Genomic DNA, 72,089 nt, shown 5'->3' with positions numbered 1-72,089 from the left:
GCGTAGAAGTGAAGCGCGTCGCGTGAACGGAAGCGGTCTTCGACGAAGGCGAGATCTAACTCCGGCAACTTGGGTTGCCTTTGCTCACTTGGGTTGGTAACTGTACTATGCTATATAGCCCCGCCGGGGTGAGTACATTAGCTCTCGGCTCTAGATTCTAGATCTAATTTGTAAATAGAATTAAATAATTAAAATAATCGTGCGCATCGTTGTACACGTGTGCCCTCCAGCCCGGACCACAGTATCCAATTTTTTCCTTTTCTCACTTCCTTTCACCCCCCTACCCGAGACGGGTATTGCACTACATTTACCTTTCAATGGACTGGCAGAAATAGGTACATATTTGTCCAAAATTAACCCGGTGTCTGAAATTTCCCATTTCGGGAAGGTACTACTTCTTGAGGAACTATATGGCCTTTTACGGGCCCAGGGGAGAGAAAAAGCTCTTAAGCGTGGTCAAAGCAGAGCATAAACGCAAGCCAGAATATTTTAAGACAAAGACCGAAATGTCGAGGACAGTACAACATTAATGAAGGCTGTGCATTCGCAGAGACACTTACCGAAACTTTGTGGGCCGATAGCGGGACAGACTTAAGTGTGATAGGTTCAAAGCACATGGAACCTGCTTTCAGCAGGTGCTGATGTTAAGTTTGCAAGGGTCCATGCCCCTCGCCAATATATAAGAGCAGCCGAAGACAACATTGACAACAACAAAATATTTGTTGAGTGTGATACGGCAATCAGGTTAGACACTCGGTTGCACGTGCGTCCTGCTGTGCGCATGAACCTCAGAAGCGCTTGGATGATGTCTACACAAGATGTGAAGCAGCCGCTGTTGGGCAGTCAGGTTCTAGAATGATTAGGCTTTGAGATCAAGCAGATTCTCCTGGAAGCGGGGGATAAATTCAAGGCCGCGCTTAAATGAGCTAACTTCTTCCTGAAGATGAAGATATTATTGACTCCGTAGCAAGAATATGCAACCAAGGTATTTTCCATGGACATGTAATAGCCGAAGAGGACGCTGCTTTAACTGAGGACAACTCTCTTTTTCTTAAAATGAAACCTGTTGTCATTGCTTGTGTACTTTTTGTAAACGTTTGGGTGCTCCGAGCCCATTGTACTTAAGTACTGGACTAGGAGTTTTTTCATGTCCTAACTGACAAGGGAATAAATGCTATTAACTCTCCGGAACTGCCCCTGAGTTTTCACAAAGAATGCTCTACAAAATCTTAGTCAGACACTCTATCACCTATCATCTATGCTGTAATTGCCCCTATCGTATGTAGACAAATGGCACAGAATGGGGCGAATCACTGGAGCTGTCGAATGTCCATGCGCCGGCCCGCTGTAGAAGTCACTGCAATATCTGGAAGCTCTGCACTCCACACTCCCCCTCGTCCTCAAAGTGCTTGTGAGCTGACATTTCGATACGATGCATTCCCGTACCGTTCATGAAGCGGTAGCGCTTTTTCGCAGCCAGCACTTTTTTCAGGATGTCGGCGTCTATATCGCCAGTCGGGATGTACTGTGGCTTTACCACACCGCTGCGTACGTGGTTCCGCAGAAATTAGTATATGATTTCGATATGCTTGCTGCGATCATTGCATACGCCATTCTTGGAAATTTCCATGGCCAGGCCCCCTAATTGTCCACTTGTAGAATAACCTTCACAAAACTGGTATATCCGCCTCTAAACTCTTTCCAAATGCACTGGAGCCATACCGCCTCTCGGACGGCGAAAGACGTAACTACGTACTCCGATTCAACGGTATACTGTGCCACGACGTCTTGTTTCTTGCCTCTTCATGATACTGCGACGCCGGAGCTCGTGAAAATATATCCACTAACTGATTTACGTTCGATATGACCGGCGGCGAAATCTGAGTCCGTGTAGCCATGCAAGTTTGAGTTGCTATACGCTTGTTTCCGGTACAGAACACCAAATGGTTTTTTTGACTTGAGGTAGCGCAGGACATGTTTCGCGGCGCGCCAATGAATCTCGCGCGGGTCCTGCATAAAGCGAGAGAGGAAATAAGCAGCGAAAGATATGTCGGATCGGGTTGTGTTTGCAAGGTGCAATATGGCTCCAACGAGCTCCTTGTAGGGCACAAATTTTTTACGCGCGTACTCCCTCTCGTCGCGATCCTGTAATGCGCAAGGTGAATCCAAGACTAATCCAGGCAGGATTGAGACGTTGTTTCCTCGAGCATGCGCCATTCAAAACTTCTCTAACAATTTCTTAGTCATATACGTGCTGTGGATACGCATTGTGTGAAGCTCATGGCAGCTTATGATGACGATTCCAACGAACTTGGTCACGTCAGATTCGATTATAATTACCACTCTCTCGCCTAACTGTTCGGCGATGTGTGCAATTTGTTGTCTCCAACGTCCGGTGAGGAGCATGTCATCGATGTACACGAGAATATAAACTGTACTGTACTGTGCTGATGCTGGAGGATGTATAGGACTGGATCAGATTCCGATCTACTGAACCCAAGTACCGTCAGCAATGCATCGATGACGCGTGCCACGGGCGAGAAGCTTGTTTCAAGCCATAGAGGGCCTTGAGTCGTCTGTATACTCAGTCGGGGTGCTGCCTGTCAACGAATCCCTCTGAGTGTGTCACGTAATGACCTCGTTCAGGTTGCTGTTTAAAAATGCTTCCTTGACGTCCAAATGAAGAAGTTCAAGTTCTTCGTTCGCAGCAAGTGCGAGGAGGAACCGGCGTTGAATATTTTGCTACAGGAGTAAAGGTCTCATTTTATTCAACCCCGAGCTTCTGTGTGAACCCTTTGGCAAATAAGCGAGCGCGGTGTCGGATCACACGCTGTAGAGCGTCTTTCTCGGTAACATATACCCCCACTTGTTTTGGACTGGCTTAGCTTTGTCAGCGAGAGGCTCAAGGATCCAGGTGTCGTTCTCACTGTGCTGGTCGATTTCCTCTTGTATCGCCTCCTGCCATGCTGCTTTATCTGGTCCCCTACTAGCCTCATTGTACGTCGTTGGGTTAGTGGCATCCTCATTGCCAAACCGAACGCTGAGTACAATGCCTGAAACATCGCAGTACTTCTGTGGGGGCTTAGATACGCGACTAGATCGAGTGCGAGTTCGGCTTGCGAGTCTGTGTCTTCTCTATTGTGAAGGCCTGTCGGTACTTCATCCTCAGGAATAGGGTGTGGACTATCACTCTCTTGCTGCTCAGGAGTTGCAGATCCTTCGTTGTTATCACACGAATCGGAGCTTTCCCTATCATCATCAGCATTGGCCACCGTCTCGATCGTTGTGCCGTTACTTGATTCGGCGATGGAATCAAAATGACGCATATCACCGAAAATGACATGGCGAGAAGACACAACCTTTCCGTTCTCGGGGATCCACACCTTATAGCTATTTCAGTAGTGGCATCCCACGTGGAAACCGATTGTGGCCCGTGCCTGGAGCTTTCTTTTGCGCCTCTGCGTGGGGACATGTACGTACGCAACTGCTCCAAACCTGGGAATAGGCGAAAAGTTCTGTTTCTTATCTATGGTTACCTCATATGGTGTCATTCCCTCAACACGACACGCGCTGGTGTACGTACGATTCCGGAGGAAATTTGCCGTATGCATGGCTTCCGCCCAAAGCTGTTCGTGACCTTCTAAGTGGAAGATACCGACCACCAACGTCCGGGCCATGTCCATCAGTGTCCGGTTTAGTGGTTTAGTCGTTCCGCTTTCCCGTTGGACTCCGGTGAGTAGGGAGAACCAAGCTCTTGTAGAAGCCCCTTTTCCTTTAGCCATGATTTAACATGTTTGGAGATGAATTCCGTGGCGTTGTCTGGGCTCAAGCGAGTGACTGAAAGTCGCCCGACGTTGGATTGGAACGCTGTCTCCAGTTCGAGAATCATGTCCTTCAGCGCTTCTGCAGCGACATTTCTGTTTTTGAAAAACGACCGAGCGAGAGGCTGGTGAAGGCATCGTACAGCGGAATACAGTAACAAGAACCTCCGAGTGAAGGATTTTGGACTGGATCGATTATATCGTAGTGGACAACTTCAAGGGGTTGACTCGCCTGGGGTTGAACCACAGATGGGCGCGTGTCTATCTTCAGTTTACCGTTCATACGTGGCTCACATTTTTCAATCTTGATAGCTTTGATATCGATTCCATCCACAATGGGAATACACAGTGATTCCTCGATAATGGAATACGCTTCGTGGACAGTCCTAGTAATCTGCTATCGAGGAAATTCCCTTACGAGGTAGTACGATTAGGCCAATACAGGCTCACTGTTTACTGAAAAAGCAGTCCGTTGTGGTCTGCCTTGCACGACGTCTTTCGCAAGGATTAATATTCCCTCTCAAACGTCGTAAAAATGTTAAAGCTGCAAAGTCAGTCTCTTCTTTTTCCAGAACTAAGCGCATTGTGACATCAATACACCGCTTCCATTCCTCAACGCCCGGTAAAACCATTTGCTCATCCGGTTCATCTCGTGAGTCAAAGTTGTCCTCATTTGAAGTGAAATTTCGCACAATTGTTTCAGTAAGAGAACCGATATCGTGCATCTCAAAACAATCATTGCTTTCAACATATAAAATTTCTGCAAGAGACATTCGCGTTGGAGCGAGAACAAGTATCTCAACAAGGCCGTTTATATCTTCATCCCGACTGTCCACGACTATAGGTTGAGTTTCATTCGACGTCAATGCAGTGCTGTTCCAGCAGTTTTGTGTAATTAATGCAGAAAGCTCTTGCCACACAGCCTTGACGACTTTCATGGCAACAAGCTGATCGACCTTGTGAAGATTTCACACCATATCATTTAGATTATCTACGACCATTTCGTACTGCCACTTCCTCTATCCCCGTTTCAGACAGGCGATTATACTTGCATTCATTGGCTGCAACTTTGCCGTAGTTTTCGGGGGCCGGAACAAAATTTCAACATCCGACAGTTGGAGAATGCTGTGTGCATTCCCATGGGGGCTAGCATTTAAAAGCAGCAATAAAACCTAGCGCTTATGTCTATTTGCAATAAGCGAACTGAAGCGCTTTAGCCAGTCGAAAAAACGTATTGTTCATCCAGGCCTTTTTGATGCACCAATAATCAAAGCCCAATTCCTGACCAGTCTTCTTCTTAAATGCACGAGGCCGATGAGCAGTGCCGATGATCATAAGAGGCATTTTTGTGATCCATCTGCATTCGTGCAGACGAGCAATGTCATTCTTTTTTTCGTTCTTGCCACCGGGCATGGGCTGCGAAGAGATATTGCGTTCTGGCGGCATGCAAATGAAAAGCCCCGTTTCATCAGCGATCCGAATGTTTTGCGGCTTGAATTGCCGCAATTTGTCCTTGATGAGCTTGATTTGTTCGTCAATACCATCCATGACAGCATCTCCGCCTTCTCCATGCATCTTCCTGGACCGAAAATTTCATCTCTTCTGAAAGCGGTAGAGCCATCCATTTGAGAATCTCATGCGAACCTCTTGATCTGGGAGAAATTTTTGGTTTTCTTCCCGCATCAAAGAAAGGCCTTGCTGTTTGATCATTTGACCAATGACAAAAACGCGTCTGCTGTACTGGAAATTTACCCAATTTGCGGGAGCCTTTCAATATGACGATTAGTGCAATGACGCAGCCGTTTGATAGAAGATTCGTCAATTGGTAATGAAATTTTGTCCGAAAGAATTCTGGAAATAACTGGTTGAGAGGGACAGAAGGACAGATTTATCTTTCTCACAGCCCACTCGGCGATGTCTTCCTGTTTCGTAGACTCTCCCTTTGCCTTTCTTTGCTCCACCTCCCTGCGAATGGGAGTTTTCTGCTTGTGTGTGAGGTTGTGAAGGGTCATTTTGGGGTCGATTTGCGTGAAGAGAGGGAATCCGAATTTTGTGCACAGTTGCTTTATTTGGGTTGAGGAGTCTGGGCTGAAGACGTTTTAAAAGATATAAGATGCGTCACTAAACAGGTAAGAGTACTGTGACGGATAATTGTCCCAACCCGAGTCATGACGCGGTTGTGCATTCATTTGCCACATTGCTAGACCTTGGCGATTTGTGAATTTGGTATTCTCTAAACGGATATGTCCACGGTTTTGTTTTTCTCATAAACGTTTGTGATTCCGGTATTGGGAGATGCATTCTAGATCCTTTTATTGAGGTTATTCTCTTAGGGGTATTCCCATATCGCGGAAGCACTGTAGTGTTTTCTATCACAATTTTGCTAGCAGGTCCAAGTCGGGCGTGCCATAGCTCTTTGTTTTCTGCCAATGAGAGTGTGACGTTGTTCCATGGGCATTATTCTGAGGAGAGATGTCCACTTCATTCATACCGTCTTCCCCTTTCAATCCCTTTTAGTACAATGTCTGGCACACCTGGTTTGGTAGTAAGTAAATACTATTTCCTTCTTTTTCGTCCTCAAGCACGACACGGAATCCAGCCCGGCGTATGGAACTGACTGATATGAGGCGGCATATCAGATCTGGAATGTATAAAGTTCGTTTTAGTCGCGTATGCCTCTCGGTGTCATCAAACTTTGCAATACACTGTATCGTCCCCACTCCAGCGACAGTGTTTTGGTATCCGTTGCCGATTGAAACAGTACGAAAGTTATCTTGATTTGATAGTATTGAGTACAGTATCTTACTGTTCGTCATATGAGAAGTAGCGCCGGAATCAATGAACCACTTTTCCTTGTTCTTCGAAACTTTCATTGGAGATGTGAGGCATTTTGCGAAAAACGTTATGTAGCCAGATCCAGTCGTATTGGCACCTTTTGTTGCTATTTCCAGATCCGGAGTTAGGGCGGTTAACCTAACGGCTGTTAGTTGCGTTTGGGTACTTGCTTCTCTCAGGGTTATGAAAGCAATCAAACTTTACAGGTCCCTGACGTTCGCAGTGGAAACACTTTTTTCTTTTTCTTGCGTTGCTGAGAAAGCCGTGGAAGTTTCAGCTTCATCACCGGTTCCATTTCTGTTATGAAACGAGATCTCGTGGGTGATAAGCATCCCAAAGGCCTCGGTAGTATCTTTGTTCATCGCACGGATGACTTGAGCTATCACGTTGAAATCGGATGCGAGACCACGCAGCAATCATTTCTGTCGCTAAAGACAAAAAAAGCGTGCATTATTCACGCTTTTTTCGTCTCTAGCAATAGACTTGCCAATAGCGGCAATCTTATTTTCGAGTTGAATTAATCTATTCACATACTGTGAAACATTTTCTCTGGACCTCATCTTCATTGCCTGATATTGAACAAGAAGAGAGTCCACCGCTGCTTCAGATATGGCTGAATATGTTTTCTCCAGCTCGTCCCAAACGGATTTTGGATCACAAAGGTGTATCACAGCGGCACCGGACGCAACCTCTATTGATAGAAGTACGTAACTCAGAGCCGTGTCTTTCCGTCTTTGGAACTTCTTGAGATCCTCGAGTCTTTGTTTAGGGGGTGGGAGCTCTCCCCCCGACACGATACCCCAAAGTCTTTTCCTCCAAAGAACCAGTTCCTTTTTCTTGGACCATAGGTAGTAGTTGTTGTGGTTCAAGCGTTCAATTCGACGGCGACTCGTATCCACGGTGTCCGTAGAATCCGACATCGTGGTACTTAGAAGTGGCGTGTGTCCGAATCATTTGTGACTCACTAAAACCAATCAGCAATGTAGAGCGTATCTGAGATGCCCATAACCTCGTAAAATGAAAGCTGTTCTCTTTACTTGTGTGCCTTTTGTCAACATTTGGGTGCTCTCAGCCCATTGTACTTCAGTAATGGGCTAGGTCGGAGTTGTTTCATGTCCTAACTGACACAGGAATATATGCTATTAACTTTCCAGGACTGCTCCCGAGTCTGCACGAAGAATGCTCTACAAAATTTTAGTCAGACACTCTATCACCTATCATCTATGCTGTAATTGCCCCTACCGTATGTAGACGAATTGCACAGAATGGGACGAATCACTGAAGCTGTCGAATGTCCGTGCGCCGGCCCTTTGTGGACGCCACTGCCAGATCTGGGAGCTCTGCACTCAACAGTTTTCATACCCATTGGAGATGATAAATCCGAAGAAATTGACACTGTGTTCTGGTAATTGCTGAAAGAAGCACAAACTGAAGGAATGTCTGACGAAAATTTCGAGGAGTTGCAAAATATGCTGAATGAGAATATGGACGTTTTCCGAACCAAGTTGGGGGAGACCGTGCTGATAAGGTGGGACCCATGCAGTTGACTCTGCAGCCAAACCCAATGCCCATATTCGCGAAATAAAGTCCGTGCTATACACCATATCGGGTATTCATTTCAACCTTCACGAAAAACCTGGAAGAATATTGGTACATCAAACAGAATAAGAATGAGAAGTGGGCACCGGCTCCATTGTTGGGGCAAAAGCCACCACCAGTTAGCTATAGGTTAAAATTCGACTACAGGCCGTTTAGTGTTACTATGGAAACAATAATGTGGCCAAAGCCACACGTCGAGTCAGAAATATCCGATACTGTCGACAGCTCCGCATTGGCAAAATATACTTCTGTAATGCGTACTGGCAACTATCGCTTGATAAGAATTACCAAAAAGCGCTCAGCTTCGCCACTCCCAGTGGTATGATGAAGCCGACGAGGATCCCGCAAAGGGGGAAATTGCGTTTCTAATTTCCAAGCCAGAGTTGAACTATGCTTTGCGGAGATAAGGGATAACCTAAAGCATGGCTTGACGATTTCCATGTTCAGTGTAAGGATGAGGATCAAATAGTACTTTTTCTGGGTACATTCATCAGGATATGCCGAGAAAAGGGATTGAAGATATCAGCCCTGGTCCAACAGACAAAACATTTCAAACGGAAGGTCCGATTGTGCGGTAGGATTATATCCAGCCAGGGAGTTCAGTTTGTCCGCGAACGAGTATCGAGACTCAAAAACGCTCATCCGCCTACCACTTCTGCAGAACTTTGCCAACTCGTCCATTCCCTACAGTAGATATCTTAAAATCGATACCGAATTTTCAGCGCTAGTGGCCGCTCTACGGAAGAGTTCCGAGGACGTCTACAAAATCAGGAAAACGAACAAGGCGCTCAATTAAGAATCTCAAGCTAGCTGAGTTTCCTTGGGACCGTAAGCATGTCAAAATCCTCCACTCTTTTCAAGAAAAACTCAAGAAATCTATTACTCTGGATCGTAGAGATAACAACAAGTTAATCTGAATTAATTGCATGCATCTGATTTATACTGGGCTGCGTTGGTTATTCAATGCGATCATAGAGAACTGCGGTTGGATTTCTCAAAACGAAATCATAAGCTGTTGGCTTTTCTGACCTCGTCCTTCAAGAAATCAGAATTGAACTTGTCCACTTTCGAGAAAGTGGTCAAAAACTGGTCTTCAAACGAAAAGGCCCGAAGAAGATCACAGGCACAATTAACGGTCTTGTCTATGAAGGAACTAGATTAATGGACGGTAAGGGCAGCCCAGTAAACGCCACGCGACTAACACTGTACCGCAGGAGCGAGAATAATGAAAAGCCTTCCTCGAAGCTTAAGCGACATATCGAACACTCACAGGTTCAGTATGAACATATCGAAGAATTGGTAGATATTGGGGACGGTGAGCATAGTCTCTTGGTACAAGCCAAGCGGCTTGGCTTACCTGACGGATGTGACTTTACATGTCAGTCTATCGCAGAATTGTATGAGGAAGTACATCTTGGGACGTGTCTCCGGGCCCCAGTGTAAGTAATAAGGAATTAAGGAAATAATTGTCGGAAATATCTAGAATGGAAAGGCGGTGATTATAAAAGCCGTGGCTGTGGTCTCCCGGGGGTACATAAAGAAAAACACGAAAAAAGAAGACAGAACCGACACCAACATGGTACTGTTGTGGATGGCCGACGCCAACAGTCAGGCGGTTCCTGCTTCCCTGGTGTTTAATGGTAAGCACGAGGCCGACGTGACCAAGTTTTTTTACGAAAACGTCGAGATAAACGGGAAGTCAGATGAAGGCAAGGTCGGAGAACTTCTGTGCTACTTGCAAGGAGAGGCATTGCATTACTAATATGAGACGTACAGTCAGAATGGCGCGCTCAACGAGGCGGCCAGCGACCACCTGGCCGTCCAGAAGGCCCCACTTGACCGTTTCGAGTCAGTCCCCGAGCCGGAAGAAAATATCCAGCTAGCCGTCCCGAGTTGGTTAGACGGCAACAACTTGCTCGCGTCGTTAAACGAGACGGATCCCCTCTTGGAGAAGACGTCGTTCAACACCGAAGCTAAATTCAGACCGCTTCGAAGTGCCTCCATGCAGTACACCGACATGTCGTAGTTCGTCTTGTATAGGTCACAAACTACGTACGAGGGGCTGAAAAAGGCCGTTAAGGATTTCCTGACAGGCCGTAAGGCCCTCTTTGCTGCACGCGATAGTAAGCAGTCTCAGTGCGCGGCGCCCCTACGTATCCTGCAGAGGCCGTAAAGGCGGCAGCCGCCGGACAAGATCGAAAGGAAATTGGACGTTCTGGCAGAGTCTGCCAGAACGTCCAATTTCCTTTCGATAGTTCTGCTAGCTGCTCTGAGCAGCTAGCAGAACTATCGTTTTTGATGAAGAAGAATCAGACGACGGAGCAGAGTGACCCTGTTCGAACGTGCTCCTTCTGCAAAGAGTCGGGACATGGAGCTAGCCTTTGTCGCTCCAATCCGCACCGGGACACTCGTTGCCCGAGTTCTGGAAAGCTTGTTCATGGGAATGAGATTTGCTGGGCCAAGTTCAACAGGGCACTGAAGAGGACCGGAGCCGCGATCTAACCCGCAGCACCAGCCAGAGATGGCGCATGGAACGACCGAGTCACGTACATTGACGAGGCAAACGATGGAGAAGACAAGTCCTGTTTAATATGATTGATGATGGTACGGACCCAGTAATCACCACTATCGGCAAGACCGTACAAAGGTTTTAGCAATTTCAGTAACTTGCCCTGGTTCAGTTCAAATTCTCCAGTCGGTTTGATGTATACATCCCTCATTACTTTTTCTGCATTTTGAAGGTATGCTTGAGTCAAATCTGTTGAAAATAGTCGAAATCGACATATTGCTGCCAATCCGATCAAAATTCGTCTGGAATGTTGCCTTGGTGTGGTGTAGTGCACTGTACACTATAGCGGGACAGCTGTCCCTACCCGCCAAAATCACGCTGCACCGCCACCACGTGTACCTCAGGTACACGTGGACTCCCCATGTCCCTCGGCCGGGTCCCCACCGGTGGACACGTGTAATCCCTCTGCGACATCCCGGGGCTACACCCGTATATTCTAGTTATTCTAATTTATAGTGTAATTTAGCTTCGCCATTACGGCGACGGGGACTATATAGTCAACCCGATAATCAAAGTAAAGAGGCACGTAGCCTCGGGTCTTTTACCTTGGTTTCTGGATTCTTGGTTGTAGCCTAGACTCGGTACTGGCTCGACCGAGCCATCTACACCCTTTGAATCCCAACCGCCTTCCCCGCGAGCGTCGACCCACCCGCGCGAGCCCTACGATAACTACTGTTTTGTCCGCTCCATTAGCTCTGTTTTCCTTTAATTCTTCTTCTTTATCGCTGACTCTAGTTCTACTTCTCTACCGCGCAAGCTGCGCCCGGATCCCGGTTCCGGTCATTCACCGGGTGGTCTCCCGTTATCCCCTTACGCGTCCGACCGCGCGTCGCTCTGGCTACAGCCGCCACACGTGGCTGTAGTGCACGACATGTGGCAGTATCGTGTACGAGAGACGTTTTAGCCTATCCCTGCATCCTGGAACTACAAAACAGGCTTTCCGTACCTCGTCTTTAGTGCTTTCATCCTTTATGGCTAGTACAAATCTCCCACCGAGAATATTTGCGTTTCTCGGCACTTCTGAGTTGCATACAAGTTTCCACGTTTCCTTTTCAGTCAAACGTTTCAGCTTCTTTTTCTTTGCAGCTCTAAATAGTTCATTTGTGATCTAGGGTGGCCGGGATTGATCAGTCGCGGTCTGTTTACGGACTTGAACGGCTTCGGCATTGTGGTTAGGAACCTGTCCCGTGAGAGCCTGTCTGTAGGTTAAGAGTTTTCTCAAACATATGGCTTAACTTGTTGCATGTTCATTGTTTTATGGTACTGCCTGTCGTTGCTCTTGACATCTAGTATTTTGTCCCTGATGCCTTTGACGGTTGCAGGTCCATCTGATTCCTTACTCCTTTCTTTGTAAGCAAGTATGTTGGTTTGGTCAAGATTGTAGTCCTGGGCAGCACCAATGTAGTTGTTGATGTGTTCCGTGAGGTCTTCACCCAGCTTTCCAGTGAATTTGTCTTGATTCTTGAATCGCAAAGCCATGTTATGTGCGGCTTTTGCTTCGGATTCGCGTTTTCCAGAGAAATAAATCTGTCCTAGTTGACTGGCAAGACGTTCATTTTCCTTGTTAATGGGCATACATTATCGGCTACTATCCTTGTGTTGAACAAGGCTTTCATAAGCAAAATCGATGTCGTTCTTCTCTGAGTACAACATTTTTACTAATCCCCACGAAATGCGGTCAGTTGCAGGACGTATGTTATACTCTACACCTTCTACAAGTAAAAAGTCGCAGATGACTGTGAAAACGAACTTGGTGCCCTTCAAGACTTCGAAAGAGTAGAGAATTTCAACAGGAAGGTCTTCACGTATATTATCTAACAGTTCTGCGTCCAAATTACTATCAGATCTTTCGCGAGTAATGTACAGCGTAATAACTTATAGAATATCATGGTGAACTGAAGATGGTGGTGTATACGATTTAAGTTCCTTTGTGACGCTTGATGGAGCAGACTGATCACCTACGCTTGCTATCTTTTCAAGAGGCGTTAATTTCTGGTTCTTCTTCAAAAATGTTGTCGTCCGGCCGGAATTGATCCGCCGGGGTAGCATCTAGCTCGACGAGGTGCAATACTGAAATGGAGCCCTCTTCGTCGGTATCCCAACTAACCTCAGGCGTGCGAGTTAGAGACCGTTCGACGAGGGTGGGGTATTTTACTTCTTCTTTACGGGCGTGCGGTGCCCCGGAGTTCTTGATCGTGTGTGAATTGAATACCACAAAGATAGAAATTAGTTACACGACTAGATTCCTATTTGAGAGATAGCAAAAAAAGAACTTACTCTTTTAATTATTCAGTGAGAGTTATCCTTAAAATGATGATGGCTATACCCCCCTAGTGATAAAAAGTACTGTGTTAATATCAAAGAAGAGGTAGGGAGACCACTCTCGTAGTGATTCCAAAGCGTTGATGAATTCCAAGAAAAGTTGAGTTTTTTCTTCTGCAAACAAAACTACTCAGCGTTAAGTCTACACTGTGGCAAAAATTAAAGAAAAGGGGGAACAGTAAAGGGTGAACCGCCAGGATCGGGCAAACGAAGGAATTGCGCATTTTTGTTGTGGCCTTTGCTTTCGTTCTTGCTTATCTTGGCAGGTAGTCTGCCTCGACTCCGTCTGTTTATACAACTCCCGTCCTCCTTGATTCTCTCTACATTTTATGCTTTGCACTATCGCAAAATCCATGTAGGAGAGGATGCGCTCTTTTTTGACATTTGAAATTATTAAATGCTACCGTTTCGTGCATTTTAATAATTTTGTTAATATGCATTTAATTACTACAGTAAAACGTCACCGTCAAATTCTATTCTCCCACACTTTCATGACGAAATAATCCATTGGGACCTGTAAACGACGAAGAGGTTCGTCTCGAACCGATATTGGTGTCGAACCGTCCATCCGAATGTCAACGGCTCTGTTCGCGGTTGTGACTGCTGTCAGAAAGCCAGTCTGATCCCAAAGTACAAGAGCACTCTTCGCTTTCCTATGACTTCTTTGTTTGATAAGTACTATGTGGATTTCGCCGGAACTTTGCCCCGGGCCACCACTGCAAAGAAGTACATACTTGTTGCTGTCGTGTACCTGACTTGTTCGCCAATTGCAAAGACCACCGCCACCTCGACAGCAGAGGAAGTGTTCAAGTTCGCGAAAGAGGAGATAATCCATTATTTTGGGCTGCCGCCAGTCGTCGTTTCGGAAAAAGCTACGTGTTTCACAGCGTCAGTCGTATATGCCTTCGTGGCCCGAAACGGGATTACCTGGGAGACCGTGTTCGCGTACCCGCCTATGTCGAACTGAAGGTCGGAGCGCATGGTCGGCTCGCTAAAGAAGGGGATGCGTAAGGTGCTCCTAGGTTCAGCGCCTTCCAGTGTTAATTTGGGTGGCGCCTTACGCGGGGTTTTCTACAGGTATCGTCGCAGAAAGATGGCGTTGGGACTACCTCCGTTCGAGCTACTTTACGAAGTAATACCAAGGATGGGGCCAGGAAACAAAGAGACGCTCTTCGGAGTCTCGGAGGTGCCCCACCGTGGCATGGAACTCCTGTACGCCACAGCATTGCAAACAATGAGAAACACCGGACGGGAGGCCAGAGCCCCGGTAACGGAAAGCCCCAATCGTCTGTCAAGGTCGGCGACGAAGTATTAGTCGCCAAGGCGGCAGCCGTAGGAGCCATGCAGAAGTGGCCAATCGCCATTTCAAAGTTCTATGGCCCCTTTGTAGTGCAATAACGGGCTCTACAGTGGGTGAAAGGAAAGGGAACTAATTGGATATGACAAATAGTCCAGGTTGGGGGACACAAGTGTGAATATTTGCACAGTTATAATTTTCAATTATTTTAATTTATTCATTTATTTAGTTACCATTAATTTAGCTGATAGATTGAGTGTCTAGCGCCGCGAGGTACTGTAGTGGCTCGGGCGGGGCGAGATGTACCCAATCCCATTGACCACCATGTCAGTAAAGGTAGCCGAGTTACCGAAAGTTGTATTTCGCCTTCGTCGAAGACAGCTCCCATTTGGCGAAGCGCTTCCTATCTACGTAGCCAAAGTTTTCCTTCTGCACTCCGGGTTCCTTTTTTCCTGATCCATTTTACCTTTTCTTTTCCTTTTCTATCTCAAACCCTATATCTATTTCCCTTCTATCTTGTTGGTGCCATCGGCTTTCGTTGCAACCGATCCAGTGTAGGTGTTCTAGCCCTCGGGAAACAAGTGGGTGTAGTGTTGCTACTGTGTCCTAATTCCCTCGGATTCTGTTGCAACGACACCTCCGTCGAAGGCCTTAATGTGCGTGCTTACGAGAGTACTGGCACACCGTTTAGTGTTTCCTTCTAAGCTGGTGCCATCGGCTTCGGTTGCGACCGAGTTGGCGTAGGTGTTTCGGCCATCGGGCGACACGTTGATGTAGCACTGCTACTGTGACCTCATCTCGTCGGGCTGCATTGCGACGCCCCCGTCGAAGACCTTGTCGCGTATTCAAGGTGTCGAAAACGCTCATCGAGCATTGGCCTTACAACCCAGTGGAACCGGGTAACCTACGTAGACGCCCCCCATACTCGTTGAGAACCCGTCTTCAGAAATCTCTACCACACCGGTTCCGGACTGGACCGTTCTTTCCCCGCGGTTGGTACCAGAGCTACCACGGGCTGCAAGTCCGTTTAAAGGGGGAAGGGAGAATCGGACGCTCTGTAGCGCTGTGCTTCGGCAGTTGTTCTTTTTGTTGTTTGTGTTGTTGTGCTGGACCATCGGATCTTGGTCTCTGCCGGACAGGCGCAATGCACAACACCCTTTGGAGTCGTTCGGGTGTGCCGCAATCGATACATGCTCGTGTCGCCACTTCAGCAGTACTCAAGAAGAGAGATACACGCCGCCAAGTTGGTACTCTATAAGAGTCTCCCGGCGAGCCTGCAAAAAGACAAATGGCAAGAAATTTACGCTTTGAATTAAAAGGATGTGAAATACAAACCAAATGAAGACCACATGCTACTTAAGGATGAGGAGGTCAAAAGAACCAATGATTGGGGATGATTGGCACTAGCGCCTAATGGAGTTGCTGAAAGCCCGAACCGTGACGTTCTTGTGTGCTCTTCTGGCGCCTTCGCGGCCTACTCCGCCTCTTTTCTTCTTTCTAGGAGTGATTGAGACCACTTCGCGCAACTTCGAGACGCCATAAAACGTCCCGTCTTCACCAAGGCACGCTTTGACTGCTTCAGCGCACAGACGGAGCGGGAACTCTTCCATACACTCAAGAACGATCTAATGTATGGTTGAGATGCAGACGCTCTGCATGATGCGGAGCAAACCTTCTAGAAGGGCGACGTATACGCTGGAGCTGAGGCCCACAAGGACCCCAACGCTGGGACTGCGTAGAGCTGCTCCTCTCAGGTCCACTTAGTCATATCGAAGATGCTTGCCCGCGTTGCCAAAACCTCGGATGCGACGCAACAAGATGCCACCCCTCTCCAAGAGGATACTGTTGGCAACCAAGAGATTACAGTACTTCAAGGCTAGGGTTGAAGACTCGACAAGCTGAGGCGAGTTGCAGACGGCCGCTGGGATACACATGTTGCTGTGGTTTCGAATAATCACCCTCCCCGAGAAAGGAGCACGGTAGAGTGGAGTTAGACGATTGAGCACCCGATAACGACCATGGATCATCGTCAGGCACCTCCCGATGTGCAGGTTGGAAAAAGCTGTCGATACCCATGTAGTCGGAGATGCGATCCTTCCCCCAAACTGGAATCGATTTCCGACGATCTTGTGGGTCGTGCTAACACCGGCGCCGGAAATCTTCAGGGTGTAGAGCAGAATGCAGTGATTCAGAGGAGTCCGCGTCTATGCCAAAGTACGAACCACCTCCGTCCAGGAAGATCTGTTCGATGTCCCACTCGCCATCACCGATGATACGTAGAGATTCCGGTGGGAAACGGACTCTAGACGACGGATCTCCTCCAAGGTGATCACTTCATCGGGATTCCGTATATGCCGCGGACGACCCAGGTTCCGCAGGCGTTCTTGAAACCATCTCGACGTCCGAGCGCGAAGAAAGCTCGAACATCACTTCGTCCCGGCCGGCAGATCGCGAACCGCAGGCAGCCCGGATCGAGAGGGCTTTGCGGGTTGCCTTACCACTAGTGCTTCTCCGTGCTGTTGCTTCGTCCTCGCCATACATAATGAGAGGGGCCGAAAACGGTACACGGGGATTGCAAACCCACCTGCATACTGCTCGATTCGGACTTAGGACGGGGCAAGCTAAAATTAAAGCGAAAACGAAGAAGACAGAACGGAGAAGCGCGGGAGGCCGACGACCTTGAGATGCGTGGAAGTTTGCGCCGGAGGCGCCGAAACGAAGGAGCGCGGGAAGCCCAGTAGCTCTGAGATGCGCGACGGTTGGCGCCGGAAGCACGAAGAGGAGATGTGCAAAAATGGAGAGAGCTCGGAGGTTGGCAGATGCTGGAGGCCGAGGGGGTGTCGCAGCTCTGATATATACAGAAAATAAAAAATAAAAGATGGGCCTGTGGCTCGGCTTGCGTCGGGGGTTGTGATACGTGTCCCTGGGCCCCAGTGTAAGTAATTTGGAAATTATGGAAATAATTGTAGGAAATATCGGGAATGGATACGCGGTGATTATAAAAGCCGTGGCTGTGGTCTCCCGGTGCAAACAGGAAAGCACACGAAAAGAAGAGGGCACGAACTGCCACCTGTGGGATAGTTCCTCTCGTCCCTAGTTGGGTGAGAGGCAGAAGTCTTCACCGAGGGAGCACGGGGCGCGGACGCGGGGCACGCGAAATAGCCGATACGGACGCGCTCGCGGAAGGGGAGTGGCACACGTGGCCGGTTACGCGCAGTCGCTCCGTGGTGCGTAAACGGAGGCGACCGGTGACGCGGTAGAAGCCAGCTCGAGTAAAACTACCGAACGGTCGTAGATTAGGCCCAAAGCGGACGGGGGCAAGCTTGCCCAAGTTTACTGTTGGGGACAGGTGTCAGGTCTTAACCGCTCAGAGGGACGCCTCGAGCACCTGTCCCAGTACAGAACCTGCCGCCTAGTGCGTGCCAGGTACTGTACACAATTAAAAAACTAGTGCCAGAATTACTAACTACCGCGCGGATGCTGCCACTACACTTGTGTGCTACTATACACGCGTAATAGCTACAGTCAGCTCGCGATAACTGCAACACCTAAGGAGACCACCTGGTATTGCAGTTATCGGGGGTTGCAATTATCGGGGTGGTATGATAAGGAAACTTGTAAGCCAATGAAATCGCAAGACAGAAAACCTCATATTTTATTCAGAAAAACTATCCATCTTAATCTGCACCTGTCCTTCTCTGACCTGCTCTCGGGGTTTTGCCTGAGTCCTCTGTAAAGCTCTACTGTAAATAAGGCACCACTTCCGTCTCCGTTTCACCCCCAAATGCGCTTAGTCAAGAGCAGCTGCCCGAAGCTGTAATTTATATGGCACTGCCGCGGCTTTGCGCATTTTAATACTTTCATTTACATTTTTGCAGACGTTTCGGATTGCATTCATTGCTTTTTGTCAAATCTCGGGCGGCCAAAAGGCCGTTGCAGTTATCAACGTGTGCAACGATGTAGTTTTTTGCTAATATTTTACAGGATCCCGTGCTGGGAGACGTCCAACTGTTGCAGTTGTCAAGGGGTTGCAGCCATCGGGGGTTGCAGTTATCGCGAGCTGACTGTACCAACTACCGCACGGACGACACGTGTGTTACAGTACACGTACGCCACGCAACGACCGATCGGTACACGCGTGCGATCCCTACACGTGGCCATGCTCGCCCACGTGTACACCGTGCTGGCCGCCAGATTCATAACCTCCACGCGCGTCGGTCGTAATACTGCAACACCAACAGGGTCTATTAAATAATTTCTTGAAATTTTCCGCTGAAACTAAACTAGTAGTTTAGGCAAAAGCTATGTTGCGTCTTTCTTGAACTGCGAATTTCGCCATTTGGGCTAGGGGCTGCAGACCCAATTCGAGCTGCCTCCTTAGCTAATTCCATTGCTAACGTGCCAGAGGACTGATAATGGCTGGAGGGAAATGCTAATGCTATTGACACAGCTACAGCTCACGGGGAATGGCCAGAGAGCAATGCTAACGCTAGGGCATAGTCTCTCAAGAAATCGTCTGCTGAGCGAAGACGAGACTTTCCTGTTTTCTGCATAGGATTTTAACTCGGTATGTAGATCTATAGAATCCCGAGTGTACAAGAGAGAGGGGCATCGATGGAACAGCATCGTTCCTGAGGTTTTATTTTGGTCGGGTCATGAGTGTTTACACCTGTACAAGGCCTGAGATGTAATAGGAGTTGCTATTAACGTAGACATTATGTATGAAGTAGAGATGCGGAGCAATTCGTACAAAAATTGCCCACAGCATCGAAGCACATCGAATGAAGAAGCCGTCTCTCCATGATAGTTTTTCCTCAGTATGTATTACGTATCCCGTAGCAGCTTGCCTCCGAGTGGATGACTAGTCTTGACTTCAAAGGTTTCTGCTGTTCCGTATTTTCTTTGGTTCTACTCTCGAGTCTATAGGAGCTTTATACAGTTAGGTAGTAGCGTTAAAGTGTCATTCTTTGCCGTCGTGCCAACGGAAAACTGTGGAAGGTTGGTTCGTGGCCGTTTGCACCTTCTCGAATCTGAACAAATATTGTGAATGATTTTATGCTTCTGCAGAATAATTCCCAACGTTAATTTAATTCCAGTAGCGATCTTGCCGAACGTCTTTGCATAAATATTTCATGCGAACGACAATGACCAGTTGCGTCACAGGCATACAAGTATGGTATGCACGAAAACGATGGCGGCTAGGGCTTGGAACACGAGCAGCTGCCTCAGATGCACGCCATTCCTCTCTTCTGGAAATGTAGACAAGACGTTTTAGAGCATCTTGGGTATATTCTGTTGCATGTTTTTTGAATGGTTCCCACGTATGATCTTCGTTTTTAAATCCTCGCCATTTCATGTGAACTTCATAAAGCTCTAACATTCCAGTATAGCGTAAGTTGGGCAGAACTTCTACCGTACTGCAACGAGGATTGGTGTGCGCGATGGTGCCGAGAAGAGTCTCCGTACCACCCAGGTGCCGGTCGCCGTCAAAGGAAAGCCGGTTGGCACGAACAAGCGTAGTTGTATGGGAAAGGGGTTCTTGGACCTCAAGTACCATATGGGAAACAGCACGGGCCACTCGCTGAGGACCGCGCCACTTGACTCGCATTTATTGCCTGTGTTTGAAAATCTTTGTGCCACCAGTATGTAGTCCCCAATTTCGAAATCGATATCTCGTACGTGAGTATTCTGGATGTAAAATTTGATTGCAGCGTGATGTTTCCAGGTGTGGCTTTGGGCGACCTATTTGTGCCTTCCTCGACTGCATGGTGTAGACATCTGGTATTCATCGTCTGCTGAACCTGAACCAATTCCAGTTAACGGGGCTATGCTTCGCGCGGCTGTAGAATGGAAAGCAGGGGCCTGTCTGGTGGCGTACCAGTGAAGGTGGTGATTGGAGCGATGTTTCCGAATGAGGGACGTTTTGTGTGGTTGAAGATGCTCTGGATGGGTCGACAAATACCCGGCCATGACTTCTCCATCATGGAGAACTTATATAATAACGCCCAACACGCCACAAGTACCTCCTCGCACACTGTTTCGATAGTTCTTCTACCATGAGGATGGGGACAGTCGGGAGTGACGAAGTCATGGTCGGAAAGCGACGAGAGATTCACGGCGTCCACGTCCTGGTTCTGGAGATGAGTGCCGTGATCCGAAACCCAGTTTGGAGGAACGCCGAAGCAAGCAATCCATCGCGGCAGGACGTCTGCAGTAATCTCAATATCTGCTGCGGAGCATACTTAAATCCATACGTATGAATATGCACAATCTTTCAGGAGCAGGGCATAGATTTCACCGGTTGTGCGAGGTCCCATATTGTAGTAGTCGAAATTTAAACCCCCGCTTGGTTTGTCTGAATTCAGGGCGTGACTCACGCGCCGAGGTATGTCATGACCACCAACGGTGAATAGGCAGTGCGGACATTATGGGTACGGTGATCCCACGTCAGCATTCATGTTCTTCCATTACAAGTGATCTGTATTATGTTTAAATGTTGTGTCCGAGCCCCGGTTTCCCCTGCCACCGCAGTGTGCGTGTATCATAAACACCCCACTGGCGAAGGGGGAGTTTCTAATAGTGCGACAATAGACCCGATCGGCAGGAAGACAGGGGACTCCCCCTGCTTACGGAACCGGGCCCGGGCCCGGTAGCAGTGTGGTAGAGCGGGTCGGGGTAGGACGCGCGCACGCGCCAGCGGATCGAAGCCTCCACGCCCCGGAGCAGCGCTGGGTGACGTACTAGCGCTGACGGGCGGAAGCGGATCCCGGCTCGCCCTCGTGTTGGCGCGTCCCGACCCGTGTGGTTCCTCTCTAACGCGCGCGCTGCGCATTCGCCCCATTTAGAGTAAGCGGGAGGGTAGCTCGACGGTGGAGGATTCTGACCAAGCTACCTTGGTCCCCCCCGCTGTCGACCCCTTCCTAGTATTTGATATAAGGCCGAGTATCATACTATATCACAGTACCGAGGTACTGTAACGTATAGTACTACTGTAATCAGTGCGAGTCGTCCCGCACTGTATCAATTTCAGCTACCGGGGTTGACAGCACACGGTTCGTACACGTGGGCAGGCGGGCACGCGCGCTGTAAGGTCCGTTTCTTACAGCGTAAATCTAATTATAAATCTAATATACAGTGGTCGGCAATTATGCCACAGTGCGATGACACATATCCATATCTGCAACTGGCCGGCAGCTGCGGGTACCCACACGCGCTTACGGTCATGGCACCGAGGGAGGATCTTCTCTGCGTTGGCGGGGTCTCCGGACCTGACTCCATGGCTTCTTGTTGTGCAGCGATTATGTGTGCCGGCTTCGGCCGTGTTAACTCCGGGTCCAGTTCCGGGGCTGCCGTTGCCACGAAAAAGGGGAAAAAGGCTGGCTCTGACAAACAAGGAAGTTTCCTGTTTGTCGTGCATCGGGCCCCAACCGGACAAACGGTCTGCCCAGCAATGTTCTTGATCCGAAATGTGAGCGGTCGTAGAACGGAATCTTGACATGTGCATAGCCCATCGTTCAATTTTTGTGACCACTTTTCTTGGCCAGAGTTGGTGAAACCATGTGGAGATGATAATTTTAAACCGAGATTCTTGTGATCAGTGTACAAAAAGAATCCCAGTGTCCGCAATACTAGGTAGAACAACATTTTGACCGCCTCGACTATGGCGTATCCGTCCTTCTGTAGCGCTGACCAGCCAGACGAAGAGCCACTAAACGAACCGGAAATGAATGCAAGCTGCATATGAAGTTGTTCTACGAAAGAATGGTCTATATCCGATGGAGATGTCTGGCAGACACTTCCCTGGGATATACACTTATCAGCATTGGGCCGGAATGCTCCCCCAGTGGGCGAGAGAGCCGGTACAGTGCTGTTAGAACGCATCAGTGAAAAGACACAATGGTTTTCTGTATTCGGATGGGAGAACGTGACGGCATGCGTAAGTGCGGCCTTCAAACGCTGGAAAGGCTTATTTTCAGCTTAAACCCAAATGCAGTCAAATAGCTTGACTGTAACAGCGGCGCCACTCCTACTGCACGAGGTTGTGGCGTACATCTTTTCTAATTTACTGTGTATTATAGCCATCTTAGCGTTGAAGTTAGGTATTGCCGAGCGCATTCATTTAGCTGCCCATACAAACTGTTCAAGTTGCGCTCTGTTAGCTGGTGAGGGCATGCGCAGAAGTGATTGGAGGTGGGAAGGGTCCAGCTTTACGCACTATTTACTGATCGGCCTCTCACTCCATCCAACCCCTTCCAGAAATAGTTGGCCCTATTTTGGCATGCAACTTGAATTGTGCATGCGGCATAGTTGAAGGAAGGAAAACAGAACTTCGAGTAAACGGTTTGGGGAACGGCATTGGATGAGCATGCAGTACAAGCATTGCAAGAGTATTTCGCGTAAGTCCTTTGGGATATGCTAGAAACTGCTTGGAAGGCAGGAAACCGCATTAGTCTGGCCGTACATGACTGAATTTGGCGGGAGAACACCGTCAGGCGATATGAGGCTCTGCTATTCCTGAGAATCAAGGTTAAGGAGGGAGCTGCAAGTAGCCATGGCATAGATAAAGAGAGGCGTAGCACACATCGTGAAATAGACAGACAGCGGCTTGCTGAAGTTCTGGTATCGGCCAAACATGCGGCACGGTTTGCACGTTGACCGGTCTGATATCAACAGTGAACCGAAAATGTTCTGGTCCCGGGTTCGGAACGATAAGAGGTGCACATGCCCTTCGAGAGGCATTGTTGACATAGATGAGACCCAGGCTATGCAGTTTGTCGAACATGTTGCGCAGAAAGAGGCGCTGATGTGGACCATGTCGCCGAACTTCACGCAAACCGGAACTGCGTTCATCTTCAGAAAGACCCTCAAGGGTGGAAAGTCTGCAGGCGGATCAGGCCCAAGTCCGAATCGTATCACGTCTTCATAATCATCGACAAGGGTGGCGAGTGTCTGGTGGAGACGCTTGGGCAATCCATTTTCCTTCGCATTGTCAATTATATTTGAATACTGTCACATGTCATCAGCCCCGTGCTTTGTACCATCCGCAGTCTCGCCATTTGCAGAATTAACTTGCGGTTCAGAGCGAGATTCCAATTTCGAAAAATCCTTTTGATCAGTTCCACTGCGTGAAAGAGAGTCAATCGGCCCCGGTTGTTGCCAAAATGGCCGCGGTGGCCAGCAGACGTTCTGACAATTTCCGTGCTTGGGCAGAAGGGTGATCCATGCTTTCAGAATGTTTATTTCTTCGACCCAAACACGCTTGAGTAGAGACGATATTTTCCCAACTTGGCTTGAGGGTTGCAAGAAGCCCACATGTGATTAATAACAATCGTGATACGTATCCCGCACTGATGTGACATGCTCGTCGAGATCGAAGCCCAACGCTCGGTGCAAAAGCCGGGATAAGAGAATCTCGAACATTGGCTCTTCGAACACCGGCCATTCAACGTCGCATAGTCTCAAAGTTTCGTCAGTAGTGAACAAAATCGACAAAGTGCAGTTCATCTGTTTTGCGGAAACCGTCGGTAGATCGTCTTCATCTTCAGCACCAAGGGCGGGATGAATATTTTTGGGTGGCAGTAGGTGGACAAACACACTAGTTTCAGAGCAGCTGTCGTACTGATACTTACTCAAGGCACCATAGTCTGCTTCGAAATCTCCACTAACTACCACATCGACGGTGTCAGCGAGCGTTGCCCGGATCTGACCTAGAGGGAAGTCTTTTGCCTCAGTCACCTTCGACTCAACGCAGTTGCCAGAGTTTTGATTCAAGTCGGTCTGAGCGCTCTACATTGAGCGCCTTTCGCGCTTGCATTGTTCTCTGAACACCCTCAGAAGTTATCTGTTCTCATCCTCAACTGCCCTTGTGATATATTTTACACAATGCTTGTCTTGGCGTTTGGGATGGCAGTAATCAGGAAACAGGCGAAGCCGCTCGGAAACTTTTCACGATTTTATAGAACATTTCCCTGCTTAATGCGGGGGACTGTTCTGGCCAAATTTCATTAGCGTTCCTGCGTAACGTCACCAGCTGCAGTTCGAATGTGATTGGCAGCGACCAGTTTCTCGACAGGCGCACCAGTATGATATACAAAACAGCGATGGCGACTAGGCTTGCGTGGCTATCGGGAAAGACCGTGAAGAGTAGATTGGCGTATTGCGAAATAACTTGCTCTTCGAGCGGTTATGTAATCATTTTACTCAAACTTTACTTGAACTGGGGTGGAAATTCCTTGCTTGTTCTTGTAGACAATTTTACAATGTTCAGCAAACCGATACATACTGTTGTCTTCGATGTAAGAATTACATTACTTCTGGAATGCTTATTGACATTCTCCGGTGCCGCTCATGACATTAGAAAACCTTATAAATCAACAGTTAAAAGAATCATTAGATCGTTCACTGTGCGTCTTTATTAAAAGGTTCAGTGCCTCTAGTGCATTGCGGATAAAACAGAGTAACGGTTGTTCGCTTGAAGAGGCCCTGAGACGATGCGATTCTGCTTGCCTAAATCATTGCTGAAGTAAACTTGTGTACATCCAAATATCGCAAATAGTTTAGGCTATACTATTTTAATGTTCAAAACCAAAACAAGCCCACATTGATTTTTCCGCAGCAAATTCTATTATGTACAACCTCACTATGTGCATGACAAGCGCAATACGTAAACACCTTACTAATTAATATATTACAATAGTGCCGGCTACACTATTTCTCGCTCACTGATTGGGACATTCAAACCACAAGCAAATACCTCGTGGACAGTAGAGAGTTTCCGCAAAAAATTAAATGGCTAAGGCCCCAAAACTGAGTCTTGTGCCGCTCTGAATTTTCCCTCGAAAATACTGTATTTGCGCGTTTACGCAGTTTGGAAAAGGGTCATCTATGAGTACTACACATAATGGCTCCCACTAGTCGCTACCGACTGCTGCAACACCTCTCTCACACTGAAAGACCTTGCCATCGGCCGTTCTAGGACCCGCACTCTCTACCGACGTAATTGTTGTGTTGAAGCAGGCAGCCTTCTTGGCACTAAGCATTGGCACGAAATAGGTCTAATGGGTAATAGATGAAATTATGAAATTATTGAGCAGCAGAAGAGTGTCCAATCGTTTGCATTTCGCACCGGATTCGCGCTCACTAAGAGGGAAAGAGAGATAGAGGGACCCAATTTGGAACAGCATAAAAGCAGGGAGTAGAGAGTCTCCTCAGTAAAAGTTACATCAATGCCCAGGTCAACATAAGAGCCGGGGCAGGTCCACCGGATACATCTGCGAAAAACGACAGAGAAGCAAGTGTGAAAACCAATATATAACGATAATCTTAAACTGTTTGTGTTTTACCTCTTCTGTGAAGTAGAAGGAATAAGAAGTCTCATACACCTGCTGTAGAAGTCCTTATCGCACTGCTAAGGGCTAAAGAGCTCAGAGAGGCAATTATCAGGCCAGGACTGTCGTCTGCACAGAATTGTGTCAGAACCGTTGTAAGGAGCAGGAAAGGAGAGTCCGTACCCAGAGGGCGAGGGACGCGTACGGAGAAATGATTTTATCCAGCCGAGTGGCGAACGCAGAGCGTCAGTTAGAGTCGGTGGGGTAAGATGTGCCCTCAATAAGTTCCGCGGTGGGAAGTGTTCATGACGATGTCGACAACCTCGCAGCCATTACCATTAAGATCACGTCGGAGGTATGCCAGGGAGATTTGGAAATTACGTGTCTGAAGAAGGGCTTGGTCAGGACTGAGGACGTATTACGGCAACTCCAGAAGATCATTCAGCAGATGGAAGACATAATCACCAACTTTCAGGGACGATATCAGCTCCAATTATGCCGAAGTCGTGAGTATGATCACAAAGTTGGCACCAGATCACAGAGCGAGGGAAACCAATCACAAGATGGAACCTAATACAAACATTACGAAAATGAAGGCGCAGATTGAAGATATGCAGCATCAGTTAAAGGTGTGGAACTGCGAACATCAGAAGCTGGTCATGATGCATGTGGCGACTAACATGCGTAAGAGTAACCCAGCTCCTGTGGAGCCCGCTGTAAATGAGGGCTTGGGAAGCCCAAAGAACACCATATGCAGGACCAATGATGACCATCAGACCAATAGAGAGACCGTGAATCCTTCTATCTTAGACTGGATCAAGATTTGGCAACAAAAGATGTCTCTCAATGAATTCAGTGGTGCCGGGGTCCTCAACTTCCCATCTGTGAAACAGGATTTTTTCTACATTGTGAGTTCTCGATGCCGGTTGATTTAGAAAGAGAGATGGGGATGTCGGCATTTGAGAGTGCGGCCCTCAAAATATCTACCATAGTGTGTCGAGAAAACCCAGACGTCAATATTGTATTTGTATGGGACCTCGTGGAGGCTCGTCTATCAAAACAACGCAGCAAAAGTCACAGCACGGTGCGTTACGGACAATGCAGTGGAAAGAATAAACCAGTCCGTGAATAAGTTTGTGGAAAAACTCTGGGAACGTCATTGAGTGCAAACAAGAGACTCATTACAACTACTTTCATACAAAGGTTACCCAATCACATGGAAGCATTCGCGCACACAAGAATGGGAGGTTTGATGAGCCGGTGGCCGCCATGACGCACATTGCGGATTCACAGAGGCCTGGAGAGGATATCAGGCAAGTACGTGGGGATAGGCACGGACGCAATCAATAATGGTCATGGAAGCAGGTAGTCCGGAGCAAATGCCCAATCTATTCAAGTCGATGACGTGTTACGTATGCAAGCAGATGGGACATGTGTCCTGGCAGAAACAAAATGCCAGGAGTAGGCCAAAGTCGTTTTCAGGGGGTGAAACGGGGATTCAAAGGCGAGAAACGGCCAAGGGAGTCATTCTAATGTCGAGTACAGGATCTAGCTACCCAACAGGATAGCGAGGCAGTGAGAGCCTTGGATTTATGTGAGGCTGTGTGTACGTGTCAGGAAGGGACTGAATAGGGTTGGTTGGAAAGCATAGAAGGGTCAGGCAAAGGCGCCAAGCAGGGGCATAATATACGAGAATTGGTTGAGTTCGGGAGTACTATTGACGGGAAAACTGTATTTTCCATCTTCAACACAGATGCATTCTCTATATGGATCGACGAGAATCTCTTTCAGGAAGTGGGAGAGACGATCATAAAATAGGAAACATTCGCAATGCATGTCATTCGGCGTCCTGTAGAAGTCGCGGGAAGGCGATAGGTTGACTTCTGTCTGTGGAGACTTATGATGTGAACGCAGCGCGTCAGTATAACGAAGCGTCTGCCGTGCCAGGTACTCATCGGAGGACAGTTTTGGTTGCACTATGGACTCGAGATCGATTCCCAAAAGCTCAAGGGATGCATAGTGCATTGCGGGATCAAGGTGCCATAGACTCTTTTGAAGGAAGGTTGGTCGACGAGTGGGGGTGTCTATGTAAACCATGCCCGCTGGGGTTTAAATACAATTCTAATGCCTTCTGTACGTTATTCTCACGAAAAGGTCTTCGTCGGAGGTGTCGGAACAAGCTCTGAAGAACGAAAAGAACAGTAGTACTGCTACACGCGCCTTTTTCGCGACGGCTGCTACACTTACACTTCCCCGGTGGAAACCAGAGTCCGATGGAATCAACGGTATCTCAATATCGCGGCAAGAGCTTCAGTGGGGCCGTTGCAACGAGGCGCGACGGGAAAAGGACACAGCACCAGCGCAACACCTTTTTGCTGCAGGATGGCAAAATGCCCCAACACCGTATCGGTCGCAACCGACGTCCGATGGAACCAACACAATGAAAACACCAATGGCCTACCAGCACGAAAGCCCTATGGCTATTGTCAACACGATGCAGATCGCAACCCAATAAGGTGGTCCCACCGTAAAGGATGGGATATGATAGGTAAACTAGGGAGAGGGGAACTAACGAAATGAAAAAGGGGACCCAGAGCGCTTAAGGATATCCTAATGTAAAGAAAAAGGAACCTTATTTGTAAAAGGCGGCTTTTTACAAAGGCGACATTCAACTCCAGCCATTCGGGTTACCTTTAGTGATTTTTGTTCAAGGAGCATAGTCACATATCGCCCCGCCTGAGCCACTACAGTAGCTCTCGGTGCTAGATCCCAAATCTAATCTACTGTCAGCTAAAGTAATGGTAACTAAATTAAATGACATATTCAGTACGGAGAATTGTCCGTAGATATCCAGAATGACTGAAAACGAAATCAGTCACATCTTGGCCTTTGGTATACACCAGAAATAAGTTTAGGGATACTACGGCGAGGTTAATGGTGCAGTGTATTCGCTTGCGTTGCGCTGGTTGAAAGCGTCTTCTCTGTCTGCCATTTTTAGCAGGCCCAAAAAAACATCATCCCATTAGAACATGTAATTCCAACCAAGAACCACTCATTTCCTCCAGAAGGCACTTGTTCAATGCTATGTCGTTTGGAATGTCAAACGTAGCTACAGACTTCATGTGATCCGCGATGTCGAAAGAGTGGTCTAGATACTTCGAAGATAATTTCGAGGGCTGAAAGCTTTCATATATGCCTCGTCGCGACTCCCACGGAATCAGCATGAAACCGAGATCTTCCAAAAACGCTTTTTGACTGCAACTCGAGACCCTGTGAGACGTCTGTTGCTATTGCGTATACATTTTGAGCAATATAAATGCCCTCTCGACTCTCTATAGATATCGCGATGGACCTGGGAGCTTCTCCATCGATTCTTTCAGCTTTCGTGTTATCTTCAGTATATATTTTCCCACATAATCAGCCTCTAGCCAGTGAGGTAATCACGCGGAGGATGGTAGGGCTCGGAAATTGCACTGTTCCCGTCACCGTTTCACCCAGAGTGCTTCTGGTGGTACGAAACGACAACCGTGCGCTCTTTCTACTCTCGAACATCTTCTTCACCCACGTGAACTTGAAATCACAATATACCAGCTCCAAGCCGCTCTCAAACACTTTTTTGTTGCAGTTTTGTTATGGCCGTACAATATCGCATCCCTAGCCGGTTGTGGGCAAGTAAGTTCAATACCAAGGGACCAGGCATATTCCATAAAGTGATATACGCAGTCAGTGAGAGTTTCTGACAGCAGGGAAAAGCCGAACACAAATTCTACTTGGGTCCCAAGAGTAGAATTCCCCTGTTCCATTAGGTCTTTGAAAGCCCATTTTGAGGTGACCTTGGAGCTTCTCTTTTATTTCTTCCGGAACCCAGAATCCGAATCTGCTTTCATCCCTGTCATGCGATCTGTAAATATCCTTTTCACAGAATCAACGTCTTGTCGTAGATTTTCGTCCACACTTTCGACTTTATTGAACCTGCTCAGAATAGTTCTCTCTAAGCTTTCCTGAAAGAAACCAAAAGACGGGTTCGCTATACTTTGAGAGATGTTGGACGTCCTAGGCGCCTGTTGACGGTCAAACACACCAGTGTGAGTCAACTCTGTTTTAGAATTGTCAGTCTCCCGTTCGCTTATTTGCGAGAGTTGCCTGCCATTCCTATGTATGGCCTAAAAATCGCGAATCTGGATGGCTGTATTCCCAGGGGCCTTCTCCTGGTATGTTAATGTTCTCTCGGTTCCGGTGCACGGGAGATCGCGAATCCGGAAACTTTTGGGATCTTGCTCCGGTCTTAGCTGTGCTTTCTCATCTGCCCTAGTCACGGGGGCTGCATTTCTATATCAGATGTACTAGGGACATTCTGACACTCCGTGAGAGTTGAACGTTTCTGTCTCTCCGCATAGACTCCTTGGATAGGAGGTGAGTCACTCCTAGGAAATATCGACTGTACATCGTTCGTAGCTAGAATTCTTCTGACTTGTCTCTGGTAGCATGAGACGAAAGCGGTAGAATGCGTCTGCCCCACCATGTTTGTGCAGCCACCTCCACGCTTCCCCGTTCTTTTTCAAATCGATTCTCCGGACTGCAGGTCTCACGCTTGGTCCTGAAGTAATGCTTTATACCAGCTTACTTCACGGATGAGAGCCATTCAAAATTTCCCGGGTTCAAAACCAATCTTTTAATGCAAATCATTTTTGCAGACTTCCCTGACTCATTTGTGTTTCGTTTTACGCCAAAAAGGCCCTTGTACCCGACAGAACGTCGTCCCTTTGTCATGGGGCTACCTTTTCAGCATGCTGTTTATATGCCATTATGTGCACATAATGGCATATAAATATCACTGAATTCCAATATTTTTGTATCGTCGTCGCCTCATTGAGTATTACAGAAAACGTATCCCGTTCACGCTTTATTCGTCGTGTTCGAACCGTTCTGCACGTATTCATTGATATATTCAATGATTCCATAAACACATCATCACAACAATAAAATAAGCACGCCAAGCAGGGACGTTGGGCAAGCTAGGGGCGGTTTGGATGGATTGAAGGATTATCGTGCATCATATATCGCAGCCCAGTTGCAAGTCTAGCCGGTTTCTAGATCCTATTGAAATTTCAACAACTGGAACTGGACCTCAGTCCCAGAATTTCGAAAATTCCGTTGAAAACATCGTACCGAGGAGGATGTACCTGAAAGGACACCACACATGTCCCATCCGGCTGATTTTGACGATTGAGGGGGAAGCTGGTTTCCTTTCGATTCTGATCAAATTGATACCGTTGTCAATTAACTGTGTAATAGTTGCACTCAGCCGTGTATTGGTTGCGTTCAACGTACACCGCTTGAGTTAACGAAAGATGTACTTGCTGAAACCGAGGGGCCCAAGCATAATGAAGAAACGGACAAGTCTCTGGTACGCACTTCCGATACAGAAGAAGATGCGTTTATCGAAGGCGGATTGATCCGATCTCGTACTTTAGATGTGTACACTTCTTTTGACGCTACACCTTTGGACCCGATATGTAGTGCACTGACACCCCTCATCTTTTGACACTCGGGACACCTGGCCCCGGCCAGCGCGGCTCCCTCTCCGGTGCACACGTGGACCTCTCGCCACGTGTGACCCGGTATCAAGGCCCCTGTGTCCAGGTGTCATTCCCCACGTGTAATGATTGTCATACCTCCACACGAGGAGTTTCTCCGGCCGTCGCCGCCGTCGTTTAATTTAATATTTTTAGTTTAATTAATTATAGCTCCGACGCCGGCTAGTGTATGGCCGACGTCCGACCCTAAGTAAATCCTCACGAAGCTTTGGGTCTACAACTTGGGTTTCTGGAACGGATTCGTAGCCTCGCCTCGGTCCCTGTCCTACGACGGTACCCTGTGAGCCATCTACGTCCCGATTCCCACCTACCTCTACCGCGCGCGCCCCCCCCCCCCGCTACCCTACTGTAGCGTGCGAGCCATCCTGTCCCTACCGCTCCGCCCCTCCTGGCCGTGTCCTCCATTTCCTTTTACCTCTTTTGTCCCTACTGCGCATAGCGCCCGGCTCCGGCCCAGTTCCTTTACGGGTGGTCTTCCGAATCCCCTACACGCGCCCCCGAACGCGCGCGCTCTGCCATAGGGGGATCCCTCCGTTCCCCCCTCAGTGCACGACAAGATATCCATTTCTACGTGGCAAAACTTGTAGCCGTCAGCGGTATGAACAGGTTCACGATGGATCAATTTGAATACTTCGGGGACACTGTGACTGGGTAAGTCGAGGGTATGCCCACCGAAAGCATTTGCCTTCCAACTCAACCACCCAGCGTATCCTTCTGCCTTACTTGCGCGTAAAAGCGTTCCCGATTCTCAAACGTGTGTGTTTCCCGTCCATTTAAAAAAGCCGGTGCCAAGCAATCCACTTCCCCAGCACTTTGTTTTGATTTATCGATGGATTTTAATCTAAATTCCGCTGTAGCTGACGCAGAAGTTATAATGCCATTCGCTTGGATGCAGCGGGATGTATCATTAAGACCTACGTGAACGCCTTTTGAACAGGATTGTTTGGCTTCAGCGAAAAGGTGGTGTTCTGGATTGGGTTTTCTCGGGCAAACAGAATTCAAACATTTTCGAAAGAAATGCATTGTTCTGTCAGCCAAGCTTTGGTGCGTTCTCGAAACATCACGATGACCTTTTTTCCTTCCTCTCTTCACAAGGTTGGAACATATGTGAATACTGCTTTTTCAAGTATCCCTGGGCGAAGGGACGCGTCTACATGAAGCACCAGATGTTCTCATCATTCTGTCAGTGGAATCTACTTGAAATGGCCACAATTGAAGTAAGAAATAATGTCGATGAATTTCAATGTCCATGTGACGAGTGTAGGGGTACTCTTCTGGATGGAATTCGTTTCATTCTGAACAGAATATGACTGTACTCTGACGGATTCTCTAAATAAAAGGAGAAACAAGGCTCTGCGGAAGGCATATAAATGTTTCCTTTCAACGCACGACCGAGACAATGGACCGGCCGAAAGGCTTTCAGAGTACTCTGACTCACTCCTCGGAAATAGAATCCAGTGAGGTTCTATGTCTCTTATAAGAGGATCTCGAGACTGCAGAAACCGATGGTATGGAAACTGTTGACGGAAATAGACGAGCAGTCACTGGTTTCATCCAGGTCGTTGCATACGCTGCCGATTTTCTCGAATTTTTCCATGTTTCAGATTTGCTCGGCCGCAATGCTGACGCAGTCTCTCATCTTTGATCTTTTAAACATCAGAAAAAGGACTGATCGCAGTTCGGTCATGAATACAGTGAGAATTTCTGGAGCTCCCAACTGGAATCTTTAAGATGGTAAAGTTTACCCTCACAAACCGTGATTTCCCGTATTTTATCATCAATGATCCAATTTAATTTCAAGACAGTCGCATACAGCGCCGCCCGGACTGGAGCCCAGCCTACTCCAGACAGGATTCTAGCATCTTGGGGAGGGCAGAGGTACGAATCATGCCAGTGCATTACTGTAGTTGTCATCCGAATAAAGCTCGTAAGACTTTAGGAAGAAGTTAATGCTTTACTTCCGACAGAACGCTCTGTAACGCTAAAATTTACATCTGGGTGGCTGAACATGTTCCAGGAATGATCGAACTTGTAGTCAAAACGTGTTCATGGTGAGAGTGGAGATGCCGATCATGCTGCTGTCTGCACAAAATTACATGAACAACACGCACTTATCCAGACACTACTACTAGAAAATGCCAGCTCGCATGGAAAAACGTTTTTCTGCTTGAGCTCGCTCATGTGACAGTGGTCTTCTTGCCTCCAAAGACCACTTCAAAATCAACCACTCGATGCAGGTATTATAGCTACTTTAAAGACGAAGTATAGAAAAAACCCGAACGAAATAGCACTTGGTGCTATGGGCGACGCAACTGAAAACATTTATTAGATCGAATAGCTTGTTGCGGTGAACTTCATAATGTATATTGGATTGATTTAGAAGCTGAGATCATCTCGCACTGTTGGCATACCACTGGATTGTTAGGGGGTGAATTACTGTCGACAACAACACCGCGAGGGAAACTGCACAAAGCGATAGACGTGCCCTTTGCTGGAATTGTCGAAGAATTAGTCGCCCCTAATGTAAGAATCTCTGTTGCAGATTTATTAAACGCTGACTAAATTGCGCCAGTACAGGGGCAAACATCAAAAGCCACGGCTGAGAAAGTCGCTTTACAATTATTGGACCCAAAACAGAAGTTTCACGATGCTGCTGCTGATGTATTTGCTGAGCCTGTGTTGAGCCCTGCGGAGATATGGCTGCACTTCAAGTCTATTGTCGCGCCATTGAAGCAGAAACATTCCCAAAACTCGTTTTGTTGAAGTATTTGTGACGCTTGGGGCGTGATACATCCCGTAGAAGGGCTCAAGCACAAGAACAGGCCATAATAGACTCATTCTTCTGTAATACGAGAGCAGCTTTTCCTTATCGTACTATCTCGCATAAGAATAATTTGAATATAAGAATAAAGATCCCGTCTCTCGTGCCAATTCTTGTAGAAAGGGACAACTGTAGTCCTTTGTGGTTGTTATATCGGATAAGGACACTTGCGCAGTCTAGCTGCAAAATACCGATCGCAAGTTGTGAGCATCAAATGCGTAACGCCTTGTTCTACCCTTAACGTTCCGTTTGGTGCCACCTAACCATTTCATTTCTAGTCAAGCTATCAATATTCAAACAACTTGTTTCATGCAACTTCATGATGAAAAATCTATGTAAGGAGTTGAATCCCGGATTTTGCGATGGGCTCCGCGCAAACATTCATATGATTCAAAAATAAACTGCTTAATGGTAAGAGTAATAATATGTTCTCCTTCTCAGTCCTCGGCGTGTTCTGCACACTTGCCGTTCTGATAAATATTATCAGGACTTTTAGGGCGGAAGCGTGGACTGTGGAGCAGGGCAGATGGGTGAAGAATGTAGTTTGTTTCTACATATTTTGCAATGCCGACATCTTTATTCAGCCTTAGTTACACAACTGAATTTGTATCCAGGCCTTTGGGGTGATGGAGCAGATGCGATGATGCTGTTCAACTTAGATCTGAATCGGGCGAGTAACTTCGAGCTAGAAGACAAGTCTCGTCATTACGTTTCTTTATGCGATAAAATTTTAGACAGTTTGGGTTGGCGGAGAATAAAATCGATAAACTGAACTTACACAGATTAATTGAGCTGTACACTCACTCAGTCGCGACGATGAGTCATGCTCGTCATTTCGATGAACTCATATTTGGGTTTGCCCATCAGCCATTGAGACTAGGCTTTTCTCGGTCCAACAGAAGAAACCCGCGAACAAGCAGTACAGTGTGAACTTTCTGAAGATTGGCAAGACCGTCTTGCGGCCCAGACAGAAAACAGGTTGGAGAATCCCTTTTCACAAGAACTAAAACGACCTCGGTACATTCTTGACCGGTCAACAACGCTCTCCATCGGAACTTGTAGATAGTAACTCATTCAAAACTAGCCACCGGAGACGTTTTTAATAAAGCCGCTGCTGCGTAAGCTGATAGAACCAACATTGCCCAGTCGTGGAAGTGATAAGTCACATTCGAAGTGGGTTGTGATCAATGCAGAAGAGACATCTAAATCCCATACGAATATGACGAAGCTGCTCAATCGTTCAGTTATACTCTAATATGAGGGCAATCGCCAAGTACAAATTTCAAGAACTCTCGCCGGTTTAAGCAAAATATTCTCGGGTGGAGCACATCCAGGCACTCATATCACCACTATTCTATGCGTGTAGGAAACGCCATTCAATCTTGACTGTGTCATGATATGACAGATCAACTGCTCGAGAAGCCGCCTATTCTTCTTGAAGTGAAGGAAAATCAGGACAATTACATACTTGTTCTTTTGCAGTCGAGACATTTTAATCTTGAAAGGATATTCTGTCTGATGATAACTGTGTTAAGGGTTCTCCATTCGTTTTTGTGCGAAAATGCGCAATATACGAAGACGTCACATTACACGTTCCCTTCGGTACACCATTAACCTTTACCAAGACTGAATGAAGGCGTGAGAAAGGTTGGGCTGATACATGCATGTTCTTCGTCTTCACATGAGACTCACTGTCACATCAGTGAGAATTTTGGCGTCATGGCGCACACAGGGGGACTCATTTTAAGTGGATATTTCTAATATCTTGCAAAGCAGGCAAGATACCCTCCAGGAATGGGACAAGCTATGCATATCTCAGACAGCCGATAATAGTGTAGAAGACTGTCAGCCCGTTATCGGAACTGTCCATTATTTGCGTACGTGTAGAAATAAGTAAGGCATTGTATGGTGACCATGCCATTCATGTTTTTGTTGCCGTCGAAGGCACCTTTCCATATTACAATGGTATCGACATAACGTAAGTTCTTTTTACTCTATGGTTCTCTTCAACATGTTTCGTGTTACTGTTCTTTGAAATTCCTCTCTGCAATGCCCTGCGCGTACCAGTAATGAAGGCCTGCTCCTCTCTAAACAATTCATTGCCTCCTCAGGATCTGTTAAAGACTTGGAAGGTTGTTTTGCTTTTCCCACGGAAGTCTGATGCCAGAGCAAGTGGAATGCACGGTGTCCCAGAATTTTTGGTGTCTTGTTCCAGTGATAAGAAACCTTGGAGATTTTCGAGGCGTCGGAAAACATTGCATTTGTTTTCCTAGTCTGGTACCATAAGTTCTGCTTCGCGGATCAAAACGCATATTCTCCTGGTAAAATAGCACGCAAATTTTATGTTTGGCTGTCGAAACTTGACTCCTGCAACTCGAAAGATGAGCATGGGGGTCTCCGATTCAGTGTCACTCAAAGTCCCCCTAACAGTCCAAAGAATATTTCGTCAGAAACGTCCCAGCCCCTCCGTTTTCTCCCCCTTTCCATGAAGAATTGTCGATCAGAACAACTGGTGAAGCCAATGAGTTTACTAAGACAGCCCAGAGAATTAAAAATACGTTGTTATTGACTCTGAGGAGGAGCGTGAGTACTGGGTTTCGTCGTATTTTGGGTAAAACTTTGCTGTGGGAGTCTGCATTCGGGCCACCTGGCATATTTGTTCGATTTCAGTTACAATGCAGTCCATATCTGTTTGCAAATATTTTGTGATGAACATGCCAATATGTCTTCGTTCCTGCGCAGTGACATCGGAAACTGTTGTTCGATTCCTTGGAAGTGTAATCACTCTCTGGCATGTATTTGCCATTCCCTGCCTTAGAAAACCAAAAATCGGTCAATGATAATGTCAATCTCAGTCTTATTCTGCAGTAGTCGAGTACATGCCGCTTTGAGCACGCAGAAGTGTTTGTATCTCATCTGCTCTCTTCCTGAGATGCTACACGAGCTGCTGTTTCAGCGTGACACGAAAGAGTGATAAATCGATTGCGGTTCCTGCGCGAGGCCCCAAGGACACTGTAATTATCGTCTTAACTCTAGTTTCAAGCATCACAGTTGGGGAAATATTGTCTTTAATACCTCCAGTTTTGCATGCACAGTAGCGTTCCATCATCTTGCTTATGGCGTACTTTATTGAGGGCACTCACACTACATTCACCCCTGCCGTACCATGCAGTTTACTGCACGAGGGCAAAACATTTGTCTTCTTGCTTCTCAACTCCACTCACTTTCTACTTCCCTTAAACGTGCTTTTTGTTTTTCTGCCCTGTTATCCCACCACTCTCTTCAGAAGTGTCGAGAATTAAGTGAAATTCAATTAAGTCCCCTTCTCTTAGCTCGCGCATTCGAACTATTGGCCATTACCGTGCGAAATGCAAAGCTCGACTCGCACGGTAAGATTCTCGGCTGAAAAGCGAGTGCGTAGGAAGCACCCAGGAACGTGTATACTATCAAATGATAGCAACAGAAGTAGATATGTGTCGATTCCCTGATAGGTACACCAGCGAAAGAAACTTTGATCAGCTATCTGGTGGTTGCAGTGGTAAGAATGGGGATACCCGAACCTCAGAGATCGACAGAAGCTGAAACAGGTAAGGTGAAATGAGAGAGAGATTCAACTCACCGGCTTAAAGTGCGCAGATCACTACATATCAGATCTGGAGCATAACATTTCATATTTTCAAGTCATCTTTATGCATACAGCCATAACCAGTGGTATGCGTTTCCGTCATTGCAAAATTGGTAAAGGGGACCATAATATGAGAGTCATTTCTTTTCAGTATTGGTTTATTTCCACAGCGGTGCCATCAAAATGTGGCCCAACAGTGTTTAAGCAGCTCATAATATTTACTGACAATCTGTGGTACGCCAAAGTAAAGGACGGAAACATAGCAGGACATTGATACGAGTGTATGTTGCATCAAAATGTGAATATTTGGTGTCCAAAACAGTGTACAAATAGGGTGGGGGGGACAACTGATATTCATTGATCCTGCGTATTCTGAACACCTAGTTTGTGATCCGCTTGCATGCAATGAAAGAGGAAATCGTTAGGCCATGTTTTCATGGTATCCCTTATCTTCGCAGAGCATGGTTCAAATTTGACCTGAAAAACAGAAGCTCAACTTCCCCCTTTATGGATTCCTCATCGGCTCCTTAATCTCACTGGGAGTTGTGAAGCTGAGTGCTTTTTGGCCCTCTTCATCAAGAGGTAGTTGCCAGTCGGCATCGCTGACTTATAAATTTGCAAATAAGGATCTAATGGCAGTATCAGGTTGTTCTGATTCCATCTGCAGCATAGGCGAGAGTGTTGTTTCTGTGGGTGCCTTCACTCATTGTATTGTAATCCCCAAATTGATTGATATTTCGATCAGGCGTTGTAAGATACGAACATCACAACACGCACGCACGCGCACTGTCAGCCTCGATGGCGGTACCTGTACAGTGGACCATGACCCGCGCTGACAACAGCAGCTCTCTACAGTTGTGAAACTGTATTAAGGATTTGGATCGTAAAGCAAACATGGACTGTTAACAACGGATCCAATGTGGACTGTCGCGAACGAACGCGACCAACAAGCAATTCGAAGCCATGTCAGCAAATTTTACAAGCGTGCGACAATCGCAGCGAGAAGGTGAAGGGACGCTACAGCACAGCAAGGAAAGATGGATTTCAGGGGCAAGGGAATCGAGGAGCGTTGTCGGCAACTGGTGGTGAAGAATGACGACGGGAGCAATTCCGCAGAGAACTTATAGCGAGCAAACGTCTATGCGAAAGAACGCGCAGCGAGGGCAAAGCGAGAGCAGTGATTTCTAAACGATGCGAGCTTAGGCGAGCGTCTCTTTACGTATAGCAGTCTAACAGATAGAGCGAAGAAAAGAGGTAGGCGATAACCGAGCATCTTGGGCTGATTGACCTTCTTGCCTTGCGCCTCTTTTCCCGTCACCACCTGCAGAGCCATATTGCACGCGTGTGTGTCCTGCACAGCCCTGAATAGGCCATTCATAGCACTCAGAGCAGATTAAGTCTGACCGCCTGAAAGTTATGGGCTCAGGCGCATCCAGCGTATTTGGGCCTGTTCTCTCACCCCCTGAAATTGACTAGTGAAACGGACAAGTACCAATGGAGAATTGATGTCAAGACATGGGCTGATATCGTGAAGCGTTTCTCCAAAGGAGGCGACAACAAGGCGAAGGGAATGCTAAATGCCCTCGGAGTCACGCTGTATTACTCTCTCGAACAGGACCAGGGCAAGATTTTAGACAACGCCATGCAATGCCAACTCGTCCCGTTCAGCTTCGACGACGACGAGGATGATGAAGAGGACGCCGCTTAAACAGCAAAGGACCAATTCAAAATTGTTGAAGAAATCATGCACATCCTAGCCAAGGACACCCTACAGAAGGAATTCGAAGACTCGTTAGAGCTTCTCAAGGCATCTATGACTGCACAAGAGAAAGGGATGAGAAACCACACCTATTCGCAAGGAAATTCGAAGGGCTGGCGAATCGCTGTCTCAAGATGTGCAACCCGACACAAAGCACGAGTGAGAGTCAGAACTTCGCAATCCTCCTCATTGAGAATGCTAAGCTACCATCCACAACATTGAACACCATTGTAACGCAGCTCGTTACCAAATCAAGCAACAGAGCAGAGAAAGCCCCGGAGCCAACACCCTTCGTTCCGACAAGCATCTTCCCGCGCCTGTTCGATGAGAGATCAGAGACGACAGCCGGACTCTTGGCCTGGGAAGCAGCCGCCGCTCCGACAGTTCACTATCTGTCGCTGCAGAAATTCCTTTTCCAAGCACGGAGCCTAGCTAAAACCGTGAGAAGGACGACGTCTGAAATGCTCAAGTCATCACTCTCACTGCAAGCAAACAGCTCTTCCGCTTATGCTATCACACTTGACGACGCAGTCGATGCTCTCTGTGAAATTAAGGCAGATGAAGATGTAACAGACTCAAAGGACCAAGTGAAGCATGACCGTGGCGATTCAGCAAGGAGGAAGCCATGATTGCAAACGTAAAGACTATAAGGGCCGGGACCGTCAATTGCAGGCGAAGAGGTCAAAAACTATATCACCCCGGGTACCGGTCCGAAAATGGATTGCATGCGCATAGCTTGCAAAACGTTCGGCCACGGGAAAGGCGACTTCCAGTGCGAACAGCACCCCATGCATAAGGAATGGTTGGAGAAGGCGGATAAGGATGCCAGCCTAGAGAAATAGCAGGGCAATTCTAACGATAGTAAGAAATCGTATTTTCAGTACAGGGGCCCATTGTGCTCCGGACTGATCCCAGCCCCATCATCGATGAAGGGGCCCCATAATCTACAGGAGGTGTCATCAACGCCGCTACCCTGTGCGGCCTCCTTGACATTCAGCTAGTCTTAGATCTTCCGCGGGAATATTATGACTACGGCTGGGGACAAGACTGTCACGACGCAAAACCCATTATCGCCTCGTGGAAATTGACGTTCATAGCCAGTGCAATCCAGTAGCCCTGGCGTTTGACCTTGTACGTGGGGAATCGCCACTCATCATAGGTCTTGACGTCATGCAGTTTGCGGACGTCATCAACAGAACATCGCGGCGATGTATCCGAATCCAGCGACCCACGGATACAAGGGACCTCTCAGTGTTCACATACATCAAACAAGGGAGCTCCGAAAGCCGAACGATGCGGCTGCAAAATGCACATGAGCACTCATCCGTCACTACCTTAATGGCAAACATCAGCATGCTAGGAAGACGAACGCCACTGGCCTTCTCGAAGAAGCTCCACCGCCTCACACACGCACCGGCTAGCGAATTGAAGTACATCTGCAAGACAACTGATATCCTCGACGATGACCTATCTCAAGCAATCGACATGGTAAGCGATGAATGCGAGGTCTGCGCTAAAAAGGGAAGACATGGGAACATGAAAAGGATATCGTTGACTCACGTCAACAAGGCTTTCAATCAGGAAATCCAAGTCGATTTCATGCAATGTGACATTGGAGGCGTACGATGCAGATCATCAATACGACAGATCGAGGAACAAGCCAGTCAGATATGCGCATAGTGGCAAATGAAAGCGTCCTAACTATGACAAGATGCATGGAGCGAGATTGGATTTGCATTCATGGCGCCCGGGAGCACTCTCAGGAGATGACGCTTACGACGAGAGGGACTGCTACCCCTTCCTGAAGCAGCACAACAATACCTACAAGCCCCGACCCGCGCGACGCCATAGCCAACTCGTTGCAGTTGAAAGAAAGAACCGCACGATCAAGGCTATCATCAAAAAACTGAACAACGACCATACAAACGCAGACACAGAGACAATTCTCGCCTGAACAGTCTTCCAGTCAAACTTGTTTTCTGGGTCGAGGAAGCTAAGCCCATTTCAACTGACAAAAATGATACACACCATCTATCCTTGGCATCTCAAGCTCTAGAGTAACCCCAGAGCTATAGCTCTGGGGTTACTCTAGACCTTGACTCCAGTATACTGGAGGTACATAAGGAACAAGTGGCTACCCGCGCCCTCCTGACTCTGCTCCACAGCAAGAGCCACAACGCCATACCAAGACACATCCTGAAGCGGGGGGCTCCAGTCTAGATGTACTACGAGGCCTCCAGTAGGGCTAAAAATTAAGAATGGGTCAAGGCCGGAGTGATAGAATCCCAGCAACACCGCGTGCTTGCTCGACGCTTCACGACGGGACCACCTATGAGGGCCGCATACGAGGATGTGAGGAAAGATCCGAATAGCGAACTCACGCGAGTGCTCATGGCCATGACACTCGAAGACAAACTGGCCACAGATGAACAAGATGGCCCAGAGGGTCACGTCGAAACTCTTCACAGCGTCGCCAGCGGCCCAGATCGAGACTGAAAATCGGACAGGAGGGTAGAAGAACCGAATAACTCCCCAGATGCGCCGCCGAGAATGTTCGACAACGCCTCTGCTACACTCCATGCAGACATCCACCCGCCTATAATCGCACCACCACGCAACTACTCCAAAACCTTCCCGCAATCAGCCCACCGCTAGACACAGAAAACCCGACCGCACATATTCGCAGAACGGAAGTGGCAGGCTCACCACCACCAAATGCAATCCCAGAATCCGACAGGGTAAAATTCATGAGCGAAATATCCTAGACAATCGGAAAAGACCAAGTGAGCCGCAACCGTCTAGAATTCGCCCGATCCTGGATAGTGAAGGAAGCGTTCAACAAAGAACACTCATCCAACTAGGCAGATGCTTACGAGGAAATAGTGGAGTCTTCGGCACCGCCGCACGCGAACGTGATCGCATCCCACGTAATCTACTAGGTAAAGACCAGCGAGGATGGATCGCAGACACTGAAGGCAAGGATTATTCCACATGGGAACAGGGGCGTGGAAAAGGATAACATTCGGAAAACTCATCAACAGCACAATTGACGTCATCCGTGTGTTCCTGACAGTAACAGACTTCATAGCTATGCGCCTAGCCATGGCTGATATTAAAGGCGCATACTTGCAAAGCGGACCCATCCGACGTGAGATCTACGATAGACCATCTCGGCAATTGAGGGGCATTAGAGGAACGCTCTGGAAGCTAACCAAGCTACCCTACGAAACTGTTGAAGCCGGGAGGCAAGGGGCGAAAGCGGTAGAAGAATGGAAGCTCACGAGCGGAAGACTAGAACGAGTGCGCGGACTGAATCAGATATACATACGAAGGGATTGCATTGGCCTAATACTGCGAATAGTGGCAAAAGTCACTAATGATTTTATTTGCGGAGGACCCATACAAAGAACCACCGCATTCATCGAGGAAATGAAAAAACCTTTTGAAGTCGGCATGGTTGTCATCAATGGCAAGTTCCTGTTCAATAGATGCAAGATTGAACAAGATGAAAACTGGTGAATATATATGTCAATGAGGAGCTACATGAAGCAACTAAGCGAGATCCTCATGAGCAGAGAACGCAGAAAGCAGCCCGAAGACAAAACATGGAATAGCGAGATGACCCAATTCTGGAGCCTTGCAGGAACTCTTCTATGGCTAGGCAAATGTGAGTTGCCACCAGCCGCATACGCAAGCTCTGTGTTCCAACAGTGCCGGTCATTGACGGCTGGAGTGCAATTGGAACTCACTTTCTCGCGATATTTGCCTCATTTCCCGAATACGAAGCACACAGCTACGAGCTTCTCATTCTTGCCTTTTCGCCTCCCGAAAATGAGAGAACGCTCAGGGCAGATGGAAACATCTATTTCATCACATACGTTCTCAGCATGCTTCAAGAAAAATGGATCAAAATACATACACGTATGATTGCCAGCAAATGCTTGACGAATAAGGCCATCGCTGACGATGTGTCTGTTCGACTCATTGATTGCGTAAACCACACCTACAAATTGGCAGTGAGGGATCTGCTCTTAAATGAAGGGGATGTTATCCTCAAGATGCACGCACTTATGTCCAAACTCACTCTTCCTCTGGTCTGCGAAGCTTCGTGACTTGACACACTTGAGAGCTAAGACAAAGAATGACACTTGCTGGAGCTCGACATTTTCCATGATCCTACGCAGTGAAAAATTAAAACATTTTGGCAAAGCTAAACACCGGAAATATTTCATGCTCTCCTTGATTTGAGAAAAACCTCCTCTAACCTGGGTTGGGTGAGAGGCTCAGGGGTTTAGCCGACGGAGTGCGCGACACAGACACTCGGCGCGGGGGTTACCGTTACGGACGAGCTCGCAAAAAGGGAGTGGCATACGTGGCCGGTCACGCGCAGTCGCTCTGAGGTGCAGAATCAGACACGAATGGTGACGGGTCAGAAGTCAGGGCGAGTAAAATACCAAAGGGTCCTAGTTAAGCGCAAAAGGGACGGGGGCGAGTTTGCTCCAGTTTACTATTAAGGACGGTGCAAGGTCTTTCCGCCTCAGAGAGGCGCCCGTACACTTGCCCCAGTACAGTAACTACCGACTGGTGCGTGCGAGGAACTGTACAAAACTAAAATTCTGGCACCGCTATTACTAACTACCTCACAGGTCCTTACACTATACACGTGCGTTACGGTACACGCGCACTTGTCTAAGAACTACTGCGCCGAAGACACGTGTGCTACTGGACACGCATACCACGTTACGACCGATCGGTATGCACGCTCGCCCACTACACGTAGGAAATTCTCTCACGTGTACAACGTGCACGGCCGCCAGATGAATAAACTCCTCCCGCGCCAGTAGTTAAAATACACTCGACATCTTCTGAAATGCGTTCGGTTGATGCACAATTACTGCTGCTGAAGGATCTGCAGTCTGTAACGTTGAAGCTCCTAGAGGAGTGTAGGGGGGGTGTCACAACTATCGAACAAAAGTACGAGGAAATATAAGAAAAGAAACTTCTGATTGTCAAACAATCACTAAAGTTTCGCTAAGAGACGAAGATTGAGCCCATAAGTATAGGTGTCCTGTTTATAGTAGGGAACGTGAGCGCCGAATCAGGACATCAAGTCGCAGCTCTGGCCCGATATCAACAGAACAAAAGGACCAAAAAACTGAACAATTAATTAAAATTATCTCAATTGTACCAACAGTATGAAGACTTTTATGCTTGCCACGTCACCAAATGCCTGTAACCTTGCGCTCTTCATTGCTCACGCCAAGTTCTCACAACGAGCACTTGCTTTTCGCTTTGCAATAGAAAATTTGCGCAAAAGCTGCGTGAGCGAAACGTGAGGGCGAGTTCACGAAGTATGATATGTACGAAATGTTTGAATCATAACAGACAATTAGTTACAGAAATAAATTTACCCATCAACACGACTTCAGAAACGCAGGAGTAATACCAATGATACCAACGCGCATCCTCTCGGCGTATTGCACATTCCATCATGTCAAGTGTACAGAAACGGCACACTAAAGAAAAATACAGGCGCAAAACAGGGCAATGAAGATCTGTTGTGGCCCTGCATTCGGAGCGTAGACGCCTGGATCCGACTCTATGTAAATCACCTGCTCTCCCCCTAGCGGTCCAAATTTACATGCGAAATCGGGCAGCCTACAGATCTCATGTGGATCGTTCCATTTCTATATCGTCGATTTAGTTCAACCTCAACTTCTGTAATCTTATGGATCAAGACTGTCGTGCATTTTTCGATCGACTAAGCACACTCAAAAGACATATCTCTCAGACTGATGCCTAAATTTCATCAAGCGCACAGGAATAGGTGCAGTTAAAACCCTTTGATTTTTCCCTGTACAGTACTGCGACGACTTGCTGTGCCTTTTAGATGGATGGAGCTCGAAGTGCCCTTCCGGAAGCACAGGTCACATCTCAGTGAGATCTTTTGGAAGGATTTGGAAGACATTTGGAGCTCATTGGGACATCTAGTCACTTCTCCTTGTTCTAGCGCATCTATGCTAACGAGGGCACCATCACTAGTCGCCGCAGTTAACGAAAAGACACGACGTCTCGACAAATGCATTGGTTTCTGGGACGTAACAGTACTTGGTGTAGCGAGACTTTGTAGTCATGCCACGCAGAATGTTGTATACAATGGCCACAAAAGACAACATGCCCTGACGTTTCAGGCGTTGACCGGACCACATGGAAGGTTATACTATGTGTTTGGATCTATGGAAGGACGTAGACATGACTGGACCTTATACACGCGTTCCGAGTTGGAAGAAATACTTTCAAGTGCGTTGCATGTGGGAGGAAGGCAATTTTGTATATATGGAGATTCAAGGTACAAGCGACGCGTTTACCTTGAAATTCCATTCAAATTCCTTTCAAGGGGAAACCAAAGCCGCTCAAGGACATTCTAACAAATAAATGAGGGTAGGCCATGTGACAGTAGAATGGATGTTTAAGGAAGTCAAGAAGTATTGGGCGGTGGTCGAAATGAAATCAAAACTCAGAGTGAACCAGTTTCTGGTGGGGAAGCTTTATTCGATGTGCACTCTACTCTCAAACATTCGATATTGCTACTATCCGAACCAAGTACGCAAGTGTTTTATTTGCCCTCCACCATATATATCGTTTTAACTCACATGGCGATCGTCTCAGTAAAACCAAAAACCCGGAGGCCCCGTCTGTATAATTATTCCTTTCGATGGCACCGTCTCCAGCCACCACCCCTCTCTTCCCTCCTTATTGAATCACGAAACATGTCTATCATAATACGAAACCTAGACATTTCATGGGCAAGCATACTTTGTCTGTCAGCAGAGCGCTCTTCTCTGTCCCGCTCGCGTTGATTTTTTCAAGGACGATGTCCATCATGGTTGACATAGTTCCACATCATCTCGGTACGAATATCATAATCTTGCAGCATCTCCTGACATTTGTAATTGTTATTCGAAATCGACGAAGTTATAAGCATGACACCTATAACTCGTTCTGGACGAAACAGTGGAGCCATTATCTCAGTACCTTTGTAATTGTTGAAATATATCACAAGACGGTGGACATACAGAAGTCAATGTAAACACGGTGGTAATCCCACTGAAAGTCAATAGCACCGTGGTCGAAATTACTGCGTGGTAAATCGAAGGTGTTGTCAGATTGGATCAGTTAATTAAAAATGGTTGTCATATGTGCCATATCCTGACAGCAATGTTGCTAGACCATTTAGATATGGCTGTAATAGGTTCAGTCGGAGTACTCAAAGTCAGAATCCGGGCCTCCGGGGTATTAGACGCAAATATTGCCGGTGGTGGGGATACGTGGGCAGCGATGCCACTTCGACATGACAGCCACGACAGCGATGCCGCTCGCCGTGGGCACGGGCTTGGCGCGCACCAACTGGGCGAGAGCGGAGCGATGCGCAGGCGGCATGGCGGGGTGGATGTCTACCTTCTTCGTGTAGTCGGCCAGGCTGAGTCGTTTTTCTGCGACTGTCTTGATGGAAGTGACGGAGGTGGCGTTTGGCGTGGCTTGCAGACGGATGAGAAAAGAATCGATCACAGCGATGGCAGATTTCTTGGCCAGGGCTTGGTCTGAGAAAGGCGCGGGTGGCGCGACGCCGGAGTAATTTAACCGTTTTCAAAGAGACGCATGCGTAGGATGTGCGGCTTTCTGCTCCAGCCGCGCAGGCTCAGACCACGTCCCCTCTTGCCATGGTGTAAAGCTGCGTACCGGTGATGAGCATTCGCAGCGGAGGCAGACGGGCGGGGATGGAGTCGAGGTGGGAGGAGAGGGTCTGTAGGAGTTCAGGCACACCATGATGCAGCGGCGCATCGCTGGATGACGTCTGCGAGCCGTATCATTCATTACGTCTCTGGCGGGACAAGGTATGATACAACAAACAGGCTCTATACTGCACAATCAATCGAAGCACGCCAGGTGTACACACAATCCGCAGGCCTGTACACCTCCTGGGGTTACACCTCCAACCCTCTGCCCGGACCTTGAAAATGCCGACCCAGCGCCTTCCTCATCCACAACCCCGTCATAACATGGCGGTTTTCGTGGCCAACAACACGCTGCCGTTGCAGAGAAGCGCCTTGCGTAGCGCAACTCCGTCTCGCGCGCCACCTCCAAAGCCAGCCCGGCCCGCAGACAAGGACGTCCGCCTCTCCGAGCGTCGCATATGGTCCTCTCGCGCTGGAGTCCCGCCCCACCGACCTGCCCCTGGCAGACGCCTCGGTCGTCTTCTCCGCAGGAAAGATTTTGGCGGGCCCAGAATTAATCTGTTCAATTTGTCATGGTCGTACGCATAATTCTGTCCGGTATCCCAAGACCGACCTCTCCCCGCCACCTTGGATCTATACCGCTGTCCCGAGTGAGCCGCTGCTTAGCCCGACCAGAAGGGTCATTCTGCCAGTGGAGTTAGTCGCCATTTCCCCATCGTATAGTTCGCGATCAAGAGCTCTGTCTACGAGATTTTCGTTGGACCGCAAGAATTGCTCGTTTTGCTCGCCCGGAAGAGAGGTAAAATTGGTGGCGCATTGCCTCAGGGCAATACATACACGAGGGAAAGAGACGAACATCATAGTGTTTTATTCAGAACCGAATTGGAGGCAAAAAGCTCCAGAACTCAGCGATTGGCATTGCGATCCATCCTCATTCGCATACCCTTCTTCATGATAGAGCGCACGCGTTTCTTACGTGGATGCTCGGGCTTTGTCGGGGCGCTGATAGGAAGACAAAGTGAATCATTGCGAAGATTCTGCAACGCGTTGGAGTAAAGGATCTCATCCCCCGTCGGAGCGTTGAATAGGAGGCCCTTAGGGTATTGAGTCTTCCATACCGCAGTCGTAAGCTCGATCGGCACAAGCTTTTGTTCATCCATATTTTGGTCAACTGCAACAGTGTACATGTGCTGACAGGAAAAAGGTCCACTGCGGGTTGTCCGCAACTCCATGACCCAAAGAGACACGAGATGGCGCCCGCGTCATCGCAAGATATAGAAGGAGACACGTGATGTCGTCACTGAGGCGAAGTCTTCAAAATGTAAGTCTTGATGTTGTGGTTAGCTTGCGACTCACAGCAAGTTACGAAACCATTTCTCCCGACTTCTTTCAAAGCGATAAGCCCTTCTCGAATTATCGGCGGAATGTGGGTGCGGCTTGCAGCGCTCCTTCACGACCACTTCGAGTATCGCGAAGCCTCAAAAGACGCAATCCAGATGACGGAATTAAACAAGTCCAGGGCGCAAGCATCTGCGATATGAAAATTTTGAGACTCTACCGCATGTGATGAAGATCTTTCATGTGTGACCCCGCCAGCAATAGCGCAACTCACTAGAAATTATGCTGAATCGTTGCAGCTGTCCGTGATCGCTAGTTGCGCCGCTTCGGTGGGTCCTCTGAATTCATCTGAGTTCTTGATGCCTGTCAAGGATTCAACCGTATGAGCATATACCATTTTGTCGTAAACCTTCAGTGCCCTTTTGCCAAATAGCGCTAAAATTTTCTTCCGATGAATTACACATAGCATTTGATTGGGCGGGTGCTCAGTGATCACGTTTGAAATGGCACCCGCAATGCCCTTGTCCCGGTCTGATGCAAGAGTCGCTGAGACGGAGAGATTAGGAAGATGTCTCTTGATAAAATCGAAGACACGTGTCCAAGAGTGTATACTCTCATTGGCACAGATCCAAGCGTAAGCGACAGGCACAATATTGAAATTGGACGTAAATCCCAACACGAGGTAAAGGGTATAGCAATTAAGAAACACGTTGCAAGCACATGCATCTACATGGTAGAGACTAGCAATGTGATCATTTGTCGCGAGAGTATTAGCAAATATCACAATCATTGAGTCTAAGTAACGCTTTCCGGCAACAGACACAGAGTTGAGAAGATCTCTATGTTTTGTCTTCCATCTATCTCCAGCCCCATCATTCCATATCACGAGCGTTAGAACATCTTCTGCGTTGCGCTGGCGCCTCGGCTTTTGGAGGACATCTCTGCGAGCTCGAACATGATCATCCCTGGCCACGCCCAGCATTATATCTCTCATATCTGCCCCTGTGATGGCAGTAAATTCCATCCGATGCCCGTCACTCTCTAATTTATCGTTAAGGGCGGGAAGGTATTTGCAGTTGTCATCTGGAGAGCCGTTAACATTGACAGAAGCCTGCCGATGAATTCGGGTTATCTGATTTCCGTCAAAGGAATCCGGATACCTCAAGTAATCTTTGAAATGCTTGATCAATTCGGCTCCCGATGCAGTTGGCGTTTTTGCCACAACAAACTCAACATGACGAGCCAATTCCTCCATTCTATGGGCCGATCTGCGTGTGCCTCGTCCTGGCTTCTCATCCCTGTCGCCTGAAATAAAACATTTCCACATTACCTATGCTTCATCTTTTCGAATATATCTCGCCTGTATGTCAATGCTATCTGAACGCATATTCTCGCTAGGATGTGTAACTGCATGAACACCAAAGTTATTGTTGAGAGGAAAATGCACTGCTGTTCTCAAAAACTCAGCAACCTCGAGGTTGCTGAGTTTTTGAGAACAGCAGTACGCGATCGCGTATTGCGTGCATTAGCTCTGTCTTGGTGTTGTAGCGGATACCGCAAGACACACGTGCCTCGTGGCTTCCTTATGGTGAAGATGCCACGGCCTCCAACTTGCGCAGAGGCATGCGGCTATCCATTGCGTCCTCTTGTTCAGCTTGTACAGCTGCCTTCTCGCCGCGGTACTTGCGCACTGCGAGCCTGTTTTTGGCACGCGTGTAAGCCTGCAAAGCAGTCTTGCGTTCAGTGTCGGAAAATAGGGAGGTGTTCGGAACAGGGATATAGTCGAAACACTTTCGAGATCCGCAGCCAATCCTGCTGGAGTTTGAAGCCTTATTCAATATTTGCTCTCCTCCACGGAATCTGCCTCCACCGTCGCCCCCTCAGTCTTCTCATCCGAAAGGATAACGGCGAGTTCATCGTCGGCGTGCTGGGTGCTGGATGCAGACCGAGAGCCCGCAGAGGAGTTTCGATAACCGACTGACCTGTCTACGGCTTGCGGAGTCCTCCTGATCCGCTCAGAAGCTGTCGTGCGGGCGCGAGAAGCGGCGAACGCACCTTCTGTCATGATGTGGTAGACGCTTGTCGAGTGGTTTCTCGTCGATGCTCTGTCGCGCATTTGTCCCTGCATAATGGCGCGCAAAAGGAAAGCCCGCCAAAATAAAAGCTGCATGTAATCACTCTAATACTGCTAGCAATGCACTCTAGTATGTAACCGATATTGTGATTCGGGACTGGTGGTGAGAGAACAAAGATGACTACCAGATGGGCTATTACTGAGGCCTCCTACACCAAATTTGATAATGATAAGCAATTATTTCGTTGCTGTTGAATTAATTTTTAATAATTTCTCCAAGGTTGATTGGGCGTTGATTATGAAAACAATTTTGAATAATGAGAATAATATTTACACCCCTTTGGAATAAGCAGCGTATTCTGTCATCGGGGTTTACATTTGAGGTCATTGAACCATCACATTGGCAATGGATTGCTGTTCTATCACCCACAGTGAAAAAGGTCCCAAACATTTCCATAGGATCTACAACTACTAAAATCGTTGTCTGTGTGTCTGTCTGTATGTCCTTGCGCTCCGGCGTTGCCATTGGCGCACGGGGGCGGCGCCGCGGTGACAAGTGGCGGCCACGTGCGGGGCGTCCTGGCCGCAGGCCAGGCCGCCACCGGTACACGTGGCGTGACAAGTGGCGCGCCCCGGGTGACAAGTGGCGACACGTGGCCAGTGGCCGCCACGTGCGGGGCGGCCTGGCCGCAGGCCAGGCCGCCCGGAGTCACAAATGGCGACACCTGGCGGTAAAATTAATTTTATTTTGAATTTCGAACTGTAACACCAATGCGGCACTACAGTAGCGTGCCGGTGACAAGTGGCGACACGTGGCGGCGCCCCTGGTGACAAGTGGCGGTGAGGCGAAAGCGCGCACGAATAGAAACCTTTTTTACATAGCGGCACGTCGGCAGCACAGTACCGGCTTTCGAGTTCAACAACCTTCAGCAATTTTTCACCACGTGACGGTTCCCTGGTAGCGTGGTGACCAGAGTCTGGGCAAGGCAGCGATCGTGATTCTATGCCGGCTTAGTAGTGGGTTGAATACGGCATTCCCCGCAAAAAGTTTACCGGATTGCTTGACGGCATCCGGATAGTCCCTAGGTGCTATTGCGCTTTGCTTTTAGTAAAGCGTGGTAGTCTGCCGCTGTGCAGGAAGCCTAATCCGATAGCACACCATTTCTTGGTGTTGTAGTATCGGGCTCGGAACAACGGCCTCCGCAGAGCAATCTGCGGACGTCGGACTGACGTTGTTTTCAACGTCGACAACGAAGATCAAACGCAGCCTCCGTCAAACTATAGAGGCTGCAAGAAGACTTAGTGTAGGTGCCGTTAGGGCTTGGGAAACCTAACCACCGCACTGAGGGAAAAGGGAGCGCGCGTACATAGCGACCCCGGCGGGAAGAGCCTTGCCAAGAGGTTCTTTCTAATACCGGGCTCCCTGGGAGTAGAAATAGACAAGGTGGTCGTACTCTGAGTATTAATACTGTACCCTGTGTATACTAGTACCATTAGTCTATTTCTATTTCTATTTCGTTTTTGGTTCTTTTGAATCACGGGATAGTACAAGACAATAAAGGCCCTATATTGTTACTCTTTTGCTAAGTGCTCTTGCGGACGACCTAGCTGGCTGACGTTGCGTTTAGACCTTTGAGGACTGCTTGCTACGACTCATAGTGATCTACAACGGACCCCTCGCACTTGCGTCAACCCTAGCTGCACTTGCAGGGATAACACTAGCGCGCCGAGCAGAACATAAATGGCGGAAACAGCGGGCGAAGACGTGGCAGAAGCAAGACGGCAGCAAAGAAACGCGCGTGCAAGGGAAAGAAGAGCGCAAGAGTCTGAATCTGACGCTCAAGCACGTCGTGAGGCACGTCGAGCCCGTGCCAGAATCCGGACGGGGCAACAAACCGAATCTCAGAGGGAAGCGCGTCGTCAAGCCAACCGTGAACGTGCTGCAGCACGAAGAGCAGCAAAGTCGTCTGAGCAGCGCGAGGAGCGTCTCCGTCGACTGAGGGAGAGAGCCAGGGTGCGCAGAGCGGGAGAAACCACCCCCCTCCGAAATGCGCGGCGCGAAGCGGATCGCATTGCGACACGAGGCACTAGAGCGGAGGAATGTACTCCTATTCGTGAGGGGCGGCGAGAATCGGATCTTATTGCAACGCAAAGAGGCCGAGCCGAGGAAAATACTCCACTGAGATCTTCGAGACAGGAGTCGAATCGCTTGGCAATGCGACAAGCAAGCGCTGTGGATATATCCCCTGTCATAGCTGCGCGGCAAAGATCCGACCGCCAGGCTCGAAGTGCCTCTCGACAGCTCTTCCCTCCACTACCCGAGTCCTCTCCTTCGTACCGCGATCTCGGCATGATCTGTGTTGAGTGTTCGCACTGCAAAGCTCTGCATTTCGTCCAAGAACGCATCGGGAGCAGCTCTGCCGCAAGGCCCATTTTTTCCACATGCTGTGGGAAGGGGAAGCTGTCATTGCCGCTTCTCCCCGACCCGCCAGCTCTTCTGCGCTCTCTTCTCATCGATGATACTCCAAGGGCCTGCAGCTTCCGTAAGAACATTCGAGCATACAATGTAGCGCTATCGATGGCATCTGTGGTCGCCAAATGGGTGAACAGAGGTCCCGGTCCTTCTAATTTTAACCCCACAATGACGACGCAGGGCGGGATGTACCATTACATGGGTCCCATGATGCCATCCGAAGGGCGGGCGCCTTCCTATGCTTCCGTTTACATTCATGAAACTGACTACGCCACCCAGACGCGCACAAGGCTTGGAACCTCTAGACAACTGGAAGAGGCACTGATGACGCAACTGACACACATGCTGCACGAATGCAACCCCTACGTGCAGACGTTTCTGTGTATGCGAGAATGGGCTCAATCTCCTCAAAACAACTGTCCTGCCACGTACCAGATGGTCATCCATGCCGACCGCAGGCCAAGTCATGAGCACGTGCGCCGGTACAATGGTCCCGAAGCTTCTGAAGTCGCCGCATTGATCCCTGGAAATGAAGACGGACAGATTGGGCGAAGAGATATCGTCGTGCGCAGGAGAGGGACTCTGAACAGTAACGGGAACGAAGTGCTGGATCCGATTTCAGTCAGTCATCGCGCATACGATCCATTGAGTTACGTGCTTTTGTTCCCGAACGGTAGAGATGGATGGTATCCAGAGCTTCGATTCTCCAGTGTTCAAGACGGCAGACGTACCAAGATTACTCCGATGATGTACTACGGATGGCATTTGTTCTAAAGATCAGGCGAGTTCAGCACAATCTTGCACGCAGCACGACTCTTTCAGCAATACTTGGTTGACCAGTTCTGCAAAGTGGAGGCAGAATGGCTTTCTTATCTCCGCCACAACCAGACACAACTTGGAGCCGCCGACTACACCTCACTGCGCGACAGCCTAGGAGACTCCCGTCGTGCTGAAGATGAAGCCGATGCCGTGCGTGCGGGACGACTGTTCATTCTCCCTTCCACGTACATTGGAGGTGACCGCTATATGAGGCAGCAGATGCACGACATCATTGCTATATCGAACCAAATTGGCCACCCGGACATCGTCCTCACCATGACATGCAATCCAAGCTGGCCGGAGATCACAAGAGCCCTACTGCCGAACCAAACGCCTCAGGACAGACCGGATCTGTGCGCACGTGTGTTTCGTCTCAAAATGAAAGATCTCATGTCCTTGGTCATCAACGAAGAAGTATTCGGAACCGTTGTTGCCCATGTACGAGTCATCGAGTTTCAGAAACGCGGTCTTCCCCACGCTCACGTTGTATTTTTCCTAGATGAAGTCTCCAAGAATGATCTGCGTACTCCCGAAAACGTCGACCGCATTATCTCTGCCGAGATCCCGTCTGCCCAAGATCCAGAACTCCAAGAGGTCGTGCTCAAGCATATGATTCACAATCCATGTGGAGAACACAATCCAACAGCCGTGTGCATGGGCGAGCGGTACTGCAGGAAAGGGTTTCCAAAATCGTTCAAACACGAAACCAGCCAGTCCGACAGTGAGTACTACATCACGTACCGAAGAAGGGCACCCTCTGCAGGTGGCGTCTCCATCGAGCGACCCTCCCGTACTGGCCGACGACAGCAACCCGTCGTGGTAGACAACTCCTGGGTCGTTCCTCACAGTCCTGTGCTTCTACGTTCATTCGCTTGCCATTTGAATGTTGAACTCTGCGTGTCACGCGTTGGCGGAATCAAGTACCTCTTCAAGTATGTGTGCAAGGGACAAGACCGAGTGACCATGGAAATCACTGCCAAGAACGAGCGCTACGACGAGATCTCCAACTTCCAAGATGCCAGATACGTTTCGGCATCGGAGGCCGCATGGAGGTTATTCTCCTTTGACATTGTAGACCGCAATCCTCCAGTAGTCAGGCTTGCAGTGCATCTGCCCAACCACCACACGGTTTACTTTGAGAAAGAGCGAGAGCAGAAGGCGGCGCTTCGACCAGCAACAGGCACGAAGCTGACCGAGTGGTTTAAAGCCAACGAGAAGTACCCAAGCGCGCGGCATATTCGGTACCACAAGTTTCCAACGTACTTTACGTGGAAGACACGCATCAAGTCATGGAGTCCAAGAGCAACCCTGCGAAGACGGAACGCCACCAGCGAAGAGGAAGCCTACGATTTCAGTGGTACAGGTGCCAACGTAGTCGGTCGAATCTACACTGTCAGTCCGAGGGAGGGTGAGCGCTACTTTCTTGGCCTCCTCCTCACACAAGTGCCAGGGGCAACATCCTTCGAGAACTTGCGAAATATCGACGGCGAGCAGTGCACCAGCTTCCGACAAGCTTGCTTACGACTCGGTTTGCTGGCCGACGATGCCGAGTGGAAGCACGCAATCCGAGATTCATTCTGGTCAAGCTTCGTTCCTCTTTCTCATCTGTTTGCTACGATCCTGGCACACTGCCAGCCTTCGGACCCTCTCTCGCTGTGGAACGACCACCTGGACATGTTTCTCACCGATACTCGCAATCGTGCACGCAGACAACCCATTCGAAGACAGCAGCTTCGCAATGATCACCACGCCACATCTTACGTACTTCGAGAGGTACAGGAGGCTCTGCAGACCGTGCGATCCGACTGGACGCTCGCAAACTTCGGACTCCCACTGCCCGATGACAGCCTGCCCGCTTTGGAACAGCAAAACGAGATCGAGACCCCCGAAGCACGAGCGCAGCAGTGGGAAGGGCGACTACAGACGTCGTTGCCGCTGTTGAACACAAATCAACGTCATGCCTTTGACGAAATAGTGGGCTCCTTGCTTCCAGGCGTATCCGTCTCTGCATTGCTTCAAGGATCCTTAAGCGCCGTTGCGGGACCTTCTATGCCGACACGAAGTGGTCGTCTCTTCTTCCTCGATGCTCCTGGCAGAACAGGCAAAACATTCGTGCTCAGCGCCATTCAAGACTTCCTTCGTACGCGCCGTAAGCAGGTCATCGCTGTCGCTACGTCTGCTGTTGCTGCTGTGCTGCTCGACGGTGGACGCACCGCTCATTCCGTGTTCAAGATTCCCATTCCTGTATCTGCCGAAAGCACGTGCAGCTTCTCCGCAAACTCCGACACAGGCCGTACACTGCAACAAGTCGATCTCATCATATGGGACGAGATCGTCATGTGCCATCGACATTGCATTGAGACTGTCGATCGCTCCCTTCGAGACTTGATGCAAACCGACCGGCCCTTCGGAGGAAAGTTCGTCGTGCTCGCTGGAGACTTTAGACAAATCCTTCCCGTCGTTCCGGGCGGGTCCAGAGGTCAAATCGTGAGTGCGTGCGTCAAGGCTTCCCCGCTGTATCGAGAGTGCCGATTCCTGCGCCTTACCGAGAACATGCGCCTTGCTGCTCTCCGAGCGGACCCTGCAGCAGATGTGGAGGCTCTCAACTTTCCAGAATTCCTCCTCAGCGTCGGGGAAGGCAGACTTCAAGGCGAACAGCGCCCGGAATGGATCTCACTACCACAGTCCGTTGCGTTCGAGCACACCATCCGCAGTTTATGCCTCAAGGTCTTCCAAGGCATTCGAGACAATCACGCCGACCCTGCCTGGCTCACCAAGCGCGTTATACTCACCACAAAGAACAGGCCGCTCGAGGAAGTCAACGAGGTCATCGGCAACATGATTCCGGGATCGTATCGAACGTATTTGAGCGCAGACAAGGTCGAGAACGAAGACACCAACGCGCTGATCTATCCCACAGAAATGCTCAACACCTTGACCGCCGGATCTGCTCTACCAGACCACAAGCTCAAGCTCAAGAAAGGCTTCATCGTCATGCTTCTGCGCAATCTCGATCCCGCTACCGGTCACGTCAACGGCGCGCGATATGTCATCGAGAACATGACCAACAACCTGCTCTTTCTACACGTTACCACCGGGTCACACCAAGGCAACAGATTGTGTCTTCCTCGAATGCCCTGCGGACCAGGAGACGACAACTTTCCCATCCCTGGCTTCACCCGAACGCAGTTCCCCATTCGCACGTGCTTCGCCCTTACAACGAACAAAGCGCAAGGCCAATCCTTCGGTGGCCGCATTGGTCTCGACTTACGAGATCACTGCTTCTCGCACGGTCAACTCTATGTCGCACTATCAAAGACTACTCACCCAGGCAACGTCACTGTCCTCACTCGAGAGTCCAATGAAACCACGCGAAACGTAGTGTACCCCGAGGTCCTTCAGTAGTTACCAAAAAAAGTAAACGCCATTGTCTTTACATATTTTCATTGCCACCCTTCCCAAATAGTGTTCCTCCACGCCTCCTTGGCTCGGCGCGCGAAGCGCGCACGGAGCCCACTTGTAGAAATACTACAGATTATGACAAGTATCTTGGTTTGAATACAGTATGTATTATGTCAACTACATAGGACATTTTCCTTTTTTCAAACTCAAAACGCTCTCTCTAAAGAGCAAGGCCCTGCTCCTCAACCGAGCTTCGAGATTCGTCAGCACGCCGTAGACGCCCTGTGAACTCCTCCATGTCGTTGTCCAACTCGTCAGGTGATATGCGCCTTGCCCTCTTACCAAGACCCGAGGTAACATCTGCGGTACAATGGACATAGCATGGTTGAGGGTGTCGTACTGTACGGGTGAGCTGCCGTTGATCTAATTTTGGATCCAACGCTATTACTGATCCAATCTTAGGATAGTGACTGTAAGCCTTTCTTACACTAGTTGTACTGTATATGTTCTGTAAGCCAGGGCCACCGGCGGTTACCGCCGGTGGCCCTAGAGTACCGTACTCTACCCGCCGGGATGGCACCACCTCCCCCTTCGTAAATCAAGCATTACCCCGCACCTTGGGACCCTGGGAGCTATCAAGATTAGCCTCCGGTACGTTTCCGCACGCAAGTGTCCCCTAATAGGTTGCTTCCGCCCTACCGTGGGCCCATGTCACTGTCTTCGTTTGCGTTTCCTAACCCCTTAATTCTCCCTGTTGGTTTGCTATCCTTACGTCTATCTCTATTCTAATTCTTTTGCTATCTCTACCCTCCACCCTCTACCCCAGCACCTCTGGTTTACGCTGTTGCAGTTACACTGCGTTGTCCCTCGATGGGACTGGTATCCCAGGAGAGAATTGGGTCGACGAACCCGAGTCTGTACCTTGATTTATACAGGAAGATCGGCGGTACCACAACATCTTCGAAAGTTTCTATCGTACTTTCGGCGTCATCAGCCACCGATCCTTCATGCCTACGTTCTGAAGAAGATCTACTCATCTCCCTACTTATTATCTTTCGATTCAGAGATTTTGTTACGCATCAAGGCACCTAATCCCTGTTTTTCTCCATCACGATCTCGCACCTGCTCCTTTTCTCTCGTAGAACCCCATTTAGATATTGTATCGCTTCTTTCATTGTGTTCAGAAGCTCTTACATTTCACCATACTCACCACCTACCCCTGACATCGCTGCCTCCACTCTCTCCTTTCTGTCGAATCTCGACTGCAGCCTCATATAAAGGTATTGAATGGCCTTCCATGTAACCTCGGTGGTCATTGTACAGGAGGCATTTGCCTTGGATGCCGCTATTTCAAATAGCCCCCGTTTTTGTCCCCAAAACGCGATTGCGCCCTCGCCGCGACGACCTCCTGCACAATTATCAAGTCGACTGCGTGTGAAATTTTCGACCGTCGCCCGCCCGGAGGTTGGGGTTGAAACGGATCTTTTAAGTTAGGTACAGGTTTGCCAATATCTTGACTAACAGGTTCCTGTATGAGATCCCCTGTGAGCGACCGGGGAATTACTTCGCATAGATTGGTTTCACCGGCTGCGGTGCCGGTATTGAGACCATTTTATGTTATCTCTGCCATGATAAAGGGATAGAGAACGCAGGTGAAACAGAGGAAAGGACGCACGGAATATAGCGGTTGAAAGGACAGTGTGCTACGTGTAGTAAAATCACCCCCAACGACGAGGGGGTGAGTGCTGACAGTTCGGAAAGACCCCGATCGGCGGGAAGGTAGACGCACGGCCCACCCACGATACCAAGCACGGGATTGAGGTAGCGGTGGTAGAGCGGAGTCGGGGGGGACGCGCGCATGCGCCAGCGGTTCGACGCCTCGACGCCCCGGCGCGGTACTTGGTGACGATCCAGTACCGACGGGCGGAGGCGGAGCCGCCTCGTGGGCGTACTGTGCGCGTCCTAAACGCGCGTGCGGTGCTACTCCTAGGTAACTAACGGAAGTACCTGAGAGTAAGCGGGCGGACCAAGGTGGAGGATGCTTGACAAGTCCGTGCTTGTCCCCCTCCACCGCCAGCGGTCCGCTCATATTTAATACACAGAGTAACTTATCATAACACTACAGTAGTGCAGGTCGGCCTGCACTGTAGCGCTGTCAGCCGTCGGGGCTGACAGCACACGTGTCGTACACGTGGGTGCGCGCGTCCCTGTACACGTAGGGTACACGTGTGCGCGCTGGCTGAGGTACAGTAAAGCTCGGGCTCTACAATTACCAATCTAATACCTAATTCCGGGAGGGGAATATGCCACACTACGTCGATGAACAATATCCTGTCAAGTGTAGGATTTGGGCGCTCTTTACTTGTTGAAGCAACTTCACCACCAAGTTCGCTTCCTGCAAGTTTGGTCCTGTACGTGAGAAGAATTCTGCCGAAACCTTCCATGTGTCCACGACTTGCATATTTCTTTCTGAAGTCATGAAAATTTGTTATTGCGTAAACTCTCTAATAAGCGTCTTCTTCCACAATGGCCGCAATTGCTGCCGAAATGCAACAACTGCCAAGCCGGAAAGGGAAGCTCTTCGACCTAACGCCCCATCTCGCAACTGTGCCGCTTCCTGTCTCGTTCGGTGGATTCGCCCTGCACAATGCTCATAAACAACAGCTGCTTTCCACTCTACTATCTTCCTTTTGGCGTCATCCTTACCTAGCTTTTCTCGTTCAAGCATCAAAGCCTGCTCAAAAGTAAGCGCTGTACTCTGTGCCATGTCGACCCAGGTGTGATACCACATTAATCACAGTTCCATATTCTGTCGGGGTCAATGCAGTGTTTGAAGCAATTTTCTCCAAAAATTCCAAAGTGCTTCGCCAACGTTTCTCCATTGCAAGCACAAAAGTTTAACAAAGTGTATTTCGTCTGCATGTCGAGCTTGGAAAGCATGAGGGTGTTTGGCCCCAGGGGATCCATTTCTAAATTGACCTGTCGATATTTGCGGGGGTGTCCTTAGGGTAATAACCACCTCGATGGCTTGCTTCAGTTGTGCACGTCGCATCGGTACACCTCGCTCAGCATACAGACACAGCACAGAAACAACACATTACTCCTCAACTGGGCTACGAGAGGCCAGACAGCCTGGCTTTCTTGTTACAGTTTTGTTACGTGTGACAAGATCGTGTAAAGTAGCAACTGGCACGGCATGAGTTGCAGCTGCCTCGCGGTATGTTGCACCGCGTTCCAGAATTTGCTTTGCAGCAAGGAAACGGCGGTCTCGTGTGTCCCTGAAAGACAATTGCGACACCATCGCTGTTGGCTTCTGACAAGAAGGAACCTTGTTAGTAACTATTGAGCTTCGTGAGTGTTATAGAATGCGGTAATTATGAAGTCAAAGTGAAATCGAATCCCGTTTTGGCGCCTGTAGATGTCGTTGGCGTCGAGAAAAACGATGAAAAGAATCGTTCTTACTTTTATCCGCACGTTTAACTATGAGAAAAGCTGAGGGTGCTAGAGATGTTGTTACAAGAGGTGTTGGCCCAGTAAAAGGAATACATTTTAAATATTCATCTTTTGGACACCCGTTTGATATTCGGAAACCCTTCCATTACACAGCTCAGTGATGTTCGCAGATTGTCAGACGTCTAGTATAACGACCAGCGCGCGCGGAAGTTGATAATCTGACGACAGCGTACGGTGTATATGTGGAAGAGGTGTCCACGCAGGGTGAGGGCGCGCGCGCGCCGATTGGTCGTAGCTAAGTACGCGTGTACTGTAACATACACGTGTAGCGTCAAGACCCAGTGCAACAAACATGTACTATACATGTACTCACATGCACCTGGGATGTACGCTGGTAACATCCAGAATGTTCTGTGCATCTCTGCACAGCACAGCACGTGTGCCGTACAGTAGCATGTAGAAGTGATCTTATTGGTGCGGTGTTATTTTATTAGAGTTTGATGTCGTCACCAAATTCTATTGGATGATCTAAAAGGTCTAGAGCCTATTACAGGTTTACAGAGACGAACCTGCATGTTTAGTAAATTTTCGTGGCCCCAAAATCTATAAAAGCATAGCCAAGCGAGCAGAGGTTGGAGGAAAGACAGACATAATTTCTCAGACCGCTCAAGGGGTAACCGTATGTACCCTTATTCGGTTTCTGGACATAAATCGGTTTTTACAATTTTCATTACATAAACGGGTGATAGTACCTCCTCTTCTAGAGTTCGCGGGAACCAAAGTAACAAAAGCCCCCCCCAAACCCGAACAGAAGCATAGGGTCACACCAAAAAGCGCGATTCTCAAGTCCAGCCTCCTATTGTTGTCATCCGGCGACATGAACCCTGCCCAAAATGTTTTGAGACACAAATCGCTCTTCCTTCTAGTAAACGGGATATCAATCTCGCTCCAATCCCATTTATACCATGAAACGCATCCACCATCTTCAGGAAGCTCTGTTTGAGAATATATTCGATGGATTTCCCCTCTCTGTCGCTGCAAAAAAGCATGAAATTCCGGCGACAAATGCCAGGAGGGCATATGCAAAACGGCTTCAGTCACCGCTGGACAGTCAACCAACCTCACCATTGGACATCAAATTTAGCATTTGCTCGCCAGGAATACCGCTGTATTTGAACGAGCAAGAAGAACAATAAATCTCGGAAGCGGGCGTTTACTTTTCCGGTATGAATACCCCGCTGACAAAATTTGGACTTCGTCAGCTAGCAGGACATGCCATGAATTCGTATCGAAAGTCTGCTGACGCGATACAGCCATCGAACAGATGGGTTCAGGGCTTTCTATCTCGCAACTCCCAGATTGCACTTCGGCCTGTTCGGGCCATTGACGCACTCAGAATCGAAGCGGTTTCCCACCAAAATGTTGCCCGACCACATTGCTCGCGTACAAGCTGCCATGGACTGCTTTCACATTCACAATCCCAACCGTATCTTTAATGTGGATGAATCGGGAATTTCTTTCGGGAAAATGGCGGGCAGGAGCCTTCCTTGAGGAGTTGGGAACACAAGCGAGGGGACACTGGTAAGCACGACGATTCGCACAACGAGGAACCATGGAGCGCGATACTTAAGTATCGCGCTCCATGGTTCCTCACACATCAAATTTGATGTGTGGGGTTAATGCAAGTGGTGCCAGCTTCAAACCCGTAGTGGTCTTTCCCGGAAAACAACCGCATTACAGGAAGGCCAAAGGTGTTTTGAGACAGTACACAACTACTTGCCTAATCGCTACGTCTACCAGCGAGAAAACACCGGGGTCGATTCACAGACTTTTTTGACTAGCCTAAAGGTTTTGTGTAAGAAACAGCATATTTACGAAACGGAGAGAAAAAGTTGATGTTGCTTTATGATGGGTGCAGCTGCAGTATCCAGTTTAATGTACTTTATTTTTTTATAGACAACGGAGTTGTCGTTATCGCAATTCCAGCGCACACTTCCCATGTCTTGCAGCCTTCCGATGTTTCCGTGTACGGTCCTTTTAAATCGTATATTCCAGGAGAGGTGAATAATCGGGCGCCTCTCAAGCATTTGCTTGACGATTTTGAAGTGGCCGAAAATTTAAAGTATGCTTTGCCTGATGCGGTCACAACCGCAAATGTTATAAGCGGTTTTGAGAAATGTAGGATTTGGGATCAAGAGTCGAAGGGAACATCAATCGAAAGCTTGAGAAACTTGCGTTTCTTTGGTGGTAGTAGCAGAAACAGAAATTTAGAGAGGCCTGCACAATCGCTGGAAGAACTACTCAAGTCATTCACGGCCAATGGGCGCAGTTTGCTTCGACAATCCGACCTTGAGGAATCAGAGACAATTCGCATTGACACAACTACAGGAGCGCATCTCACTGCAGCTGCAGTTCTAGAAGCGCTAAAAAAGAGAGTTGAGCGTCGTCAGTTGAAGAGATCCAGTGCATATTCAGAGGGCGAAGTGTGCTACACTTGTGCAGAGCTGCGCCACGTGCTTGCAGTTCGTGCTGAGCGATTGATTCACCGTACTCGACTTCATGAGACCCGTGCTTCACGTCGCCATGCTGCTCGGCAGCGAGCAATGCGCGCCATGAATTCGGGTGCCTGAGTAGATTATGTATGGGCCACGGCGACTAAAATATGATATAATTTCTGAATTGCATAATCCGAATTATGCACTCATTTGAAAATGAGCTTGAAAACAGGGGTTTTGCCATTGCCCCCATCCCGTCTTGTCGTACCCATCCTTTGTAATGACATATGTCAATAAACGCGTCTCTGACGATTCGTTTAGTGCTTTATTTGAAGGGAATCGATGGATGTTCGATATTTTATTAATAAAAATACATTTTGAGGAAGAATGTATTGGAAAATACGAATAAGAGTGCACACGGTTAAAGTACCGATCTAAAGGACTTTATTTGGGACAGGGCTTAATTTGGGACACCACTTTTCAAAAAGTACTTTCGTGTTTTCTTTCATATGAACTGAGAACGAGTTCTGATTGCGCCAAAAGGTATCATTCTGTCACATCCCTTTTCCCGGCCTTCCGAACACATGAACAACCGCAAGTGTTCTTGCTCAATGCCCCCCCTCAAATTGAGGGGGGCCTTGAGCAAGAACACTTTTGAATGCTGCGGCTTGAGACCGCATTGAATGCGGCCTCAAGCCGCAGCATTAAAACGTCAGACGCAGAGAAGGAAAGATGAAAAAGGCGAGAGGCAGCCCTTGAGCTCCTCAAAGCCCGTCGCAGCATTCTTGATACGTCCAGCATATCCAGTGTCAGCCTCTCAACCGTACAGCGCATAAAATGTGCCTACGAAGGGGGTCGGCAGGAGATACTGAAAAATCTGCGAGATACCCTTCATCACTTCGCAGGGCGCCAAAAAGTGTTGCAAGACGCAGAGGAAGAACGCATCTGCAACAGAGCTGTAGAAGCCTCCCTTAAAGGCTTTGCAATCGATATGCGTACTATGCAGAGCTTACCAGCAAAAATATCAAACGACGGACGCCGCGGTTTTTGCGATAGTTTACCATCTCCAGCTGCAATTCGTTCATTTCGTGCTCCAAACAGATCCTTGACGTATCCAAATTCTGAAAACATTACTCTAGCACGTCGCGGAGCAGAGAACACCTCCCACGTAGCCAAGTTGAAGGAAGTACTTGTCTAGATTGGCAAAAAGCACCCAGGCATATTTCAGGACCAAAATCAACTTTGGAACTGGGATGAGACCAGCGTCCTTGCAGACTTCGGAAAACGGATCTGAACCTTCACGTTAGCATCTTCACACCACGGCGGAAGGCGTCTTGCCGTCAATGATCACGGCAAGCACGTCAAAGCCGGTATAGCTGCCTCTGGTTCGGGACTTCTTGCCCCCTGTTTTAATTGCGTCTGGAAAAAAGTAATGTCAAGGTGGTTAGAAGGGTTTCAGGAAAATGATTTTCAACATATGCCCCACACGTTGCAATGGCTCTCACAGCCAGATTGGGGCCCTCCATCAACACAAATATGTGTCACAAAAACGGGTCTATTGATGGAGATATCATAAAAGCTGCAGTCTAGCACGTGAACAGCTTCCTTCGGGAGCATATAAATCCCAATAAAGCGGTTGTTCTTGTGCTAGATGGTCATGCATCTAAAAATGTTATGGAATGGCTTCCATACAGTGCAAACATCAACTTGGAAATCGTCCGTCTTCCTGCCAATACCAGCCACTTTTTACAACCCTGCGACCAAGCGATAAACGGCGTTTCAGCAACAGGTTCGACTTGTGCGTGACGGATTGATCGCAAATTGTCATATTGGGTATGGTAATGTGGCATTCAAGCTAAAACTGGCGGTCTCCGGATACAAAGCCATCTCAAAACCAGTTATACAGACCTCATTTTACACGGCTGGACTCTTGCCCACGAACTACAGATTCAAAACTGACATAATGAGGAGAGGGAAAGGCCGTGAAGTGGTATCCGACACCATCCATGGCCACTCCCCCCGCACGGACAAATTTGGTTTGCAAGAAGTACAAAAATTGAAGAGAAGAACTGCAGATAGGAGGTTGTTTGATCGCGTGAAAAAGGTCTGTGAGAAAACATCGTCCCGTCCAACGCCCTTGAGGAAATTTATCTCCTCATTACTACAAAATACTGCACGAATAAATTCTACAGGACCACAACGGTGCATAGAGATCTCAAACGCTGTCTAGTTTTCCAAATTGGGCAGTGGTGGCTGGCAAGGATGCAAAACATTTGACAGTTGAACGATTGTTGGAATTCGTTGAGCAAAAAAACGGACCCCTTACGTAAAGGCAGAAAAGGAAGTCAAAGCCTACCAAAGGGTGAGATGAGAGGTCCCCAAAGCACCGACAAAGAGAATGGCATGCCTTCTCGTACCAAGTCATCGATATTCATGGTCGAGGATCCCTTTGCGTCGATTTCGGAATATTTACCCATAAGTCAGTGGTGCAGCACAGTACACGCACACAACCCGCGCAAAGCTCCACTGAAGGAATCTGCCTCCCGCGATGGGGCTGCGTCAGGCACTTGTGCGACTTTCTCTTCCGAGATAAAGTGAAGTGTCTAGCTACGGGGGTGTCCGAAATTAAGCCCTTCAGACAAAAATTGCTTCTGAACTTGCCATGAAGTTGGCAAAAATCATGGAATAAACTTTTGAAAATCTGTATTTCAGAGAGCGCACAAAGTGTCCCAAACCAAGCCCTTGAGAACGGTAACGAATGTATTGCATCTATTGTACCATCGCTCCCCGATAGCTACGCTTGCCCAGTTGCCTTCATTAGGTCTTGAGAGCAGTCACAGTCCACCGCATCATAGATGATGGGTTCAGTGGAATACACACTATCTACAAAATGATGCTTTCAGACCAATTTGATTGAAATGGCGTGGCATTTACGGCATAACCTCATAAATCATCACTAACTGCCGAGGTCGGTCTCGACTACAGTGATCGTTTTAGTTTCTGTGATATGCAACTGACGCGCATTTACTCCGCTTCCTTGTCAGTCATAGCACCTGCCTCCTGCAACAAAGACCTGCATGGCAACCTTTGCTCAATGTGCGCACGACGACGAACCCTGTAGCGCTCTTGTACACGGCGACGTTTCACAGCCGTACTTTCCATAATGTGCAAGCGCCTTTTGATAATTTGCCTCCTCTTGTTACCATCTTCATCTCTCAACGGATGCAGGACCACATGTGCATTAGTTAAGGCCAGAGTAAATTGAAAAAACGTATTGTAGTTCGACTCAGCCCACCTCCACTTGTTAGCCATCAATACCCAAAGCGTACAATGTCGACCGAAGAAGTTTTCGACAATAATGCGATCCGAAGAAATTTGTTTGTTAGCGTTTATCTCTGCTCGTGTCAAATCCCGCCCCTTCGGCTTCTTGACAGGAATGATTGCCCGCACGTCTCAGGCAGCTCCCTGCTAGCCCTTATTCATCAGAACTGCCCAATATCTCGGGAAACGCTCTATCAACGGACCAACGTCAGTGACATTACGCTCTTCCGAAGATTTTTGGAGTTCCTCTCTGCGCCATCCGATGTTATCATAAAATATGTCAACGTCTGCAACGGATCCCATGGAATGTCTACTAGACCCAATTGCTAGGCCATTCGGTAACACAATCACTTCGGTCTTGTATCCGTACATCTTGTGCTTCCCACTAAAATGTCCCTTTGCCTCCTCATGATTTCTGCGCGGACGGTTGCTCTGATGAAAGGTTACGTCCGTTGCGTACCTCGCCATGCCATATACTCGGAATTGCGATTGATCTGAGAATACACATGCCATTTTGAACTTCTCCGCAGCCCGCTCTACATATGTAGCGTAGGCAAAGGGTGTAACCATCCGGATGAAATTTGTGACTAGTCGTTCAAATGACGTGCTTTTCAGGTTAAACATTTTCGCGGCGAAGTCTCACATCGTGCCGGTCTTGCACACGGTAAGTGCCATAAAGAGGACATCTTTAGCGTTGTACTTTGACCTTTTGCCGCGACCGACGTTGTAGTTCTGGACGAGAAATGGACGTAGACGGTCATACAGTCCCCGATATTCTGCAAGTGTGAAATTTGTCATCTGCAAAACCGCGATCTCCCCTCCATCAGCCACAAAAGAATCCAGAATGGGACAGTCCGAGTCCGTTTCTTCGTCACTGCCAATGTCAGCGGGGTCCTCGTCATACTGGTCGAGTTCATTACTGCGTTCTGCAGCCAACTCTGCAAGGACACGGAGAGCATCGCCTGGTGAGGTGTGTGCAATATGGCTCATGGTGTGGTGTGGGATCTCGGGACTGTGTGAACACGAGCATTCTACTGTACGGCATATGGGTTTTATGGTGAAACGGATTGGGCGGGTTCTGTGCCTTGAGTTTTGAAAATGGGCGGGAAGAGAATTCAATCAAGCGCATTATTGTATGCTGTCCAAGCCGTGGTCATTGACAGTCTCAGCAGTAAGTATCCATTTTCAGAATTTACACCGCTGTCAACAGATTGCCGACAATATTATATGTTCGTCAATCTTTAATGTAATGATCCTTGTTCTCAGTAATTGATTAATAATTGTGGAGGTGCTTCGCGCGCCACAGGTACAGTAAGGGCACAACGGAGAACACATAATCACTGTCTGTGCAAATGGACCATGCCTACTAGAAAGGTCTTTTGCAACAAGGTTCCCTACTTCAACTCTGTTGACAGTACAGTTCTACACCTCAACTCTTCTACTCTGGTTCTTGGAAAGAACCACGTAACAGGTTAGCAGTCTACTGTAGTGACGCGAATAAGAAATAACTTTCTGTATATTCGGGCCTGTAGTCCATGACCCGTACATAATATCCCTAGTACACGTTTGCAATGCGCACTTGAGTGCGCAAATCATTTGAACACACGTAGTTCAAGCGTTGTGAGGCTTAAGAGCTTGAAACTTCTGGAGACGATAGAAGACATGTGGCACTACCACTATGCCAAGTTTCCATGAAGGAATACAATTTTCTGTCGCTATGAACGGCTTCGACAAACAGTCATTCTGCAGCCAACATCTACGTCCAAATTTGTCAAATACGCACTTTAGTGAGCATTTGAATTTATTTTGTTGTACTGATTGTGCAGGTTCTGCATAGCCTCAGCGCTGCCTCCACTCTTCGCACGTACCATCCTCTTACTATTCCCTAATTGTGCCCGTCTACACCACTGTAGTCCTTGCTACGCTTATAAAGAACTGCCTCCTCCATCCCTCGGCTTCAGCTTCTTTGATTCATGCCAGATTCTCCAGCAGCTCTTACGCTGCCCATTGTGTACTCTGGTACAAAGATGTGCATCAAAGGCAGTGCACATAAAGGTTGTTTTATGTCGATTTGCCCCAGATGCACCGCTGCTACAAAAGCAGCAATACTGTGGTGTCCCTGGTAGCTGCCTTTGTTTATGTGGGTGAACGTGCAGACGTAACTTCATCCCCGGCGCGTTAAAAGATATAAGCCGCTTTCCCTGTCGTTTGTGCTTCTTGATAAGAGACAGGGATTTGAAGGATTTGAAGGTACAGCACGCCGTGTTGTGACACTTAATGAGGCGTGGACTGCAGGAGGGCCAAGCGATTCGCGACTGCAAGCGGGCGATGAACACGCAGAAATAGTGGACGGATGTAGAGAAAGGCGCGTCAAGGCACACGCAGATTAAAGAATGAGACGTGGTCCAGAGAGGTTTGAGCAGTATCACGAGGCGCGAAAGGGTGTGAGAGATGAAAGGAGCAAGAAACAGGTAGATTGTAGGCTTTAGAGAAGGGTTTCGTGGTGGAGTAAGGCGAAGGCGATGGGCGTGGGGGTGGTCGGCGTTCGTGATTGACTCGAATGTAGCGCGGCAACCATTTGTCCAATGAGAATGAATGAACATGCAAAATGCTCGGCTCTTTTGCTGGAATGTAGGTCTGTGTGTCATAAAGATGTTCTCTGCACCATTGGGGCTGCAATGAGCTGACGAAAGGGGCAATTATAAGCCCCAAATGCTCACTTAAGTGCGCATTTGGCAACTTTACGCCTTTCTTGAAAACTGTCAAATGCTCACTTAAGTGCGCATTTGGCCTACTAGGGATATGCTACAGTACTGATTGCCTCAATTCCGCAGAATTGAGGCCGACTACTGTACGTCACATAAACTGGAACAGTCTGAGACCGCATCTGTGCAATGCAGTATAAAACGGTCTTCGTGCGGAGGCGCTAGCCAAATAAAAACAACGAACTAAGTTTGAATCTTTTTCGTGGCGTATTTACTGTAGGGAGAGGTGTCTGTACTGAAGGAGACTAGCTCTTCTCTTCTCTTCACCAACACACAGAACAACAACAAAGAAAGTATCAACATCTACGTTCAAACTATCAAGTTTATTGGAAGCAATTGCTCCTCGAGGAACGTGCTACAGATACGTTTGGTGAAATCACTGACCGTCCTGATCTCCCCCAATTTCGTGGAAGTGCAGGCTGTGCGCCCACATGTGTTCTCTAACTGCACTCGCCATTCTCTACACTTTAATATCTCCACAGTAGATCTTAATATTCTGCTGTCCACAGATTTATCCGCGGGAACAAATCGCATGTAGACTGGATCAAATCTATCTTCGTCGTAGAAGTGGAAAGGATTACCTATCTCTTTTCTTGATCCACCAAGATATTTTAAGATCTTTTGACTAGTGTGTGGCGTGGCTTCTTGCTCAGCTTATATAAAGCCGCACTGTAATAACGTGCGAGAAAGCACGTTGTTACAGTTATAGTACACATTCTACAAACCTCATTGCCCCAGGGCGGCATACTATACACGCGTGCAGTAGTGCAGGTTGGAATTTGGATCGGGATCAAACGTTGAAATCGAGAGGGGTGCGTGCAGATTGACCAAGCACAGCTGGGCACTACATTGGATAAAACTTGTGCATGAAGATTTCGTCGCCGGGATGAGAGGCGGGACGGTGGCGCTCTCATCCGCACCACTGCGCAGTTTTGAAAAGAGAGGCATTACAGTGAGATCCATGCAATACCGTATTATATACTGTACTACAAGTTGGTACCCCCCAAAGTTGAACGGAATAAAAAAATAAATGAGAAAACATCTTCTGCTTTACTTCTGGTCTCCATTGTAGTCTCATTTCAACCACAATCCTACCCAGTACACACTACTTGAGCCAATAGGCGTGCAGAAGATTCAACATGGCTGTCATATTTGAAAAGATATACCTGTTTGAAACCCCCATTTATGCAAAATTGCACCTGAGAATTGAACAGCCAAATGGTTGGCCAGTGCAAACAAAATGCAAAATTTTTTACTCAAGAATGTCTTTCCTGACACTGCACGCGCTGATCCGTCAACTCCATTTCGTTAACTGTCTTGTGCTGCGTTCCGTGCAGCAAATTCCCGTTTCGCAGCAATGAGTCTCCGCGCCGACTGCCGTCTCAATGGCATGCGACAAACAGAAACGTTCGGGACGCCGTACACAAGGGCTCGGGCATGCAGCGAACGCTTCTCGAATTCTAATCGAGCAATGTTTGTGCGTTCGTATGCTATTGCGTCCTTTTCGGCTTTTTCTGCCTCCTTCCGACTCCTTTCCGCCCGCTTCGCAGTATCAAAACCATCTCGCTCCCTCGCCTTTCTTAGCTATTGTAGCAGCTTTCCTGCGACTGGCGCCGTGCCTGTCGACCGCAGCGACGGCCTTTTCAAAGCGTCGGTCTGCCTTTGATACTGTTCGCGACCTTCCCATTCCTGCCAGTGTGTGGTTTTGGAGATGAGCTGGTGGCTCGAGTTTGCATTTATTTGCAATGCGCGGCGTCATGTAGGTTTTTATAGCATCGCCAAATCCGAATATGGCGACAAAAGGGTCCTGTTTGCATTTCGCGCGAAGCTACGCCGAGTTAAACATTTCAGGATTGCCATAAATCTGATCGTTTTTGGCATTATGTTAAATCTTGGATATAAAATTCACTTTTAGTTTTGTTCAACAACAGAGTACAGTGTTCAACTTTGGGGGGTACCAACTTGTATTCGCTCAACCAGAGCGACAAGCACGTCGTCCATACGATACCCTTGTGCTGTGATATCAACCACTCAGGTTGGTGTCAGGCCAATATCAGAACCTCAAGGCCACATCAGAACCTCGAGGCAATATGAGTCCTCTCAGCCGCCGGAAGACGTACACGTCAATTCACTATTTCGGTAATGATATGCGCGCGACAGTGTAGTAGATCCACAATAGCCGAGAAGTATTCGTCCGATTGTAGCTCATGGTTGAACGAGAACGAGGAATTTTGAATCGTGATATCTTCGCAAGCTCTTCTACACTCTAATTTCTATTTTTATACAGACGTAATATAGAATTGCGTCTTACCGTGCAGCCATGGACTCCTACGTTTGGAATTCAAAGTACATAGAACTCAAGGCGAGGGAGCAGCATTTACAGAACTGGTTCAACGGCAGACTGTGGCGACTGTGAGAAGTGATAAATCAAATGGAATTTCTGGCTGAAATGGTGGAAAGCAGATCAACAAGCTCGTCATGATGGTTTAAAGCGTCCTATCGAGCTTTTTTGTTGCATTCAATATTATTGAAAGGCAAGAAAGGAAAACCCTTCACCATATTAGCGGAAAAATCAAAAACTGTTTTTCTTTCCTGAGGCCAAATATCTCCTTCACACTAGACACACTACAGTGTGCGGTCG

General features: G+C 48.3%; 2 protein-coding genes; one reads left to right on the top strand and one right to left on the bottom strand.

Annotated features, from left to right (window-relative positions):
* Positions 1-53,298: 53,298 nt before the first annotated feature.
* On the top strand, positions 53,299-57,417 carry CHC_T00001851001 (hypothetical protein). Its single transcript, XM_005712767.1, has 6 exons — positions 53,299-53,902; positions 54,002-54,780; positions 54,820-55,306; positions 55,355-55,806; positions 55,904-55,940; positions 56,144-57,417. The coding sequence occupies exons 1-6, from the start codon at positions 53,299-53,301 to the stop codon at positions 57,415-57,417; spliced, it is 3,633 nt and encodes a 1,210-aa protein (XP_005712824.1).
* A 13,058-nt stretch (positions 57,418-70,475) lies between these two features.
* Positions 70,476-71,207, bottom strand: CHC_T00001850001 (hypothetical protein). XM_005712766.1 is given in 2 exon segments: positions 70,476-71,000; positions 71,001-71,207. The coding sequence occupies 1 exon segment, from the start codon at positions 71,205-71,207 to the stop codon at positions 71,001-71,003; it is 207 nt and encodes a 68-aa protein (XP_005712823.1). The 3' UTR covers positions 70,476-71,000.
* Positions 71,208-72,089: the final 882 nt, after the last annotated feature.

Source organism: Chondrus crispus, genomic scaffold, assembly GCF_000350225.1.
Source record: "Chondrus crispus Stackhouse genomic scaffold, scaffold_116, whole genome shotgun sequence".
Lineage (NCBI taxonomy): Eukaryota > Rhodophyta > Florideophyceae > Gigartinales > Gigartinaceae > Chondrus > Chondrus crispus.
Note: the sequence above shows the minus strand (reverse complement) of the source record. Positions and strands in the feature narration are given on the sequence as shown.

Bases quoted from the DNA above. Each gene is read 5' to 3' on its own strand.
- CHC_T00001850001 (XM_005712766.1), bottom strand. From the start codon at position 71,207: ATGACGCCGCGCATTGCAAATAAATGCAAACTCGAGCCACCAGCTCAT.
- CHC_T00001851001 (XM_005712767.1), top strand. From the start codon at position 53,299: ATGGCATCTGTGGTCGCCAAATGGGTGAACAGAGGTCCCGGTCCTTCT. The intron at 53,903-54,001 runs GTGTTCAAGACG...TCTTGCACGCAG, and splicing joins TCCAGAGCTTCGATTCTCCA to CACGACTCTTTCAGCAATAC. The intron at 55,941-56,143 runs GTTGCCGCTGTT...GCGCCATTCAAG, and splicing joins GAAGGGCGACTACAGACGTC to ACTTCCTTCGTACGCGCCGT.